Genomic DNA, 72,089 nt, shown 5'->3' with positions numbered 1-72,089 from the left:
GGACATGGAAGCAACCTAACTGTCCATCAACAAAAGGAATGGATAAAAAAGATGTGGCACATATAGACAATGGAATATTACTCAGTCATAAAAAGGAACAAAACTGTGCCATTTGCAGAGATGTGGATAGACCTAGAGACTGTATACAGAGTGAAAAACATCAGAAAGAGAAAAACAGATAATGAATATTAACGCATATATGTGGAATATATAAAAATAGTACAGACTTCAGAACTGCCTCTTCATCCTTATAAGAATGTGTCCTGGTTCTAGTCATGGTTTCAGGGACTAAGTGGAATTTTGCAATATGGAAATTCATGTTCTTTCCACTATGGAAAATATTTTTGTATCATTTTTCAAAAATTTCCCTCTCTTCCATTTCTGTTTCTGGAAATCTTATTACTTTGGGTCATTCTCTAATTGTTGTATCAATTCTCTAAATTACTTAAGTATTCCCTTCTATAGGCATCTCTTCAACTTTTCTCTATTTCCTGGGAGTAATCCATGCTTTCATCTTCTTTAAAACTGATTACCATCTAATATACTCTATATATAGCTTACTTGGTTAAGCTTGTCATCTGTTTTACTTGCGGGCAAACATTTTGTCTGCTTTTTTTCCTACGATGTCCACAGATACTAAGACAATGACTCAGACTAATACATAATCAATATATATTTACTGAATGAGTGAACAAACAAATGAACAGTTCCAGAGTCAGGTCTCAAGTGGCAGCAAAAAGACCTTATTTTGAGAAACATGAGCTAAATTAGTGTTCCTAAAATTGCTCCAGTCAAAGACTGAGTTGCTCTTTGAGCCTAGGATAAAGTTGAGACTTCAGGTTGGGATTGAGTGGTTAATCAGGTAAAATTCAGTGTTAGTCACTCAGTCACATCCCACTCTTTGTGACGCCATGGACTATAACCCAGCAGACTCCTCTGTCCATGAAATTCTCCAGACAAGAATACTGGAATGGGTTGCCATTTCCTTCTCCAGGGGATCCTTCCAACCCAGGGATCAAACCTGGTCGCCCACATTGGAGGCAGATTCTTTATTGTCTGAGACACCATGGAAGCCCAAAATGCAGTAGGAGGATCATCAAAAGAGGCCACAGAGCACAAAGAGCTACAAAGAAGAAAAGCAAACAGCTTTATGGAGTCCTAAGAGGAGGGTAAGGGGTTTGCACAAAGATGACAATACCATTTCCATCCCTCTCCTACCTCCCCGAAAGGACTACAAAAACACAGGGCTACAAAGACTGCCCCTATTTGAGAAAACATTAAGAAGGTTTAGAGGCTGATTACAAGTCCCCCAAAAATAAAGAAATAAAAGGCAACAGATTCCAAGGAGAATACACAAAGATGGCTCCCAGAGAAAGAGAGAGAGAAATGGAGATAAAGACAGAGGCAGACAGAGAATACAAACCACACATTTCACTTGGCGAGCAAAGAAACCACATGTTCTGAGATATCAGAGGGGAACTTGAGCTCAGCAAGAGCCTCACCCTCCTCATGCTCTTTCCTGACCACTTTCTTCCTCGAATCCAATAAACCTTTTCATCTCTTTTCAAGCTGTCTGGAGGGAGTCATAAAAAGGCAGACCTGACAGATGCTTGTGTCAACTCGACACGCCAACAGCACACATTTGGGCCTACCACTCCTTGACATGTTACTGGAACTTGGGTGTCCTTCCAGGACAAGCAAGTTAGCATTTTGAACCTACTGGAGCCACATAGAGAAAGAGTTCCCAGGAGCTTCTTCATTCAGAGAATGCAGTCCTATGTCATCAAATCTGCTAGATGCTCAAGAGCATGCAATGAAAGGTTCAAGGTGAATAAAACCAAGCAGAACATGGGAAAGTGTCAAAGACTGCAAAATTATATGCTTTCGGGGAAAAACTTCTATTTTGACATTTAGGAGGCACCAGCTGTTCTTTTTCTGTTTTTTTTTAAGGAACTCTTAGAGATTCAGATAATAATATGATGGTAGGTATTTAAAAAAGCAAATCAATTTGTTTCCTAGTTTCTTCCTAACTGATGTCTAGTCAAAATGCCAGAGATGAGGGTTGCAGAAGAAGAGAAAAGGGAACTTTGGAAAATTATCTTCGTTTAATGAAAGAGTTGGGAGAATTGCTAGGGGGGTGGCAGAAGCAGCAGCAGGGATAGCCCAGTCCCCTCTCCTCTGAGACTGTGTTTCTGGAGATGGGATGATGGTGCCTTTGCTCACACAGTCTTTTCCATCTGAATGCTGCTCCTCCTTCCTCTACAACCACATCTTATTAAACTTCCTAGGCCTGGATCAAAACTCTCAGCTATAAATTCAAACTCCTCCTGTCCTTTCTTGCTAAATACTTAAAACACTGTTGTTGTTGTTTTTTAATGGTGTGATACTTTCAGCCCTACTAAACAGTCTATTTCTTAAATTCAGGGCTAAGACTTCCTTGGGTGTCCAATGGTTAAGAATCTGCCCTCCAGTGCAGAGCACACAGGTTCAATCCTGGTCTGGGAAGATTCCACATGCTGCAGGGCAACTGGCCCTGAGCATCACAACTACTGAGCCCACATGCTACAACTACTGAAGCCTGCACACCTAGAGCCCATGCTCCACAAGAAGAGAGGCCACCACAATGAGAGACCCACACATAGCTAGAGAAAGCCCATGCACAGCAAAAAGACCCAGTGCATCCAGAAAACAGATTAATTAATAAAAGCAGTTCAGGGCTCACACTCATTTAATATCTCACCCCTATAGTGCCCATTATGATCCTTTGTCTAAAATAGGTCTTCAACAAAGCCTTCATCAATAAACAAATAAATGTAACCAAATGAAGATCTCAGGGCCAGTCCCATGGGTGCACTGGTGAAGAGTGATTGTACTGGTGTGTGTATATGGGATGGGGTGGTATCCAAGCGTCTCCTTACAGAAGTGGAGATGATGACTTTCTGGAGGAAAACTAGTATATTCTCACGTTGTAAAACCATTGAGAGAGGCTTTCAGCACCACTACAACCATGGCTTCACTTCTCCTGAGAATAAGAAAAATGTTTCCAAATGTGAATTTCAACAAAGGCCACTGGACAAATGCCAGTTGATCACCAGGGTAGTGGCCCAGAAATCTGGGACTGGAGGGTTCTTAACACATTCACATGGCTGACGCTCCACAGAGCAGTACATGTTTGAGAAAAGAGTCCTGCATAGAGGGCAGGAATGTGGGTCTCTAGGTTGCCTCAAACACAAATTCTGCAACCCTGGGCAGGACCAATAATCCACTGGACATGCCAGGTCATTAGGGACCGGCCCTGTCAATGAAGAGCTACACTCGATGACTTTCAAACCCCTTCCAGCTATAGAATCCAATGATTTTTCATCTGTTCCACATCAGAAAGGCATTTTAGCTCTATCCAAAATGCAATCATCCTCAAAACAATTTTTTAAATCCATGTCTTCAAAATGCTATGGACTCCCTGAAGATTTAGCAGTGCCAAGCAACATATGACTGTTTAGGTGGCCCAACTTCAAGTCTGAACGCTTCCTCCCAGACCCCTTAATTCCATCCTCTTGGTCCCCATTCGTAGGTCCCTCACCATCACTGTCACGCCATGGCCCTCCCAGCCCCGTGTTAACATATGTTCTCCCTAACTCACAGAATTGTCTGCCCTACTTTTGGTAAAGCTACTAGTAAAAAGCTCTGAAATAGAAACCAGATGCACACTCGCACCTTGGGATGCATGTATTATGAAGATGAAACTGCCACATTTCTTCCCAGTTGGCTTCACCTCCTTTCCCCCACCTGGTCATGTGGTGTGCACCTGTGACAGATTGACAAGGCTTTAGATTACAACATGAATGGTTATATCAGGTTCTAGGATGGCCTTGGCTTTTAATCCCAGATGAGTTGTGCATGCATCAAGGGTTTTTATTCCCACCTCATCTTTATGGTTCTCAAGGCTTCCTCTTACACTCAAACCAATATTTCATGTAGACAAACAAACCCCTTATTCCCTTTCCATATTCCAAACTTTTTTTTTTGAAAATTGGTTTCCCCCTCATCTTAATTGTCAGTAGAAATACAAACATGTGCTATGGTTGCAGTTATTACTCCCACTGTAGGATTGCTTGCCTCTTTTGACAGATTGCCTCAGAGTAGAAGAATGCCTTCAAGCCTATAGTCTATAGGAAACCTCAACCTTGGAGTCCCCCTCACCTGCATCTGCCCAAAAATGTGTATTAAGCAAAGAAAAGTGAAAAGAAAGCAACAGGGCTCTAAATAACCCTATGAAACTCAACTGCCAGAGAGCCGGCCAACTCAAGACCACAGATGAATGATCTATAATAAGAACAGGGACCAGATTTTCTGAACCAAAAATAGGATTCAACTTGATGAATGATGTGAGACTAGAACAGAGCATTTGAAAATATAAATATTTTGGAAAATATAATATTACAGATGTTAAAAGTCATAGACTAAAAACCCTGGCTCATATATTTTATGCTAACAAACTATTTTTAAGCACCTACTATGTGTTGGTCATTATCCTCCTATCTTTATTTATTTCTGTTTTCATAATCCAGATGTCAAGTGACTACGCAGTAAGAATGCAAAACTTTGAACATCCTTATGCCCTATGGTGACCATAAATTCTTTGCCACTCATGCCATCAAAAAGTGGAATCTGTTTCTCCTCTTCTTGAAGCTACGTTGTATGGTGGCTTGCTTTGATTCATATGTTTTGGAAATGATTCTGTTTAACTTTCTAAGGCTGGGTCCTAAAATATCTACAATTTACATTTTTGTTCTAACACTCCCTCCAAGACTATCTTAAATACCATGGTATAAGAAGCTCACACAAAGTTGACAGGCCACGTGGAAGAAGACCAACGCCCTATGGCCAACAGCCTCAAGTCACCTCCCAGCTTGTAGAACCAACTGCCAACCATGTGAGTGACACTGGATGTACCAGAATAGTTGAGCCTCCAGATGTTGCAGCCTCAGTTGACATGACAAGGAGCAGAAGAACATCCCAAATGAGCTCAGCCAACCCACAGGATCATGAGAAAGAATAAACTGATTTTATTTTAAGCTGTTATGTGTGTGATGGTTTATGATACCATGATAGATAACAGAAATGTTTCCTTCCCTCAAACTCAATTATCTTTTTATATCTTTTTTATATTTCTATTTTTTATTATTTTTATATTTTTTATATTCAATCCCTTCTGTACATATGTACTTAGCCTAAATATATTTCCTCACTTCCAAATTTATCTTTGAGTGACACGGAAGTGAAAAATGCTTTGAAGTTTATATTTTTCCAGACACTCTACCCCTAGGTATTTCTGTGAGAAACAACAGGACAGAAATTTATTTCTCCACAGATATTAATTAGAGTTCTACCCTTGAAAGGCAGCATGTCTATGCCAGTTCAAGTTTTAAGCACAGGCAATTTTAACCAGAAGCAAACAAAGCTTAATCCTGCACAGGCCCCTTCCATGGTCTTGCCTTCATGTTCACATGTTACCAGACCTTGTAAATTTGTGAAAACAGAATATGCTAACTGTAATCTGTTAGTGCTACTGTCTGTTTCCACTCTAGCTGCTTCTCTGTTACACTTCCCCTAATGAAAGTGTGGCTTCCAAGTGGCCATAGAAGTTTTGGGGATCTGTTGAAAGCTATGGATGGGCATACACACTGATTGAATTCAGGAAGATATGCTTATATGGTTTACAATCATTTCTGTATCTAGTTAAGTCATTACTAGCCATCCTGGCATAGGAATAACTGCCAGAATTCTCCCATAGCCCAAAATGCCAGCTCATCCAGCACCCTAATACAGAGACACAGAGACAAACATCAGGTCACAATATGAATGAGTCCTATGGGGCCCAGCCCCATAGGCAGAGAAGTGTAAAAAGAGAGAGACGTGGGTTAAAATGTCCACGCCAGATCTTGGGCTGTGGGATATCCTGTCAGTCATTCAATGTGTAAAATTGTAAGCAGAGGATTAGAGGACTCGGATCTTATTGATGCCATTAAAATGGAGGTTCTCTCCTTTCAGGAACACATTTCATAAATGCACTGATGCCATCATAAACAATCATAGGGCTTTTTGTTCTTTTTTGATGGTAATTATGTGAAATTAAATCTAACAGAAATGAATTCTTGGTCTGACACAATCTTAATCAGTGATACGAGGAAGAAGGGCATCCCTAAAAAATCATAGAGGTCTATATTTATGCTTACTATTCACTAATAATAATAAGCAAATTATGATAAACCATTCCATAAGTAAGACTGAAAACTTTTTATGCCCCAATCAAAATAACATTACAAAATCAGGCCCACAAGAAAAGGCAAGACAAAAAATACAGCCAAACAATAGGAAAATAGTATCAGAGGTATACGACAGACAATAAATTGATGAAAAAAAAACCAGTATAACATTATTGTTCACATGTTTCAGACAGAATGAAGAGATAAGATGAGAGGCAAAGAGTGTATGTCAGGTGAATCTCTCCCTTCTTAAAAGCCTTTTCTAGAAGCTTCATCCAGCAATTTCTTCTGACTTCTTTTTGGCCAGAAGCAAGTCACACGGCTACTCTAGGGCAAGAGACAGAAGTGGAGTGTTTCTTTCATTGAGTTTTTGTTCTTTTTCTGGACATGCTGTTATTTTTGCCACCCAAAACTTTGATCAATTCTGATGCAAAGGAAGAATAGGAAAATGGATATTGGTTAAGCGACCAGCAGGATCTGCTCAGAGTAAAAGTCCAATCCAGCCTCAAACAGAGGGACTTCTGTTTACTAATGATTAGCAGTTTGAGAAAAACAACCTTTTGCTTCACTAGTAGCCTCAGAATAAACAAATGTGTTTTGTTTGATTTTTAGTTCACTAGATGGAATCACCATCTATTAACCTGATCATGTACTGAAATACTTACAGAAGACAGCTAATAAGACATAATGCGTCAAAGAACAACTTTCAAGAAAAAAACAACAGTCAGGGGTATTCCCTGGATTATTCTCTCTCCCTTCCTTCCCAGTTATAATTATCCACATTAGAGAGTTTGAGAAGTTCAGAGACAGCTCTGCTAACACACCAAACATCCTTCCTGGGTATCACCGTAGTTCTCAGGGTCCAAGAACGTTGCTTGGAGAAAACTCCTGCTTGCTCTCCATTAGGAAACAGTCACTCCTCTACTCTGGTGAAGACTTTTGCCTACTAAACTGAGAATTGAGTTGGTATAAAATACAGTACACAAGAAATCACAAAGTGATGGTCAGAGAAGCCCACTAACACATCTGTTTAGTCCTCACAGCATCTTAAAAATAGTTATCAACATTTAAGAACCAGGAACTTTGACTCAACATTCTTCATTTCTGCCTTTTCTGGAGGACTCATTGTTTTTATTCAGTCACTCTGACTCTTTGTGACCCCATGGACTGCAGCATGCCAGGCTTCCCTGTCCTTTACCATTTCCTAGAGCTTGCTCAAACTCATGTCCATAGAGTCAGTGATGCCATCCAACAATCTCGTCATCTGTTGTTCCCTTCTCCTCCTGCCTTTAATCTTTCCCAGCATCAGGGTCTTTTCTAATGAGTCAGCTCTTTGTATCAGGTGGCCAGAGTACTGGAGCTTCAGCTTCAGCATCAGTCCTTCCAAGGAATATTGAAATCAGGGTTGATTTCCTTTTAATTTCATGGCTGCAGTCACCATCTGCAGTGATTTCGGAGCCCCCCAAAATAAAGTGTGTCACTGTTTCCACTGTTTCCCCATCTACTTGGCATGAAGTGATGGGACCAGATGCCATGATCTTGGTTTTTTGAGTGTTGAGTTTTAAGTCAGCTTTTTCACTCCCCTCTTTCACCTTCATCAAGAGGTTCTTTAGTTCCTCTTCACTTCCTGCCATGAGGGTGGTCATAAGGTATGGCAACTCTGGCTTGTAGGCAACAACTCTCCTCTATAGCTAGCTGCAATACCCCACGGGCACATCTCTTCCCCTCGGTGCAGCTCCAGCCTGACTCACCAGCTCATTTAGAGTATCTGCCTGGCCTCTGCCTTGGAGTGTCTGGAGCGCCTTGGAGTGTTGGTAACTTCCACCTACTCCCAGACTTGTAACTATAATAGAAAAATAGCTTTAACTGTTAAAATGATTTTAGGAATTTATAGGAACCCATTAAAAAATGGCTTCCCCATCAAAGATAAAAAAGAATGACTGGAAATAGTTCATGACCTGAAAAGATCATAAAATCAAAGTTTTAGAACCACCAAAACTTCAAAGTAGTTGTAGTAGAAATTTAGTGGGACAGACAGTAAATGACAAGTGATAATCTCATGGTAGTTAGAGATGAACATATATATTTTCTGTAATTTTAAAAAAATGTAACCAAAAATATTTGTGCAGAAGAGAGATCGTGTTTCTGCATTCAACCTTAGAGAGCATCTGTCTTTACTGTGGGCCAGATTCTGAAGCGTTTTATTATCTAAGCAGACTGGACCCTCTTCAGTCAGGCAGGAGAGCTGGTCTTCAGATGCTGACCTAAAGGAAACGACCTGGGCACATAGAGCCATCGGAGCGGTAGAAAGAAAACTATCCCCTTCTGTGAAGGGTGCTGCCAGAAACCAACAGCTCATCTCTTGTCAATGTGTCAACGTTTCTTTAGAGAAATGCATGCAGCAGAGAGATAATATGTTTCTCTGATATTCTGTCATTATCTGCCAAACTGAGAAATAATTTATGTTTTTGTCATGTATGCATCGTAAGTCGCTTCAGTCATGTCCGAATCTGCAACTTCATGGACGGTAGCCCACCAGATTCTCTGTCCATGGGATTCTCCAGGCAAGAATACTGGAGTGGATTGCCATGCCCTTCTCCAGAGGACCTTCCCGACCTAGGACTTGAACTCGCGTCTGTCTGTATCTCCTGTATTGTAGGCAGATTCTTTACCCACAGAACCACCTGGGAAGCATTTCTAATGTGCCAGGTACTAAACTAAGAAAACTACCGACACTATCTCATTTACTTAAATTTTCATCATGAGGATCATAAAATGAAAAAAGAAAACCTGAGGCAAAGAAGGGATGTAACTTGCTCCACAGCTTTTAGCCCCTGCAGCATGGCAACCAGGAAATGGTGGGGACACAGTGAACTGTATCCGTGAGACAAGAGCATTTGGGTTTTACCACTGAAGAATAATTATAGCAGCACATACTGCTTGAAAATAGTGTACAGCTTATAAAAATGTCTTAATACACATAGGCTCATTTGATCCTAACAATCTTGAGGCAGTTAATATATAAATATATTAATTTGTTAATAAATGTGTATATATGTGTACATATAGTTAGTTAATAAATATGCAATTTTTTTTCTTTTTGTTGCAAAGAAGATTAATGAGCACTGGTTGAACAGCTGGAGTAGGTCAGTAAGGGAACAAAGTGTGAAAACACTAGGGAAGTAGGACGGGGCTGAGTGGTAGAGGCACGGGACATACATTGAGAAACTGGAGAGACTGACGAATGGTTTTCTGGTGGGCCTGAGCACAATTTCACTTGTTTCTAAGGGTGATATCCAAGTCAGCAGTGAGCACCTTGGACCTGGGGGCTGCACACAGTGACCCCAGCTTGGTAATAAAGTCTGTGATCTAATGTAAGGATGAAAGAGTAGGAAGCCAGTTTCATGTTACTATTCTCAAACATATCTAGCTATTCACTTGCCAGTAGCTTTTAAAAAAGCAGTTTTCTCATTGAAATTCTTCAATTTCATACATCAATTCCTCTAACTTAGAAGAATCCATGTATTTTCCTTTGAAACTTACTAAAGCTATTTTTTTTTCTTTTTGAATAAGAAAAACAAAAAAAACTCTGTACTAAAGCTATTTTTTTCTTTTTGAATAAAAAAAACAAAAAAATTCTGACCAATAGATTCTAAGTTTCCCTCAATTCATCTCCATAAAAAAATTACATACATCAGGCCCTAGATTATCCTAAGGGAAGAGGCAGCGAGGCCAGTCAAGAAATCATTGCAATAGTTTTGGTTTGAATATACTGGTGTCTGAGGAGATAAAACAGTGCCCACTGTTCATGTGCTAAGCAGGAGGGCACAGAAGGGTTTACTCCAGACAACATGGTGGAGTTCTAGAACTTGAGTTTTATGGACAGAAGAACATAGAGAGGTTACAGAGCTTTCCCAAAGTCATAGAGCTAGTAAACAGAGGAACCAGAATGCACCCCTAGCTCTGTCTACTTCAGAGCCCTTGCTCTTCACCACGACATGAGAGCTGGTTGATGGCAAATGGATGGAGATATGTAACATAGGCAGTATCGACTCATCCTGATACTGAATTGAGTGTGGGGTAAGGGGTGGGGGGTGGTCAATGTCATCTGCCATGTTAAGGCACATACTATAAAGGACATGAAGCCATTAAAAGATTTTAAGCAAAAATGTGATTTAATCAGATTATTGAAAACTGGAAACTACTGAAAAAGTCTACTTTAGACATGATGTAGCCTTGGCCAAAGGCAGTGGCAATTTGGAAACTTTTTCTTTGAAACAAAAATGTCCAACAGCATCACTCTAAGTCTGGATTTTCTAACTTCCTCACTTTCAATATTTGGGATTGAATAATTCTTTGTTGGGTGGGGCTGGCGGGGGGGAGTGGGAAATCGTCCATGCATTGTAGAATGTACAGCCACATCCCTAGCCTGTTCCCACCAGATGTTAGTAGCACCCCCAATCAACTGTGACAACCAAGAGTACCTCCAAACAATCACCTCAGGCTGAGAATCACCATCTGGAAAATGACCACAGTATTCATCGCAAAATGCTGATCAAAGCCTAAACATAGAAATATTTATAAGTGAACAACAGTAAGAGACAAACTACAGCGATACCAGAAGTCAGCATCCCATTCCATGGACACTCATTTGCCTGATGCAGTGAAAAGTGCAAGCTGAAGTCAGCCCCAAGAGCAGAAGTTGAGGGTCAGGGATACATGAGCATCTTGAATGAGTGAACTTAATTCATCACAGGGCACTCAGTCTATTTTTGTGTTTGAGGCTGCATGAAGTTCTAATCTGCTTAGATCTGATTGGATGGCCCTTTGATTGCTCTATTCATCTGTTCATTTAAAGTCTCTTTCATGCCCGAGTTTTCTGACTACACTCATAGCCCAGCCATATCAAGCAGGATAATGTGGCTTTGCTTTAAGCTGAGTTACTCCACAAAGCATAAGCAGGAGATTTAGATTCAGCTGAGGTTTCTGAAAGTTAACAACACAACAGGAGTTGCCATTTAGGCAACAAATACCACAAGGTCCTGGTTTAGCTTTTTCTCCAGTTGCAAACATGTTTCCTTAGATCCTTTTCATTAAGTCAAACCCTTTATTTATGCTAAGCTTCCCCTGGATGCCTGCCTATCTTCTGTACAGGCTGGCATTCGGTAGCTAATAGATGAAATCATTTGATGCACATCATCTGTAGTCACAGCACCCCCAGGAATTAGGCCCGCGGGTCCTCCAGAAGCACCATCCTATGCACGGCCAGGAATCAACTGTTACCAGAAGGAAGGCATATTCTTGTGCCATCAGCAATGAAGGAGGGGCCACACTACTCAGTGCTTTTGCTGCTACCAGACAAAAGCCACTCATGCAATGCGCCACTTAACCCAAGGCCAGTGAAGAATTCCACCTAATCTTTTATTCTGATCAGTATCCTAGTCACTCTCACATCCTCACAGCGACCCAAGGCACCTTGGCTGGCCCCACCCCCACCCAGGCCCAGAGTGATGGCAGAAGCATATGAGGAAGTCAGTTGACTTCTTGACCCGACCCAATCATTTGGTGACTGTCACAGGGATACCAAATGTGAAGCAGAAGTTTGTGGGAGATGCGCTGGGCTCGGAGGGAAGTTCTGAGAGCAGCAGAGTGCCTAAAGGGCCTCAAGGGATCCATCCATCTTCCCGAGGAGCCTTGTGATCTGCGCTTGAGCATCAGGTGTGCCATCTTGAGAAACCATCCCACATTCCAAGAAAAATTAGTTTAATGTTCCCACATAAAAAGGTCCCGAGCCAGGTGGAAGATCATTACAGGAGCACACACCGTGGAACTAAAAAGGTTTGCATGCTGCTGGAAGGAATTTACGGCGAAATTTATTACAGATTTACTTCTTATGCAAATTGTGTCTCCCTATGATGAGCTCAGTGAAAGCTGCATGGGCAGGAAAGGTTATTTGGGCCAAATATCATTAGGGATTTGCCTTTGAGAAATAAGATATTCTTCATCCAGGTAGTCTTATGAGTCCCAAGAAGGAGAAGCGGGGGGCGGGGGGTGGGGGAGGGAGGAGAAAAAATCTGAACCTTCTGTAAGAGTAACTCCTTTGCCTTTGTGGGAAGTTGATGTATTTCTAACTTCTTTCAGACTAGGCTAAACTGGAGACCAGGAGAAATTAAAGGGGGCTGAGAAATGGCACTGGACGGCAAACACTGCAGAGAGGCTGGTGGGAATTCTTCACCTCCCCCATTTGATTTAAAGACATAGGTCATTTTGGAATTTGTCTTATTAACACCGTCTATTAGCAGCAACATTTATAACAAGTAAAATCAACATTTACTGAATAATTTATATTTGTCAGAACCCTTCTAAATTGCTTTCTGTATACTAATTCATTTAATCCTTAAGGTAATTCTCTAAAATATAAGTCCCAAAATTATCTCCATTTTTCAATGAGAAAATTAGAGGTCAGACAGTTGAGATATCTACCTAAAATCACTCAGTTTATAAAGGTGAAGCTGGTATTTGAATCTCAACAGACTGATCCAGAGCTGGTATGTTATGATAAACTATGTCCATAAAGATACCGGCCTTTAAAGCATGGATTTGTTTTAATCTGAGATGATAAATTATGAATTTGATAATGAGCCTGCACACAGATACCACCACACCATGGAACGCAGACTCCGCTACTATTCCCATTCCCAGGATTGCACCCCCAGTGCCTGTGAGGATGCCTGGCCCGTCCACCTCAGAAACACTCCTGAACTCTTATTACTAGCTTGACCACAGTGTTGAATTCCAGACCCCCTTATCTACCTGAAAGTTCAGTGTAATTCAAGAATTCAAGGATCTTCATCTTTTTTGTTTAATGATATATCTTAATCAGGCTTCCCAGGTGATGCTAGTGGTAAAGAACCTGCCTGCCAATGCAGGAGACCCAAGAAATTTGGGTTTGATCCCTGGATTGGGAAGATCCCATGGAATAGGAAATGGCAACCTACTCCAGTATTCTTGCCTGGAAAAATCCTATGGACAGGGGAGCCTGGCAGGCTACAGTATTTGGGGTCACAAAGAGTTGGACATGACTTAGCACGCACATACACACACAGGCATTCAACAGATATTTATTGAATGAATGAATGGATGGATATCTAAAAGACATTTTACATATAACTTCGCCAAAATAAAGCTTTTCTCAGTTCTCCCCTACAAATGTGTTCTTCCTTTATACCTGGTTCTATCACCAGACCCAACCCTTCAGAACCATTTTTCCTTGCTTTGGTGTCAACCGCTTGGCCAATCCATCAGCAACTAGTTTTTTTCCTATTGTATTTCCAAACTGTATCCCCAATCTTCCCACCTCTCTCCATCTCTCCAGCTTGCCCCCAATTCCAAACCATAATGACCTCTCATCTCCTAATGAGCCCACCTGCTTTCATTCTTCTCCAGGCCTACTTCCAAAACCCATTCTTTGCTCAGCACATCTCTTCCTGCTGAAGCGGCTGGGCATTGCGCTTTGAACCACACCCAAACTACTGGCTCTCCTTATAAAGGCCCTGTGTGGTTTGGTTCCTCACAGCTCACTCATAATATTCCCTATGCAGTGGCCACACTCCCCTCATTCTACTGTATACATGTAAAATGTCTACATGTAAAATGTAACATGTTTATACATGCATTTATGCATGAATGTATGAGACAGAAATTGTGAATATGAATGTGTGTGTGTGTGTTCTTGCAAGTTAACACACTTGTTCTTGCAAGTGTGTGTGTTCTTGCAAGTTAATTTACACCCTTGAGGCAGTCAGCATTTCAATTTCCTATATCAAATCTTAATAGTCCAGGGCTGCTTAACTACAATATGAGAGATCCTAATCAAGATTCAATAAGTGATGATTACTTAGCACTTAAAATATTATTATCCAAAAGCTGAGTTAATTACCAAAAGAGATAGCTGATTATTATTGGTAAGATGAGAGAATTTCAATATAGGTAATTAGTTAGAAATATTGTTAAGGTTCCACTTCCCTGAAGTAAATAAAGTCCAGAGATCTGGTCAGCATCATCAGGTCAACACTCTAGGTTGACCTGATCCCACACGTGGTTGTCCCTGGATCCCCCCACTTCATAGATGCCCCGTGACCTGGTCCAGTTCTCTGAGTACTTTTGCATCTGCCACAGAGCAAGTCTTCCATGTAAGGTGTTAGGAGAAATGCCAAGAACTAGAGAACTGGTTGTGAACCTGACTTCTGATTGTTTGCTAAATGTTTGTCCACTTGTTAGAATTGGAGTTTACTTTTATTATAACAGTCTTAGTTTGAGTTCACCCAGAAGCAGATCCTGAGACAAATAATTGAGCACGAGTAACTTATTTGGGGGGTGCAGAGAATATGGATAGAAGTGTGGGATGTGGGGAAAGGAAGGCAATGGATAAGCCCGCTAGCACTGTGGGCTCCTGCAGCCTAATCCTACAGAACTCCAAGAAATTATGCAGAAGGGGTGCCTCACCACCAGCCCAGCCCAGTATGCAAAGGAACTGGGGTATTTATACACTGATTCCCAAGAGTCTGGGTTGAGGACTGCTCCTGTGGCCTGCCATGCGTGTGGATGGATACCTTGCTGGGCTGAAGAAAAGCCCTCAGGCCCGGGATGCAGAGGCTGACAGTAGGAACTTGATGGAGCACACCGAAATGTCTAAGGGCTACTGTGTCTGTGCATAACATCCCACCCGCCTGAGTCTTCACAGGTGAAGATGAGTGCATACCAAGTGCACACCCTACATGTGTACGTCTCTCTAACTAAGGTGAGCAGCACATACTAATGAATCTCCTGAACGTTGTCACTAGTTGATATGGGGTGTGGGCCAGTTTTAAACAGCCTCCTTAAGGTTTTTGTGATTACCATTCCCTCTGCCTGGAATGTTTGCAGGCCATTCTTTAAAGAATGCTATCTTCAAAACCTGATAACAGAAAGCTCTATGCAATTTATTGCTGCTCTTTCTCCAGAGACCTCTCACTGGCAAATTTAGCTCTCTGCAAGTTCCTCCCATGCAAAACAAAAGCACATCCAAAACAGGGCCCAGGCCCCACCACTCAAAGTAACCTCATGGAAGGAGAACTTTTAAGACTTTCTAAGGGAGGAAAAACTTTGCTTCTCCACCCAAAGGTTCTACCTCCAGTGGGAGAGGGGGCAGGGTGGGCTATATTACTCTTTGATGCATATCAGATGCCCATCCTGAAGAGGGTGGAGTCAAAAGGGGAAAAGAGGTGTAGAAAGCTCTGTCCAACAAGAGTTACTGCTATCCAGTGCTGTATCCATTATTTCTTATTGCAGTAACGCTGTGTAACAAATGACCACGCAGCTTCAGTGACACGTAACAGTTTGCTCCTTACTTGTGGGTCTGAGGTCAGTCGGGAGTCACGTGGCTATCAGCTGGGACCACGGGGGCTCCCTGCCTCATATGTCTCTTATCTTTCAAGAGGCTTAGCCAGGCAATCCTCCTGGCAATGGTAAAGGAGCAAGAGTGAGCAAGACCAAACTCACAAGCTCTTTTTAAACTTCAACACCAGAGCTCTTTCTCCACCACTTGAGGACACAGCAAGGAGGCAGCTGCCTACAAGCCAAGAAGAGAGCTCTACCCAGAATCTCACCATACTGGACCTTGGTCTTGGACTTATAACCTCTAGAACCCTGAGAGATAAATTCCTATTGTTTAAGCACTCCATCTATTGTATTTTGTTATGGCAGCTGAGCAGACCCAGACAGTGTAATTCCCCCAAAGTTATCAGCTTGACTTACAAATATAGGGAGAACAAGTGTCAAAGATGTATTTAGCCCTTCAATGAGGGCCTAGCATGATGGGCCTAGATTCATCCCCAAGGCCCTGGGTCATCCTGCTGTGCTGCTTTCTTTTTATTTTTTAATTAATTTATTTATTTTAATTGGAGGCTAATTACATTATTGTAGTGGTTTTTTCAAAATAAATAAATAAATAAATAAACTTCGACATGCATGTTTCCTAACATCCTATAGGCACAGAGCAACAGTCGGCTAGAGTTGGCTCTCACAGCTTGCGAGAACCAACTGTAAAATATTCAGAAAGCCTGTGAGTCAGTTATTAAATTGCTGGTAGACTGGTATTTAAAAATCAGCCAACACTACAAATCACAATTTTTTTTTTCCAAGAGAGCTGCTACACTCCTTTCACAAAGCAAACCGATCAGTAAAGGTCAGAGGAACAGGGTAAGCCAGAAATACCAGAGTGGAAGGACTCTGTAAAGTTACATGGAAAAGTGAGTGGATTTGGGAGTGGTGAAGAATTGGGGCCATTTTTAGAATTTATCACAGGTACTCAACCTGGCCGGAGGAACTCAGCTCTTTTTCAGGCTCCACTAGGTGTGGGACCAGTCAAGCCACTTTTGTTGTTACTTATTTTTTATGTTATTTTTTTTACTAGTCACTTGAAGCCTCATATTGAATCTTCATTTTGGCGACCTTTACTCTTCTCATAAAGATTAATGTGGTCTTGGATGTTACAAGGACACTTTAAGTCTTTCCAAGGACAACAGCTAATAAAAAGCAGGGACCTGTTTCTCAGTGCCTCTGAGATCCAAGAGCTCCGGGTTGGGATCTCAACCACTGAAGAGATGGAAAAATATCTGGGAGAACTGCGAGGTGGAACCCTTCCAAAATCACAGAAGTAAGAGCCGAGAGGAGGTCTCACAGGACCAAGCCCTTGGCTGCATCCTCAGACAGTCAGGCTTTTGAGGAGGCCCAAGGGGACCAGTGCAGGGAATAAGGATAAGTCAGGTGAACGCCCCTATCATTATGTGTAAAGCCGACCTCCCTCATTTGTCAGATGAAGTAGTCAACTGTTTTCTAATGACTTGATAGAGGCTGTTACCTGGTGAATAGGGAGTTGCTATAAAAGTCTCCTACTCCATGGGTTACTAGGTGAGGGATGTGCTATGTTAATGACAGACATGCGAAGGGTCACAACCCAATACAACACAGTACGAGTTTCACCTTAGATGCACCTCATCCTTTGAAAGTGGAGCTTTTAAACAGGGTGTTAGTCTCTCAGTTGTGTCTGACTCTTTACAACCCCATGAACTATAGCCCACCAGGCTCCTCTGTCCATGGAATTCTTCAGGCAAGAATACTAGAGTGGATTGTGATTTCCTTCTCCAGGGGATCTTCCCAACTCAGGAATCGAACCTGGGTCTCCTGCATCACAGGCAGTATCTTTACCATCTCAGCCACCAGGGCTTCTTAAACACGGTATACCTGTTTTAGTCAGTTGAGTTGCTATAACAAAAAGTATCATATCCTGGATGGCCTAAAATAAAGAAATTCATTTCTCACAGTGCTAGAGGCTGGAAGCCTCTATCAGAGTCCGAGCATGGTTGGGCTCTGGTGAGAATCCTCCTCCTGGTTTATAGATAGATTTCTTCTCATTATGTCCTTACATAGCAGAGAGAAAGAAAGAGAGGAGGCAAGCTTCTCTTCTCATAAGGGTACTAATCTCAGCTTAAGAATTTCACCCTAATGACCTCATTACCTTCAAGTCCCCACCTCCAAATACCATGACACAGTGGATTAGGGTTTCAACATCTGAACTGGGGGGAGAGAGGGAGACACAAACATCTATCCATAGCAATACCAGCCCTCGTTCTAGAGGCATACATGGCACATGGAAGTCACTGAAGAGTCTTGCAGCAAGGAAAATTGTTTCCCATTGCATGGCCCAGCATTCCTCCTCTCATTCAACCACAGAAACTTGGAATATGCATCAGCTTCACACAGGACACTAGTGACCTGGAGGACGGATTTGAGACTATCCTGGCTATGGTGGGATGCTAGGAGAAGGGGTTCAGAGGACCACTGAAAAGCAAAAAGCACAAAAAAGAAAGTATTACCAGAAACATGTCATAGTGTCCAAACAGTCTCCTTGCCACCAGTCAGGAGAGGCTAGTAGAACAATGTCCAAGGCTCAGGAGCTTTCAACAGCAAATGTTATTAATAATTTTTCAATCACTCCTATGTCCTTCATGAGTTAACTAGGAGGCTGTGCTTAACGTGGTCACTCTGAGTCCCAGTCTAACAAGGCAGCCACCATCTCCAAACCTGTCCATCACCAAAATGAAACAAGAGCATTGTAAAGCACACCATGGCTCCTAAAGACACATCTCCTCCACTCATGGGTCATCAGCTGGAGTGGCCACATGGTCACATTTAAGTTCAAGTGGGTATGGAGGTAAAATCCTATTGAACTGGTTTCCTGGGCTGCTGTAACAAATTGCTACAAACACAGTGGCTTAAAGCAACACAGATTTATTCTCTTACAGTTCTAGGGCTTCCCTGGTGGCTCAGATGGTAAAGATTCTGCCTGCAATGCTGTAGACCTGGGTTTGATTCCTGAGTCGAGAAGATTCCCTGGAGAAGGGAATGGCTACCCAATTCTAGTATTCTTGCCTGGAGAATTCCATGGACAGAGGAGTATGGGAGGCTACAGTCCTTGGGGTCCCAAAGAGTCGGACATGACTGAGCGACTGACACTCTTACTTAAACTTTTCCTGGTTCTAGAGGCCAGAAGCTCACAGTTCACATTACCAGGCTGAAACCAAGCTGTCAGCAGGGCCATGCTCCCTTTGGGGGCACTAAAGGAGGATTCCTTCCCTGTATCCTCCTACTTCTGGAAGCAGTGAGCATTTCTTAGCTTGTGCCCACCACACTTCAGTCTTCACAGTCAGCACCTTCAAATCTCTTTCTACTCTGTTTTCATATGACTTTCTTCTCTGTATGTGTTCAACGCCCTCTGCCCTGATTATAAGCAGACATGTGATAGCATTTAGGCCCATCAGGATAATCTGCCCATCTCAAGGTCATTCTTTTATCCACATCTGCAAAGAACCTTTCTCCAAATAAGATAACATCTACAGGTTCCAGAGATTAGGACCTGGTGCCTTTAGGGGCCACTATTCAGCCTAAAGAAAGAGAGCAAGAGTCTGTCCTGATGAACACCCAAACGACTATCATGTTCTACTTTAGTCTCCCCTCCCACCAGACTTCTTAACTATAGACACAGGGTTCCCAGCTCTGTGCTCATCTCAGCAAAGCATTCATTCCACTTCAGACAGAGTCAGCAATTACATCTAGAGAGGATCTCAAAGACCCAGTTGTTCAGCCCTTTCCTTTTCCAAATGAATAAACTGGGGCTCAGAAAATATCATGGAGCCAAGAGTCACTCACTGAGTTTGAGATGAAAATAGAATAAAGGTTACCAGAGTTGTAATGAGCCGCCAAACTCTACAGGGTACTCTGTCAGCTGTCCCATTAGCCACTTGGTAGTAATCTGATTTTTGACCTTTGATATATACCTTTCATAGTCACTGGTGGCTCAGGCCATAAAGAATTCACCTGCAATGGAGGAGACCTGGGTTTGATCCCTGGGTCAGGAAGATCCCCTGAGAAGGAAATGGCTACACACTCCAGTATTCTTGCCTGGAGAATTCCCATGGACAGAGAAGCCTGGCAGGCTACAGTCAATGGGGTCGCAAAGAGTCAGACATGACTGAATGGCTAACCCTTTCACTTTCATAGCCACATCCTCCTCAACCCAGCTCCGTCAGTCATTTTCTTAGAAAGTATTGCCATCTGACATATCATGTGTATTTGTAGTTACTGATTTGTTTACTGTCTACTTCTTTTCACCAGAATGTAAACCCCACCTCAGGAATATCTGTTTTGCTCACAGTTCTATCTCCAGTGTCTGTAACAGTGCATGGACATGACAAACATTCAGTATTTGTGTTTTTTTAAAAAACGTTTTATCTTGCATTGGGCTGTAACTGATTAACAACATTGTGGTAGTCTCAGGTGAACAGCGAAGGAACTCAGTCATACATATACATGTATCCATTCTCCCCCAAATGAATGAATAGGTGAAAGGTGAATCTAGAGAACTAACTTCCCAAAGGCTTACATAAAAATTCTGCCACCAAGTTAATTTTGTGAAATCTGATAATATCTTCTGGAATATAACAATGGTTTATGCTTTCAGCTTGCAATATGATTGCAAATTTGTGAACTGTATATATTTGTCCTTGCTGCTATTTTATATTTTGTCCTAAACAATTGTCAACTTATAACAATAAAACCTATGTAAACTTAATTATCAATGCATCTAATACAGCAAAAACACCTTTGCTCTAAGTTAACAAGAATCTTGAAAGACTTTGTTTACATAAATGGCATGTTTTTTAACTGACTTAGGTTTCGTGAAGATTTTTTTTCCAACTTATCCCTATTTTAGACATTTAAAACCATCCCCTTTAGCTTTCTTGCTTGACCTTAGAGTAATGTAATAATCCTAGTAAATAGCTTATTGTGTAAACTTCTGTGACACCAGGCTGTACTTTAAGATCTGGCAGCAGAATCAACCAGAAGAATGACTGCAAATGACATACTTTCATTTGTAAAACAAAGGTCTCTGACAATCAGCAAAAACATGGTTAGAAGCCTAATGGGGAGCGTGAACACATTGTTTTAAATCAAGAAATCCTGCTTTTAGAGGTATCCAGAAAAACGCCAGCACTTTAGGTGAAAAAACTGATGAAGGTCTAACATTGAGGAATAACTATAACAATAGACAAGAATTTCATGTGCTTCTGAATCTAAAGACTGATGAAATAGTAACCAAAGTATATGTATAGGTATCTCCAAGCCAATGGACCTAAAGTGTTCACAACTGCAAGACCCCCGTCTACAGCCCGAGTGACTTTCACGTGCATTCTCCACTCCTACTATTTGAACACGTTCCTGTACCTCCAATATACCACATCCTCCCTTCCCTCTAAACCTTCAAGCAGGTCATTCTTTCCTTGGATGCTTTTCTCCGAAACAAGCCCCAGTCTGCCTCCAACACTCAAGCTGTCAGTCCCTCAACCATAACATGGGTAATCTGTAGGAGCAGTCCCCGCTCCTACAAAGTTACAAGAGAAATGAAATGAGCTAATGCACTTTAGTGCAGGCAGAGTCCAGTATTTGGTGTGTGGTGAACACAGAACAAACATCGGTCATTATTACTATTGGTTTTCTCAGCAAGATTGTTTCTCTTGGGCAAATATGCTTGAATGACTATTTGGGGCACTTTGCAGGTCAGTGGGGAGATGTTCGGGAACATGCAGTTAGTTCATTTAGCGGATCAAAACACTCCAAATAAACACTTCAAGTAAGGTTGATTCTGTACCTGAGGTTTATTTTAGTTACTTCAAAATGGAACTCAACCAAACAAAAAGCATTTAACTGGGCAATTCCAGATCTACCACAGCTTCAGGGCCTCCTCTTTTTGTCTAGGCAAGAAAATTTATGTATTATCAGCATTTCAATCAACAGATATTGATCAATACCTATCATGTGCCATGCCCTATCTAGAATCTAGACCTTGGGGAAACAACCTTGAACCAAACAGATAAAAATTCTTACCTCCATGCTATAAAGCAAATTCTTTAGTTCAGTTCAGTCACTCAGGTGTGTCTAACTCTTTGCAACTCCATGGACTGCACAATGCCAGGCTTCCCTGTCCATCACCAACTCCTGGAGCTTACTCAAACTCATGTCCATCACAACCTAAGGCCATAGTTTTACCTCAGGTCAAGGAACAGGAAGGGCACACAGCCCCGCCCATCAACAGAAAATTGGATTAAAGATTTACTAAACATGGCCCTACCCATCAAAACAAGACCCAGTTTCCCCCTCAGTCAGTCTCTCCCATCAGGAAGCTTCCATAAGCCTCTTATCCTTATCCATCAGAGAGCAGACAGAATGAAAACCACAATCACAGAAAACTAACCAAACTGCTCACATGGACCACAGCCTTGTCTAACTCAATGAAACTATGAGCCATGTCCTGTAGGGCCGCCCAAGACGGATGGATGATGGCCGAGAGTTCTGACAAAATGTGGTCCACTGGAGAAGGAAATGGCAAACCACTTAAGTATTCTTGCCTTAAGAACCCCATGAACAGTATGAAAAGCAAATTCTTGCTTATATGCTAAAGGGAATAGTCTGGCAATAAAGAAAATGACCAAGTAAACTCTGTGTTTACTACAACCTGATAAGTGTTTATGGGGGAGTATGAAGTAGTGATGAGAGGGGTAGGCAGTAATTTTAATAGGGTTATCAGGTTAGATCTATATGTAAAGGTAACATTTGAGCAAACACTTAAAGGAGGAAAAGACATATGGGTATCTGGAGGAAAAGTGTTCCAGGCAAAAAGAGGAATCAGTGCAAAGGCCCTGAGGCTGTGTGTTCAGTGAAGCAGAAAGGAAGCCAGGTTGGCTGTAGCGCAGTGAGTCAGGGGAAGAGTTGTAAAGGGAGATGAGGCAGTGCCTGGCAAACTAGGTAAGAAAGTTGGCTTTTACTCTGTGAGAGACAGAAACCCAGTTGGGGGCTCTCAGTAGAAGAAATGCAAAATCTAAATTACAGTTTTTGAAGATGCAAGCGTGGTGCAGAAAGAGCCTAGTAAAGTCCAGCTCTCCCAGCAAACCAGATGTTTATGAATGGGCAGCCAACATACTATGGGTTAAATTGTATCCATAATATAACTAATTTGAGCTTTAGGGATTCAGATCTTTATTCTCTGAGTCCATTTTGGTGCATGACAAATCCTTGTAGGTTGAGAGGGGTGTTTCTGGAATGTGGGGATTTTTGCAACAATAGCAAAGGCTTCTTAGAGGTATTAGCAATTTAGTAGGCATCCAAATGCTATGAGAACAACCAGGAGTAAAATTAGATGTAAAGTGTTGTGATGGTTAATTTTGTGTGTCAGCTTGACTGGACATAGGATGCCTTGGTTAAACATTATTTGTGACTGTAAAGGTATTTTCAGATGAGATTGGTATTTCAATTGATGCACTCTGTAAAGTAGATTGCCCTCCCCAGAGTGGTGGGGGCGGGAGGGTGGGGGGAGGAATCATCTAAACCACTGAGGGCTGAATAGAACAAAAAGAAGAGGAAGGAGGAATTTGCACCTTTTTTTCTGCCTCACTATTAAGCTGGGACATCTCATCTTCTCCTACCCTCAAACTGAATTACACTGCTGGATTTACTGTAGAAAATCTTGTAGACAGCAGATTATGGAGACTTCTAAGCCAATTCATCATAACAAATACATATATGTATACACATATAAAATTATATATAAATTTAACATCATTTGTATGCAGATAATTAAATATATATATATAATGTGTGTGTGTGTGTGTGTGTGTGTGTGTGTGTGTGTGTGTGTGTATCATCTTCATTCTATTGGTTTTGTTTCTCTGGAGAGCCATGACCAATACAAATGTCTATAGGCAGTGGCCTTACTTTAAGCTCATAACTAAGCAACCGTCATACCACATAAGTGGACCATGGTCAAGAATGATCTAGAAAGAAAAGCTGAAGAAGCCAAGGTTGGTATCTAGAAGACATGAAGAATAGATGGTTAGCCGGCTCACAGCCCAGTAACACGTCTTATGGACCCACAGCACACTCATCAGTGTACAGGTTTTAACCTAGGCAGTTCCTCATCTTGGAATAAGGTCATTTTTCTCATTTTAAAAACAGAGCAAACCCTAAAGAGGAGTGAAATAAAGTGGCGATTCTCATCTATGGTGTTTATTCGAGTCATCTAGGAGTTTACAAAGAAACTAGAAGCCCCCAGCTCACTGAAGAAGAAGGGGTGGACCCCTGTGTTTTTACTGAGTTCTCCAGGTTATTCTAATACACTGACACCACTCATGGCACAAAGTGAAGAGGAACTGAAGAGCCTCATGATGAAAGTCAAAGAGGAGAGCAAAAACACTGGCTTAGAACTTCAAAAAACTAACATCATGGCATGCAGTCCCATCACTTCATGGTGAATAGATGGGGAAACAATGGAAACAGTAAGAGACTTGATTTTCTTGGGCTCCAAAATTACTGTAGATGGTGACTGTAGCCATGAAATTAAAAGATGCTTGCTCCTTGGAAGAAAAGCTATGACAAACCTAGAGAGCATATTAAAAAGCAGAGACCTTACTTTGCCAAAAAAGGTCATCTAGTCAAAGCTATGGTTTTTCTAGTATTCATGTATGGATGTGAGAGTTGGACCATAAAGAAAGCTGAGTGCTAAAGAACTGATGTTTTTGAACTGTGGTGTTGGAGAAGACTCTTGAGAGTCCCTTGGACTACAAGGAGATCAAAACAGTTAATCCTAAAGGAAATCAGTCCTGAATATTCATTGGAAGGACTGATGCTGAAGCTGAAACTCTAATAATTTGGCCACCTGATGCAAAGAACTGATTCATTTGAAAAGACCCTGATGCTGAGAAAGATGGAAGGCAGGAGGAGAAGGGGACAACAGAGGATGGTTGGATGGCATCACCGACTCGATGGACATGAGTCTGAGCAAGCTCCGGGAGTTGATGATGGATAGGGAGGCCTGGCATGCTGCAGTCCATGGCATCACAAAGAGTCAGACACAACTGAGAGACTGAATTGAATTATACTGAACACAGGCGTTTAAAGGTCACTAATACATAGCAATGGCTCTCAATCTTGACTACTTGTTAGAATCACCAAGGGAGCTGTAAGAATCTCTAATGCAGGTCCCTCCCCAAAATGGATATATTGGCCTAGGTATAGCCCAGAAATCAGAACTTTTCAAAGGTGCCCAGGGGCAGCCAAGATTGAGAACCACTAATAGCGAAGAAGGCTTACTGTCCTCAAAGGAGAATAACTGATTCCTGTATATCCCAAACCCCATTAAATCATCATCTGAAATTCCTACTCTTATCTGTCATATTTAAAGACAGAATCCAGAAACCTATGGGCCATATTCATCACTGTCATTCAATAGAATATAATGAAGTCAGTAACAGCATTATTTACAATAGTCAAGATATAGAAGCAACTGAAGGGTCTACCAACAAATGAATGGATAAAAAAGATACAGTACATATATGCAAAGGAATACTACTCAGCCATAAACAAAGAATGAAATTTTGCCATATACAGCAATATGGATGGACTTGGAGGGCATTATGCTAAGTAAAATAAATCAGAGAAAGATAAATACTATATGGTATCATTTATAAATGGAAACTAAAAAATACAAGAAAGAGGAAGCAGACTCACAGAGGACAAACTAGTGGTTACCAATAAGGAGAGGGAAAGGGCGGTGGGGGGGGGGGGGACAGGATAGGAGTAGGGATTAAAAGGTACAAATTATTAGGTATAAAATATTAAGCAACAAGATACATGGCACAAAGTGGGGAATATAGCCAATATTTTATAATAATTATGTGAAAGTGAAAGTCACTCAGCCATGTCCAACTCGATGTGACCCCAAGAACTATATAATCAATGGAAATCCAGGCCAGAATACTGGAGTGGGTAGCCTTTCCCTTCTCCAGGAGATCTTCCCAACTCAGGGATCGAACTGTGATCTCCTGCATTGCAGGTTGATTCTTTACCAATTGAGCTATCAGGGAAACCCAATAATTATAAATGGAATATAATCTTTAAAAATTGTGACTCACTATAAGGTACACCTGTAACTTACTAATATTGGACAGCAACTATACTTCAATTTAAAAAAGAACAAGTAAATAAAGAGTATAACAAAGTCATGGAATAATTAAAAGAATAAAATAATTGGCAAAACCTTGAAAAACCAACAGTTCTTTAGTGTAAACGCTGTTTTCTCAACCATTATCAATAATGTTATCACTAACAGTACCTGGATCTCTGTGCTAACCGTATCCATAGCAGCTGTTTTGTTTATTACTTGAAAGAAAGCAGAGGCAACCATTTATCTGAGCTGTCTTGCACTACGCTCTGATAGCTTCGGCTAATGGCAACATTTACTGCAAGAATCTCTTTTTCTGTGTACACATATGCCTGCAAAGAGTGAGACTTTATAAGACAGTAGGGTTTCATCTGTTTTCTTGGTACTCATTTCACTGTTCCTTAATCCTCCATTGCAATTTCATTTAAAGACCACCTTGAGTATGACTATAGAGATATGGAAAGCACTCATGTCTTATATTTTTAAGCAATTTGATGACTTATTAGCTGTGTGATTTTAGGCAAGTTACTTAGGCTCTCTGAACCTCATTTTTCACATTTGTAAAATTGAAGTAGTAATACCCACAGTCTAGGCATACTGTGATGATGAAATGAGACCTGTATTAGAGCACAAGGGCAGGGCCTGGCACACAGTAGGTGTTCAAGTGCCTGGCACCAGGTAAGCACTCAACACTGATATTATTCCATGTGGTATGAAACAGAACATGGCCACAGGTAAATCATGTCTGCCTAGTAGAGGAATAAAGTTGAGAATTCTTTGTCTCCTGCCTCTTAGCAAACTGCAAGTTCATCTGGAGAGAAAAGATTCAGGTCAGTGACTTGCATAAGGGCCAAAAAAATGCTGAAATTAGCAACTATTAATTTTGTCATCTCTGGGCCCACGTACAATATAATCCTTCTGCCATGTAGGTTCTCAGAGCCAGAAAGATCTTGGGTATCATGAAGCCCAGTACATTTTAATGGTAAAGAAATGGAACCCTTGAATTTAAATGCTGTTGAGGGCATGCTGGATACTAACGAGAGTCGGGAGTAACACCCATGTCTAGAAGCAGCTCTGGAAATACTTTATATGTGTTCTAAACATTTTACCAAAAGAAGCACTTAACCCTAACATTTCTTCCCATCACAACCTCTAACGCAGGGGTTCCCAAGCTCGGCACCACTGACATTCGCTGCTGGACAGTCTTTGGCTGTGGGGACTGTCTGTGCCTTGCAGTATGTTTAGAACCATCCTTGGCCTCTCCCACTAAAGGGCAGGGGCGCCCTCCTCAACCAGTTACGACAACTGAAAACACTCCCAGTCACCGTCGGAAACGACCCCCAGCTGGCAACACCGCTCCTTTTCTGCCATACATATACATGTCATATATTTTTTCTCTATATAAATATACGTCTCTGTCACTTTACATCTTTTATGTTATATATACATCAGAATATGTATTTTTTAATTTTATTGAAGTACCTTAATTTACAAAGTAAGATAGTACAACGGGCACAAAACTAAGTTCAGAGATGTTTAGCGACTCACCCGAGGACACGTGAGCTAGCAACTGGCAGAGTGAGAGTGGGGGAAGGAGGGAGGGAAAAGACAGAAACAAGTAAGTCAACAGAAAATAGATGGGCTTCCCTGGTGGCTCACGTGGTAAAGAATCTGCCTGCCAATTCAGGAGATGCAGGTTCAACTCCAGATCTGGGAAGATTCCACATGCCCCAGAGCAGCTAAACCCACGCGCCACATCTGAGCCAGTGCACTGCAACTGCTGAAGCCTGGGTGCCTAGAGCCTGTGCTCCCCAAGAGAGCAGCCCCCACTCACCGCAGTGAGAAGCCGGCACACCGCAGCCAGAGGGCAGCCCCCAATCACCGCAGTGAGAAGCCGGCACACCGCAGCCGGAGGGCAGCCCCCACTCACCGCACCTAGAGAAAAGTCCACGCAGCAACGAACACCCGGCACAGCCAAAAAGAAATAAAAACTTAAAAAAAAGAGCTATATGGCCTGACTCTTATTCTGGTGATTTTTTCATGTTCTTCTCTACTGAAGGAAGGTGAGTTTTAATCGAAAAAATAAACAAGAACTTGAAAAGCCTGTTGAGGCCAACTGCTTCAAACATGCTCTGCCTGAAATATCAACAGTTTTCATCACAAGATACAGAAAGTGTGAGTTTACTGTAATTATGTTTGGATGAGACCATTTAAAGGTAAATAGCCCTCGGGGTACTTTGTGAACACACTTGAGTTATTCCTGCCCCTGGTATATATTGAAGTCAAACTCTTCCAGCTCATAATTGTCACCCAGCTAAGTAAGAGGTGACTCCCTTTTAGCATTGGAGATAGAAAAAACAACTTTTTTTCTATTACAAATGGCCCATAATTACCCTGAGGAGTGGTTACAAATGTCTGGTTCAACTGCTCAAATTAAAGCAGCAAGAAAGTACTTTAACAACCACTAGATGAAGGAGCTAGTAATGATATTATGAGCGTGGGCAAGAATGTGAGGCCTGAGAGAAAATGGAAATAAGAGATTTGACTTTTTGTCAAGGTCAACGATGTTATCTCTAATAAAATGCTAACATGGTCGGCCCACTGGAGGTGGGAAAGGTGTTGAGTTACTGGCAAAGTGGCTTTGGCCATGACCCGTAGGGCCACATTTCTTCTCTGGGTTCCGGCCACGAGGAAGCATTTCCATGTGACCTTGCATTGCTGGGAAACCTTTCGTATTGTTTCTCTCATTTCTTGTCTAGGTCTTAGTACAGCAATTCCTAAAAAAGCACAAAGACAGCCAATAAGCAGGGACGTAAAACCCACAGACACTTGAGTGATCTTCCAGTTGGAAAAAGACCAGAAATAGAATTTAAAATAGAAAAGAGGAAGCAAATTGAACCAAAGCAGGCCCAAAGACAAGTGTAAATGGAATACCCATCTATCTTAAATTTTGTGGGGAAGTATAAGGACCCGCTTTGCATGTGAAGTCTGGGAAGACTAGAAATTATTTCATGATTCAATCAAACTGAAAAAGGTAAGTCTAATCCTTTGGCATAGCCACAACTGAGATATTTTTGAAAGATGTGTCTTTTTGCAATGTACCAGATTCCTCTGAGCCTCAGTTTCACCATCTGTGCCTTGCAAATAATGTGGCTACTATAAGGATTAGATGAGAATATACACACGTTAGTTTCTTAGCACACTGCCTGACACAGAGAAAGCACTTTCTGAAATTCCCCTTCCTCCCTCCCTCCCCTCCCTCTCTCCCTCCTTCTTCCCTTCCTTTCCCAAATCCACACTGGCACAAGGAAAGCCAAGAGAAATGCAGTTTTGACTTCTAATCTACAATCCTTTCCTTTATTCTTTATTTAATGACACCAAGAACTTGCCCTGAAGTCACTTCCTGAAAGAGGTCAGTTCTCCCAGCAAGACCTGTATCAGTGTCTTAGTAAAGGATCCTGGCCCTTCCTTCTCTAGTGGGGGAAGTCAGGGCACAGCCCAGTGTCAGACTAGGCTTATCAACTAGTGGGAAACAAGAGCAGCAAAGAAATCAGATCAGAGTCAGGGGTGCTCAAAGCCGAAGTAGAAACATGAGAGGTCACAATCAGGGGGAGACGAGGAAATGCATGGGGCAGCTTTCACCTGTGCTCAGAGAAGAATTGCAGGCTCCCCAGCCAATTCTCAGGGTTCCAAGAAGCAGCCCTTCTCCAGCTATTTACCTCTTTTAGAGCTAAAGGTAGTTACAGACATCATAAAGTCAGTTGCTTCATAATTTTTAACAATAAAATTGAGATTAAGAGAGTTATGATTTGCCCAGAGTCACATGATGAGAATTTTTTTTTTAGTAACAAAAGAAGAAGAAAGCTTGTCATCCACAGCAAAACTCCTTATTAACCAGGACCTTCTCAATTCAACTGCACTCCCATCGGACCCTGATAAAGACTCATCCTTGTTTCTAACAGTGAGGAAACAACCAAGTATTTGCAAACACAGTTTTATTCTTGTAAATTTCATCTTTTCATCAGATAGAATATGAATTATGCTTATAAAGGTGAGGATGATAAGATTCCTCCCAGTAGCCTTTTGTTGCTAGTCATATCTGTCTGTAGGGTCTCAAACTGGCATGGAATTTACCCCATGTCATTGAAATACAGAGATATTCATGCAGAACTACCCATAAGGAGGGGGCAGGGTTGAGGGAACACATTAGGGTGGGGAGATGTCCAGAGAGCAGCAGGCACTGGCATCTCAGGGGTTGAAGGAGAGAAGATGATGTCACTTGGAGCCCCTTTAGATGGAGAAGCTGTCACAGAGGGAGGGAGGCAGCTAGCACTCCCCTTCCACCTGCTCCTGGAGCCTCCCACTAACGGACCATCTGGAAGCCAAAAGGCACAAGACCACAGGGAATGCAGTCAGTTGCCAGTGGAAATTAGCCATGAAGGGCCATCTCCAGGACAGGGACAGAGAGACTCTGGGCATTAGGGACCCTTCATTAAGGAAGTCTCAGACACTGCAGGGGCTGCTGGGTACTGCCACAGCAGTGGCCGATACAAGGTCGACTTTAGGTAGGCCACTAGAAGTGGGAAAGAGGCACCAGAAGAAGGTCAGGAACGGGAAGGTCCCTGAAAGAGAAATCAGCAAGAAACCACACAGAGGGAGCTGCCCTTCCCAGAAGTCATCTACCCTGCAGTGTGCTATCGAGAAGCACCAAGACACTGAGGTACCTTACAGATGTGGCCAGGAAGCAGCTTACTGGAAAGGATGCTGTGTAAAATAAGCCTCATACTCAGAAACTGGAAGAAGTCACGGATGAGCGTAGAGATGAGGCAAGTGATGTTGCTGCTGAAGTGCAAACACAAGGGCAGCAGGAAGCCCAAGGAAAGGAGAGCTGGGCACACGCGAGGGGAGAGACTCCGGCTTCGTCCAGAATAGGGAGTGGTCCTGCCTGTCATGAGACAACAGGAGAGGAGCTGGTGGTGGAGCACCCCGCTTCGTGACCTGGGCAAAGACAGGTGCTTTGTCTGTTGGCATCTCATTGAAAATTTCATCTGCACAACACTGAAGAAGCTATTGTAACCCTCATTTTACAGATGAAGAAACAAAATTAGGCAGCAATTAGGCAATTGTTAAGAGCAAAGGTGCTAAAGGCACATTCCCTTGGTTCCAAACTGTTTAGGCAAGTGACTTAACCCCTCTGTGCCTAGTATTTTTCATCTGTGAAATGAAGTTAATAATAACATCTACCTCATAGCAGGGGCTTCCTTGGTGGCTCAGCGGTAAAGAATCCACTTGCCATGCAGGAGCCACAGATTCGATCGCTGGGTCAGGAAGATCCCCTGGAGGAGGGCATGGCAACCCACTCCAGTATTCTTGCCTGGAGAATCCCATGGACTGAGAAGCCTGGTGGGCTTCAGTCCATGGGGTCGCAAAGAGTCGGACTCAATTGAAGTGACTGAGCACACACACACACACCTCATAACATACTTTTAAATATTTTAAAATATCTGAAGTTAATACTTGCAGGTGTGAATACTTGATCAATATCTGACACAGAGTCGACATTTAATAAATGCTAGTTGTGGGCATTGTGTACTGTCTAAATGCACAATGCTACAGCTAATAAGGAGAGGAGCTTGGACTTCATTCCACATGTGTCAGATCCCAAAACTCAAATGTTTTTACCTCTTGCCATGCTGGCATCCTGTTCCAAGCGGCACGGAGGTCCCAGGGAACAGAGAGGCGTCTGTGCATGCAGTCTCAGCATCTCCTTCAGACCTTTCAGCTCTTCCAGCTCCAATTCTAACTTCCTCAAGGAACACTGGGATTATTCCCATTGCCAGGACCTACGCAGTAGAGGGGCTTAAGGACTGGTACAACCTGGGGAAGCTCACGGTGATAGAAAAGAGGGTCAAAAGCAGTACATGGCTTGGATCTGTGCTCCACCCAGCTCTGCTGAGTCTGTGTCTGCCTATCCACACAGCTGCCTTTGTGGGACTTGGTCTCAGAAGCCCCATCCTCTGGCAGGAGTGGGGCCATTTCCCCCCCATTCTCTAAGAGCTTGTCTGTCTCATGGCATCTCTGCCCAAGGACACGTGTTGCCTTCTTGCTGCCCTCACTGTGGCTTCTCACTGCACCCCCCACCCCAAACTGAATGAGTCCCAAACTTGAGGCACGTTCTGCCCTTTCACTCCAATCTGGACCATGAGCCTTGAGAGCCTGCCTTTTTACCACAAGTCCAACTCCAAGACTAGAAGTACCCTAGCTTTGCAAACTGTACAATGAAAGTCTCCAATAAATGCTCACAGTAGCTACAGCACGTGCCATGGACCAAAAGTCTGAGTCTCTCCAGAATTTATATGCTGAAGTCTAAATCCTCAAGGTGATGATGGTATTTGGAGGAGAGACATTTGGGAAGCAATTAGATCATAAAGATAGAGCCTCATAAGAGAGGAGTGCCTTTGCAAGAAGAGATAAGAGAGAATGGTTCGCCCCCAGTTCCCTTTGCCAGGTGAGAACAAAATGAGAAAACAGTCATTTGCAAACCAGACACTAGGTTTTCTGCTGGTGCCTTGATCTACAACTTCCTAGCTTCTGAAACTGTGAGAAATAAGTATCTATTCTTTTTAAGTAAACCCAGACTGGTACTTGGTTTTGTCCTAAAATATTTTCTGGAAAAGAAGACACATTAATGAATGCCTCAAGAACATTTTTAGCCTTCAGAATCAGTGGTTCTTTACCATTCAGTTCAGTTCAGTCACTCAGTCGTGTCCGTCTCTTTGCGACCCCCATGAATCGCAGCACACCAGGCCTCCCTGTCCATCACAAACTCTGGGAGTTTACTCAAACTCATCAAGTCAGTGATGCCATCCAACAATCCCATCCTCTGTCGTCCCCTTCTCCTCCTGCCCCCAGTCCCTCCCAGCATCGGGGTCTTTTCTAATGAGTCAATTCTTCACATGAGGTTGCCAAAGTATTGGAGTTTCAGCTTCAACATCAGTCCTTCCAATGAACACCCAGGACTGATCTCCTTTAGGATGGACTGGTTGGATCTCCTTGCAGTCCAAGGGACTCTCAAGAGTCTTCTCCAACACTACAGTTCAAAAGCATCAATTTTTCGGTGCTCAGCTTTCTTCACAATCCAACTCTCACATCCATACATGACTACTGGAAAAACCATAGCCTTGACCAGACAGATCTTTGTTGGCAAAGTAATGTCTCTGCTTTTTAATATGCTGTCTAGGTTGATCATAAGTTTCCTTCCAAGGAGTAAGGAAGGCTTAATTTGATGGCTGCAGTCACCATCTGCAGTGATTTTGGAGCCCAAAAAAATAAAGTCTGACACTGTTTCCACTGTCTCCCCATCTATTTGCCATGAGGTGATGGGACCAGATGCCATGATCTTAGCTTTCTGAATGTTAAGCTTTAAGCCAACTTTTTCACTCTCCTCTTTCACTTTCATCAAGAGGCTTTTTAGTTCCTCTTCACTGTCTGCCATAAGGATGGTGTCATCTGCATATCTGAGGTCATTGATATTTCTCCCGGCAATCTTTACCACTAACAACTCCTAAACACCAAAAAATATAAAGAGTAAAGAAAATAATCCATGAGAAGAAGAGATCACATGTATTTACTGGTGTTATCCATAAAATGTAACCCTGTTTGCAATGAGGAATCCCTTTGCTGCTCAAACTGCCAAAAGAAAGGGATTTGTCCCACCAATCTCAGAAAATAGGGATCCCATCACCATCCCAGAGACGCTGTGATCAGCAGAGAAAGCTAAGCACAGTAGAGAGAGGCTGCAGACTGGGACAGGAGAGTGACCAGAGAGAGACAGCTGCATGGCCTTGCTCTCAAAGGCCACCAGGGTTAACATGTAAGGAAAACTGACAGCGCTTTGCAGGACATGCTGGAGAGCATCAAAGCCTGCTTTGTAAATTATCTGCTGAAGACTCCGCTTAGAACAGGTTCAAAAGCAGAAACTCAGGAGTAATGGCCTTAAAGTCAACAAAAGAGGGCTATACCCCTGCCTCTGAAGAACACAAACCAAAGAGAGCAGCCGAAAGAACATCAGCAAAATCTGGGACAAAAAAGATGCAGGCAAAGCTAGGGAGGTGACTATCACTTTAACCCCTTTAGTAAAGAGGTATTGTAATTTAATATCTGAATCCACTATGTAGTTTGTATTCACTCCAATAAACCAACATTCTATGGTCCTAATTAGGGTAGAGAGTCTACCATCCTTTATCAAACTTTTATCAAACCAAAAAGAATAGCATTTCAAATTTATGAGGGCTTCGTATGTACCAGACACTGAGGTAAGAGCTTCAAAACCTATTTCACTCGATTCTCAAGAGGACCCAAAAAGCAGGTTCCCTATTTCATGGAGAAGAAGGAAAGGAACTCAGAGAGCTAAAGAGCTCTTCTGGGTCACATAGTTACAGGGAGACAGAACCAGGATTTGAGCCCAGAGATGGTAAAAGTAATTACAAGAGCAGAGACTTTCAGAATTCAGCAGGGATTATTTGGGAATCTTGCTGAAACTGTAGGCTCCCAGACCACACCCTCGAGTCTCAGATTCAGTGGGACTGTGGTGGGACGTGGACCTCTAGATCTCCTAGATGACTCTGACGGGTGTGGTCTGGGAGTATGCGTGGCTCAAGGTCTCACCATACCAAAAAATCTCTTCTGCTGATTTTCACAAAGTTCCACATTAGAGATACCACTTCAGGGGTTATATACGGGTAGCTGGACTGGGCCAATCCCTGCTGACACAGTGAATGTTCAGAATCCCAGAATGGGCCGATGCAAGTCAGCAGCTGCTATTCCTTGGAGAGTCCTTCTCTCATGGCTTCTTTCTGCCTGCATTGTTCAACAGGAATGGTATAGTATTTTCCCCCTTTACATAGTTTTATTGAACTTTCTTTATTGCGCTTCAAGGATATTGTGTGTTTTACAAACTGAAGGCTTGTAGCAATTCTGAGTTGAGCAAGCATATGTACACCACTTTTCCAAAAACATTTGCTCAGTTTATGACTCTATGCTACATTTTGGTAATTCTTGCAACATTTCAAATATTTTGAATATTGTATTTGTCATGGAGAGCTATGATCGGTCATGTTTGATGTCACTGTTATAACTGATTCAGGGTGCCACAAACCACATCCAAACAAGATGGCAAACTTAACTGATAAATGTGTGTATTCTCACTGCTCTAACAGCCATTCCACCATCTTCCTTCCTCTCCTCAAGCCTCCCCATTCCCTAAGATACAACAGTGTTGAGGTAACAACCCCATAATAACCTCTGAGTATTCAAGTGAAAGGAAAAATTGCACATCTCTTTAAATCAAAAGCTAGGAATGATTAAGCTTCATGAGGAAGGCATATCGAAAACTGAAACAGACTGAAGGCTATTCTTCTTGGTGCCAAACAGCCAAACTGCAGGTGCAAAGAAAAGTTCTTGAAGGATATTAAAAGTACTACTCCAAAAATTAAAAAAGTTATACTCCAGGGGAAACATAAATCACAAGACAGCAAAATAGCCTTATTGCTAATATGGAGAGAGTTTTAATGGTCTGGATAGAAGATCAAATCAATCACAATATTCCCTTAAACCAAAGCCTAATCCAGAGAAAAGCCTTAATTCTCTTCAATTTCATGAAGGCTGAAAGATGTGAGGAAGCGGGAAACAAAAGTCTGAAGCTAGCAGAGGTTGGTCCATGAGGTTGAAGGAAAGCAGCTATCTTCAAAATATAAAAGTGCCAGATGAAGCAGCAAGTGCTAATATAGAAGATCTAGTGAAGATAAGTCATGAAGGTGAGTACATTAAACAAGAGATTTACAATGCAGAGGGAATAGCTTTGCATTGGAAGATGATGCCATTTAGGATTTTCATAGCTAGAGAGGAGAAGTCAATGCCTGGCTTCACAGCCTCAGAGGACAGACAAGACTCTTTTGTTAGGGGGCGAATGCAGCTGATGACTTTCAGTTGAGCCAGTACACATTGACCATTGTGAAAAATCCTAGCCCCTAAAAAAAGCTGAAAAATCTACCCCTCCTGTGCTCTGTTAATAGAACAAGAATGTCTAGATGAAGCACATCTGTTTACAATACAGGTTATTGAATAATGTAAGTTCTCCACATCACCATCGCCTTTTATTTTACATTTAGTAAGATTTTAAATAAAAAATTATATACGTAATAGGACATGAGGTTATTTTTAATTGTATGATACTTGATCAAAATTGCAAATTCAGTAAATAATTTAATGTCACAAGAAACTATTTTATCCTATTAGGAACAGGGTTTTGAGGTTTGATTGAGTTGCTTTGTTTTGGCTGGGAACTCTGTCTAAAGATTATCTACTTTTTCCTAACAGAGTTTTATTCTTGGTAGGTTTCTCATATCAATGTTATTGCTGGTTTTGCATTACTTTTTAAAAATTTTTTTATGAAGTATAGTTGATTTACAATGTTTTGTTAGTTTCAGGTGTATAGCAAAGTGAATAGGTTATACATATATATATATCCACTCTTTTATTTTTAATTCTTTTAAGAATGAATTTTCTAAGTAAAATTTATCCAGAATTTGCTACAGTCTCTTGCCAATGCTTTTTATTAATTGTAAGATTTAAAATTGATAAAACTAATGTGACTTTATTGAAACGATATGTTTTTCCAACTGCCCTACAGTGAACATGATGCTCTTTATCTAATGCTAATAAAATGCTTATCTAATATCTTATATTGCTAGCTTAACATTGCCACCTATTATTACTCACACTGAGTTTTAGAATGAGTTAATCAAATACGGTTCTTTGGCTACAATTCTGATTTGTCATAAAAAGTTAAGTTTCTTCATGCTGCATAATGAAGATGACGTAAGCAGCCACAGAATTATGTTTCTTTCTATAGACATCTTCCAATCAGCGCAGCACAGCATAATCACTCCTACATTTCTAAAACAGAATAATGCCTTTTAGAGTCTCTTCTTTGCTGTCCCTCAAAGTGCTGCCTAATGACAGAAGACAGGACTAAAAGGCCAATTTTCCTCTTTCACTCTGTAGTATTAAAGCCAGTATTTTTACCATCTTAAGCTACAATTTCCACTTTATCCACTTTAATAAGCTCTGTCATCTCTCTGCATTCAGCCCCACTCAATATAAAAGCCCACACATGATCACAGAATCTGTACATATAAACAAGAGCCTCTGGAATGAGGACTCCATCCCCGCCTGTCAATGCTGGTGCTAAATTTACAGACTTATCACACTGAAGTGGAACTTGATGGGTAAGTTGGGGATGCTCTGTTTAGATGGTAAGGGTTTACCTGGACCCTCCTGAAGACTGTTTCCTAAAGTGCATTTCTCTATAACTGATATGCTACCGCTTAAGAGAAAGAAGTTACCGAAGTCCTGTGGAGAAGGCCTGTGGGACAGAAGCGACAAGCCAGAACTCAACAGGAGGTGCCCACACTCCCACTGGCCCCTTCAGCAGCCCCAGAGACCGCAGAGCTGGATCAGTGACCTGGAAGTACTCACAGAAATGGGAAGTGAAACCACACAGGAGTCAAGGAGGCCCCCAGCATCTCAGTACCTTATAATTTGGTGTTTTTAAAAATGCAAAAGAAACATAATATAAAAATAATTGACCTCATTCTTTCCCTAATTTTAAGTAGCAAGAAAAAAAAAATGTTCTTAAAATACCACTATAAAAGTACCATGTATTTCTGATTTTATTCCAAAGTTTTATAGACATTTTTTGAGAATTTATATATAGTTATGATTATCCCTACCTTTAAAGCTGTCCAGCAAAAATAAAAAGGGGTGCTATCAAAAAAGGTAAATAAATAAACAAGGATCCAGAGACCAAACCTCACAGTCCCCTAGAATCAGAATGCACAAAGTCTATGCAGTTCTCCTGGCAAAGTAAGCAGAGAACACTCAGTTTTCTCTTCTCTCAGAAGTGAAGTTACTTGGTCATGCGCGACTCTCTGCAATCCCATTGTGGAGACTGTAGCCTACCAGGCTTCTCCATCCATGGCATTTTCCAGGCAAGAGTACTGGAGTGGGTTGCCATTTCCTTCTCCAGGGGATCTTCCTGACCCAGGGATTGAACGCAGGTCTCCCACATTGTAGGCAGACACTTTACCCTCTGAGCCACCAAGGAAGCCCTTCTCTTCTGCAGTGGCTGGGAAGTTTACACTTTGGGCGAAAAAATGTTTTTCAGATCTTTAAATGTTTAAAATAATATGGATTAGGGAAACTTCCCCAACTCTTTATAAAACAGCAGTGTTTGTCAAACAACAAGTTACATAAGTTTGGTGGGCCAAGCAGCAACTAAGAAGTCTTACGCTTCTATGAAAATCTGTAGATAATTGATGGGAGAAGAAACTTGAAATGCTTCAAAAGCTGCTAATTGGGACAAAAAGGAAATCAGTTGTATTCAGTCTAAGAACATCATCATGCTTTTTAAACTAACTTAGAATTTTAAAGCAAACAAGGGCCTAAAAGAGCATCTAATAAAAGCTCTTTATTTCACAGAAGAGGAAACTAGTTTATGGTTAGCCCAAAATACTACGGTTTCTTTTTCTGCTTTCAGTTCAGTTGCCCAGTCGTGTCTAACCCTTTGCGACCCCATGAACTGCAGCACACCAGGCCTCCCTGTCTATCACCAACTCCCGGAGTTTACTCAAACTCATGTCCATTGAGCTGGCAATGCTATCCAACCATCTCATCCTCTGTCGTCCCCTTCTCCTCCCCCCTTCAATTTTTCTCAGCATCAGGGTCTTTTTCAATGAGTCAGTTCTTCGCATCAGGCAGCCGAAGTATTGGAGTTTCAGCTTCAACATCAGTCCTTCCAGTGAATATTCAGGACTGATTTCCTTTAGGATTAACTGGTTGCAGTCCAAGGGACTCTCAAGAGTCTTCTCCAACACCATAGTTCAAAAGCATCAATTCTTTGGCGCTCAGCTTTCTTTATAGTCCAACTCTCACATCCATACATGACTACTGGAAAAAACATAGCCTTGACTAGACGGACCTTTGTCAGCAGAGTAATGTCTCTGCTTTTTAATATGCTGTCTAGGTTGATTATAACTTTTCTTCCAAGAGTAAATGTCTTTTAATTTCAAGGCTGAAGTCACCATCTGCAGTGATTATGGAGCCTCAAAAAATAAAGTCAGCCACTGTTTCCATTGTTTCCCCATCTATTTGCCATGAAGTGATGGGACCAGATGCCATGATCTTAGTTTCCTGAATGTTGAGTTTTAAGCCAGCTTTTTCACTCTCCTCTTTCATTTTCATCAAGAGGCTCTTTAGTTCTTCTTCACTTTTTGCCATAAGGGTGGTGTCATCTGCATATCTGAGGTTATTGATATTTCTCCTGGCAATCTTGATTCCAGCTTGTGCTACTTCCAGCCCAGTGTGTCTCATGATGTACTCTACATATAAGTTAAATAAGCAGGGTTTCAATATACAGCCTTGATGTACTCCTTTTCCTATTTGGAACCAGTCTGTTGTTCCATGTCCAGTTCTAACTGTTGCTTCCTGACCTGCATACAGATTTCTCAGGAGGCAGGTCAGGGGTCTGATATTCCCATCTCTTTAAGAATTTTCTACAGTTTGTGGTGATCCACACAGTCAAAGGCTTTGGTATAGTCAATAAAGCAGAAATAGATGTTCTTCTGGAACTCTCTTGCTTTTTTGATAATCCAATGGATGTTGGCAATTTGATCTCTGGTTCCTCTGCCTTTTCTAACACCAGCTTGAACATCTGGAAGTTCATGGTTCACATACTTTCGAAGCATGGCTTGGAGAATTTTGAGCATTACTTTACTAGTGTGTGAGATGAGTGCAATTGTGCAGTAGTTTGAGCCATTTTTGGCATTGCCTTTCAAGAAGAACAAATACCTGGTCAGAGATTGTCCTGTGATAAGTTGAGATCTCGAAACCAAGCATTTAATAATCTGATTTCCAGATGACAACTGAAGGCCAAAAGAGTTCAAAAATGGAAACTACAGTGCCAAACTATAAGTGGAGAAGCAAGATCGGAGCTGTTTTAAAGTGATCATAAAGTGGAAATCGGTAGCTTGGTGACAAATAAAATTCTTGGAATGCACAAAATGTTGGAAAAGAGAGTTCATCTCATCTCATTTAACCATCTCTACACAGATAAGGAAACTGAGGGTCAGAGGGAGAAAGTTACTTTCCTGTGCACATTCACACACCTGGTAGAGTCAGGTTGAGCATTCACAGGGTCCATGACCATTCTCAACTCAAGCTTCCTTGCAAAACCCACATTAAGGTGCTGATTCTAAGACTTGAGAAAAAAAAGGCCAGTAGTTAAGAATCATTCACTACATAGCCTTTTCAGATTGACTTATTTCACTAAGAAACAAGCATTTAAGTTTCATCCACATCTTTTCATGGCTTAATAGCTCATTTCTTTTTAGTGATGAACAGAATTCCATTTCCTGAATGTGCCACAATTTATCTATTCACCTACTGAAGACATATTTGTTGCCTCCAAGTTTTGGTCATTATATATAGAGCTTTTATAAAATTTGTGTACAGGTTTGGGGTAAAAATAAGTTTTCAGCTCCTTTGAGTAAATACCAAGGAGCATGATTCCTGGATCAAATGGTAAGAGTATTTTAATTTTGTAAGAAACTTTCAAGCTGTCTTCCAAAGTGGCTGCACCATTTAGCATCCCCACCAGCAGCAAATGAGAGTTCTTACTGCTCCACATCCTCATTAGCATTTGGTATCATCAGATTTTGATCATTCTCACAGGTGTTTCTGGGAAGACCCAGAGGGATCAGGTGGAGAGGGAGGTGGGAGGGGGGACCAGGATGGGGAATAAAAAAAGAAAGTCTTGCACAAATTCAAAAAAAAAAAAATTATTTAATGAGGAAAAACAATAGTGATCACTGATTTGATCAATTTGACCACTGATTTGATCATTTGATGGTGATCCTCAAAAGGTGGTTTTGTTGAATAAACAGTTTCTTTTAAAAAATTAATAGTTAAATCTCTGCTACATAATTTGTTTCCAAATACAGAGAAGGGTAAATTATAATAAACTTCACAGGTCCATATTGAGACATAGCAAGAGTGTGAACGACAGGCACTGAGCACCTAAAATTGTCAGCAGTTATCCAGGCCTTCAGTCTGTGCATCTCCCTGCCAATAATACAACAGGACTGCTCAATCTCAGTGGAAATACCCTTGGATTTGGAGCCAGAGAACCAGATTCTAATTCCATCTCACTTTGCCTCTCTCCCTCTCCTCCTGAATGAAATTAAAGACTTGGACTGATCAGGCCTAAGGGGGTCGAGGAGGAAAGTTGAATGAGTGAGGCAAGCAAGATGAGGATTGGGAGAGACGAGGAAGCTCTTGCCACAAGAAAACAGGGAGCTGTGTAATTGACAGATGCTGTGTGGAGTGTGCACCTCATTTTGCCAAATTTGATGATTTTTCATGAGAAGCCAGAAATCTAGTTTGAATATGATATTTCCTAATTTGCATTTATTGGAAATACATTTTAAAATTTAAAAAATACTCTAAGTATGGGACTTCTACTTCCCACCAAGGTGGAGCAGCAGGGATCAGACTTAACTTCCCATTTGAAATAAATAAAAATAGACAAGATATAGGAAACAATGGTTTTCAAGAACTGGACATCAGCCAATGAGGGACAGTGACCTCTGAGAAATGGAAAATAAATTAAGCCCTAAATTGACCCAGCAGTAAATAAAAGATAGTCTTCCTAATAAACAGTACTGGGACAATTCTATAGTGATATAAAAACAATGAACTTTCATTTATGAAACCATAGATACAGAACATAGATTATATTCAAAAATAACTTAATATGGATATAGATCCTAATGTAAAACCTAAATTATAAAACTCTACAAGCAAACATAGGAGAAAACCTTTGTAAATATTATGATTTAGGGATGAATCTCAAAATAATTACTTTGAGTGAAAGACATAAAAGTATGCTTCCATTCAGAAAACACATACTAATCTACAGTGACAGAAAGCAGATCAGTGATCACCTGGAGGGGCTGAGGACAGGAAAGAGGGACTCTAAAGGGCTATAAGAAAACTTTCCACGATGATGGATATGTTAATGATCTTGGTTATAAAGATGGTTTCACAGGTATGTACTTGTGAAATATCAGATCATACACTTTAAACATGTGCAGTTTGTTGTGCACAATTATACCTCAATAAAATGTTTACACACACACAAACACATACTGATATGAAGTGGCCAAACCAAACCCAATTGTTGGCAAAATCTGGCATGCTAGCTGCCAGTTTTCAATTACTATATTCAATGGCATCTGGAGTCACTTCCAGTAAAATGTGGTTCTTTGAAATTTACCCAAGGCTAAAATGCAATTTCACAGACAGTAGATGTAACTACATCAAGGTATTCTAGAAAATATTTGCAGGTGAAAAATTGAATATATTGAATGTGTTAGCATGTATAATAATTGAATATTTATATTATTTATATCATCATTTATAGAAACAGATTGTTCATTTTCAACAGATTTTGTTTCATTGTAATTTGACTGAGCCTATAATTTTCTTAGTGCTGGGGGGGGATAAAAGGTGCAAACCTTTTAGGCTACATTTCAGGACAATTAAATCACAATGTCACAATGAATGTTATAGAAGATACTCTAAGACCACCTCTGTTTTCCCATAATTCTGACATTTAGCATTGCTGTAGGATTTACATATTACATGAGGAACATTCACATAATCAACAGGTTTGGGGCTTTGTTCACTCCAAAGTCACAGAAGCACTATTTGCAGATTGTCACAGGAAAAGATCTCATTCCACATGTACCTATATCCACATAAACACACACCTACACAGAGTCACTTTACAGTACATTAACAAGTGGACAGGCAAATCCACATGCACCTATCATCATGATACAATGACCAACCTCAGAATAAATGTATAATATCAATATGTACCATATGAAGAGAACACAGGTGCATATTTTCCTATTTTTCTTATATAAATATATTCATGGATGTCTGGGTATATTTCATTGCTCATAAACATTTTTTAAGGGTTAAACTGAAACTGCTTAAAGAATGTAGAACCAGAGGTGAATGGCTGTCCAGTAACCAAGTAGTCATAACCCTCCCCACCAGTATCAGTTTTCATTTGCCATCAGATAAGCCTGAAAGTGCTAGAGTTGATAGGACCCAGTCCCACAGGTAAAAAGAGTAGCAACATATTTGTGGTGGAGCGTTACATGGAAAGGGGCCTGAGGAATGTCACTTGCTCTGCATCAAAACAATGCAACAAAAGAATCTATTGTCATTGGGTCACCCCCATTCTGGTCAATTTAATGTGGGTGGAGCCCCATAAAACACCAACTGGAATGTTGGCCATTTGTACAGAGGCATCATTTGCAAACTGCTTGCTTTCTTCTTGTTCTTTAAACTGCGGTTTAGAAAAAATGCTGGAGGCATTTAGAATGTTTAGACACAGGACAATTATCATAGCTCAAATTGCAGGTGGAATAAATGTCTTCTGTCCCTGGTTCATAGAAATCCAGACAAGTTCTTAATGGGAAAAGTAAAGAACACTTCTTCACAGTGGTCAGTAGCCTCCTCTTTCTGCTTCCGTTAATTAATACTGACTAACATGTGCTCTAATTTCACTTCTGAACAATTATTTGATATCTGACCATCAAAAATTTATAAAATAGATAATTAGGAAAAACTACCATTTTCTTGCTTAAGGTACATCGAAGAAAATTGGTCTAAGGAACTGCTAAAGGCAAGGTTAAAGATCTTTCTAATCGAGCACTCTTGTACTATGCATTCCAAGTGGATTTTCTCCTCTCACTTCTTCAGGGAACAAGTTCCAATGGCTCAAGAAGTAAAGAAACCGCCTACAATGCAGGAGACATGAGTCTGATCCCCAGGTTAGGAAGATCCCCTGGAGGAGGGCACGGGAGCAACCCACTCCAGTTTTCTTGCCTGGTAAATCCCATGGACAGAGGAGCCTGGTGGGCTATACTCTATAGGGTCGCAAAGAGTTGGACACGACTGAGTGACTGAACTGAACTGAACTGAATGCTCTAAACATTTTATGTACATTGACTTATTCAGTTCTCAAAACAATGCTGTGACATAGGCAATATTATTTGTCCCACTTTCTAGATGAGGAATCTGAGGTAGACAGAAGTTGAGAAACTTGCCCATTTGAAGCTACAGAAGTTGACCTTACCCACGAAGACCAATGTCTCCCACATGTAAGGTCAAGCTGTTTGCCTGTGATCAGTTCACTTCCAACCAGCTCTATGCTCTGCTGTGTGGCTAAGAAATCTCACCATTTCAGCTCTGTCCATTTGGCTTTTTATAAATAATCTTTAAAAATGAAAACTTTCTTATTGTCCATTTACATTTAAGAGTAAACACGGCTGTACAGGCACATTTTGATGGGAAGATATTGTTTGGAAAAAAAAAAAAAAAAGAACTCCTGGGAATGAGAGGTGTAGCCCCAGATACCATTGGAAAGAGAACAATGAGTAAAAGTTAAAGGTCTATTTTACAAAGCAAATGTATAATAAAATGCTCTGAATACTCTTTTCTGGGAACTTGGTTCCACTTTTTATTAACTTTGGACTTGACCTCCTCCAGTGCCACATTCCTCTTCTCTACCTCCTAATTCTCCTTTTCAAGGCATCACTCCTGTCGTATGACCACTTTCCTTGCAAACACCTCTCTCATCAGATTTTTGGGGTGTTCTGGGGTTCTTTGGGACCATTCACCCTCTCCTCTGTATGACTCCTAAACCATGTCTTTTGTGCCTGGATGGAAATGTTGGAGAAACTTGGAGAACAGCAAGTTAAGCCAGCATCCATAAACAACAGAATCTAGCTTGACTTTTACGACTCCGAGCTTGGAAGAGGCCCAGGATACCACAGATATAGATGTGATATACTCTTAATTAAAACAGCAGTTGTTGGAGCATTGATTGGCCAACCTCAGAAGCACTTGCCATCCAAAGTGGTAGCCAAAGCACTCTCCAGAAAGAGGTTACCTCCTCTCTACCCTTTGGTATCTGGACCACCACATGTCCAAGCTGCCCTGGGAAGTGCCAGCAGCTCCTGACAGCAGTGGGAAGAAGACAGGGGCTGATGGGACTTCCAGCTTATGCCGTGAGGCAGGGAAGCTGGATCGGGGTTGGGGGGGTGTCAGCTGACCCTTTCCAAGCCATAGAGTGACCCCACTCCACTACCTCCAGGGAGAAATCACAAAAGTTATTTTGGTTCCTGAGTGAATAAAAATTCTTCTGGAAAAGTATGTTTAGAAATGGAAAGGCCTAAATCAGAAATCCTCTTAGGAAGGAGAGTGGGATAAATGGAGAAAGTAGCACAGACATATATACACTATCATGTGTAAAACGGATAACTGGTGAGAAGTCGCTGAATAACACAGGGATCCCAGCCTGGCGCTCTCTGATGATTGGGGGGGGGGGGGGTGGTGGCAGGAGAGAGGCTCCAGAAGGAGAGGATATAGGCAGACTTATGGCTGACTCATGCTGTCATACAGCATAAACCAGCACAACACTGTAAGGCAATTTTCCTCCGGTTAAAAATAAATTTAAAAAAAGAGAAAGAAGCCCTTCTACAGGGCTATGGATGTTTCTTTATATCCAGGCAACTGCTCATTAATTGCATAATACTCAGCTCTTAGTTGGTGCTGCCTTTCAGGCCTTAGCCTGCCTGACCCAACAGCTGCTTAACTTGGCTCCAAGCATTTATGACTTTATTTTGAACAAATCTCGAACATTTTCATTTGACTTTTCCCAACTCGACTGTGCAACTCAAAATTTGTTTTAAATTTTACGGTCCTTCCCCTCACCCCGCCTTCTTCTCTCTCAATCCCTTTCTCTCCTTCCACTTCTTACAGCTGTAGCTTTGCAATTTGAGTTGGTTTTCTTTAGGCAGCAGCAGATTTTGTGATGCAAAAGAAAGGAAGTTTGCAGAAGGGAAGAGGGTAACATGGGGAGACAGGGAAGGTCAGTTTACTAACTCTTTGGATTCCTTCAGAACAAGCTAAAACCTAATACTATATAAATACTGAAGTGCACAGTAGAGTCAAAGTATTCAATAAACATTTACTGTGAATGGAGGCATTAGGGGAGGCTTAGGCCCCGCCTGAATTCCCATGAAATTTGTAAATATTTCTTTCATTTGTTCTCCATTTACAATTAGTTGCGGTCAAGCTGATCAAAGACATTTGAGGCCTGTTGCATGTGAACCCGCATCCCTCACAATGACATCCACGAAGCAGAATGAAATATGGAATATCGGGTTTCCACGGATGTATGAACTTGTAAAAAATCTGAAAGAATAGGAGGTTTTTCACACTGAGTAATGTGAAACATTTGGTGCAGATTGTAGGCCTCTGAAGAGGGAAAGGGAGAGCCCAAATCCATCAGGCTATAAAACAGAAGCAGGCCCAAGCCAACTCCAGGGTCTTCCCCAGCAGGCAGGCAGCAGGCAGGCATCCAGCGATTTAGCTATCATAGGCTCTACACCCTCTGGGGGTCCTGGCACAGAGCCCCTTGAGGAGAGGACAGAGGCGGCACCCAGGGCTCGGCCTGGGATGAAGGTTTTTCAAGTGGCTCTCACCTTCTGCGGCTGGATTGTTGAATCACCACTCCCCCACCAAAGCCAAATATATACACCCCTTTTAATTGATGCATTCACCCACTTCCAATCAGATAGGGGTTACATTACAATACTTGATAAGGTCTTAGGATCTCCTATACACAGTCTGAGTCAATGAACAACCCCAAGTGATCCCGGAGGTGTACACTCTCACGAAGCCTCGAAAAGCAACACACAACTGTTCTCCTGGCTCATTTGAGCACCATTTCTTTTTTTCTTTCTCTCTCTCTTTCCTTACTCAGACCTTCTTCTTCCACAAAGCCCATGTCACTGTTGGCTGGGGCCGGACTCTTCTTTTGTGAAGATTCAGGGTATTTTAGCTGCTTTTCAGTTCCTATGTTTTCAGCTGTAATGGAGTCTGAGGTGAGGACCTGGTGGGGGCAGGGGTGGCTTTAGCAGTTTATATTTTTTCACCACCAGCAGTGCCTAAGGCCATGAGGCGATATCTCCTCCCTTATTAGAACACTGAGCAATCACTACTGTCAGCTTAAAAGACCTCACGATAATCCATGGATACTCAGAAGGAAACAAGCAAGGGTTATTGCCAAGGACTTCAAACCAGCAAAGGCTGGAAGCCTGGAATCACAGGAAGCTCTCTTTGGAAAACACAAACAAAGCTCCCTCCTTCCACTTCTCACCCTCCCCTCATCCTAGGATCCTATAATCCCGCCTTCTCTCCTTGCCAGATTGGTGAGGGGGGCATATGGTGTTCAAGATACATCCTAGTCCCAAACACCAGGAACGAAAGAAAGACTGAAATCCACTAAGGTGGAGAAAGGTTTGTAAGAATTAAAGATTGGGAGTAGATAAGCATAAACAAATGCTAAGTAAAACGGAGTCTGTGAAAATTCAGCCTCCCCACTCAAATCACACACACCCCCTCCTGCTCTTCTCTCCACCCACATCTACTCAGAATGCTTGGAGGAAGAACCAGTAGCCTAAACAAACAAAGGAGGAGGAGCAGGAATAAAGGATCACCTTTGAACTGAAAGCCACTGCGTGATACCAAGCTGTGCTTTCAAAGAGAGTTCTCCAAAACTCTGGGCTGGAGGTGACCTGGACTTCTACTGCCCAACAGAAAGCTCCTTCCTTACACCAGGGAGAAATGTACAACAATACTCAGTGTAGGAGAGCCAAACCTTAACGTTCATGGAATCAAACTAGAGAGAAAACCTTAATCTGACCTTAGTGGAGGCCTTCAGCTTAGAAAAACTAATCATCCCTAACTTTTCAGAATTTGTCAGGCAGGACAGAAGGAGAACAATTTCAACGTGTCACAAATAGTCTCCAAAGATCTTGTGAAAGTAAGTAGCTATATCAGCACCTGTATCTTGGCAATTTGGTCACAAATGATTTGAAACAAACAGGTTTGTTTACAAATATGAGTTGATAGTTTTGAAAAGGACAGTTCTCAAGGAAATCTGCAATTGGAGATCCAAGAATATATACTATATACTATATATATATATATACTATATACTAAGACTATATACTTGGTTCACACACAATGCACATCCTTCGCCAGGACAGGGTGACTACAGACTCACGGGGCATCATCACTCAGCCTTGCACAGGGGAGACAGGCCAATGCTGTAGTTTTTCATTAATTAACACCTACTGTCAATTTCAAGAAACTGAACACTACTATACCCAGAAGCCACTTGTATACATCATGGATTACAGCTCATTCCTTCCTCCTTAGAGGAAACAGTGTCAGTAATTTATAGGGTTTACTACCTATGTAGTTATTCTGAAACAATATACAGTTTAATATCTATGTTTGAACTTTATGATCATGGAAGTAAGCCTATATGTTCTTCTTTAATGACTTGTTCTTTTTAATTCAATACTGTATTTGTGCAATTGATCACTGACAGGGCATGTAAATTTTTCCTATTCACTGCTGCATAGTATTCCACTGTATAAATATACATCTTTTTCTTGATAGATCTATGGTTCTGTTTCTCTGGAAAACCCCAAAACTATATCCCATTAGCTCTGGCCAAAGACCCAGGGGAGCTGATGGTGTAATTCTAGCCCAAGTCTGAAGGCTTGAGAACCAGGGGAGCTGATAATATAAGTTCCAATCCAAAAGTAGAAGACAGATGCCCCACTTTAAACAGGCAAGCAGGGGCTAAAGTGGTGAATTCCTCCTTTCTCTACCTTTTGTTCTCTTTAAGCCTTCAATAGATTGGATAATGCCCATCCACACTTAAAAGTGTAATCTACTGAGTCACCAGTTCAAATGATAATCTCATCCAGAAACACCTTCATAGAAAACCTAAAAATAATGTTTAATCTGGACACATAAGAGTAACCATTACACAAAACCTTTAGGCTATTTTTATATTATTTTATATTTTACTTATGCATTTAACCTATATAAACACACATTATATACCTCTACTCATAAAAAATACCATTAAGAATAGTTTTGTACACCTCTTGGTACACATATGCACAATTTTATCTAAGGTATATACCTGGCCTTATAATTCATAGGTCATGCTCAAGGTTAGACACTGCCAAACACAGTTCCAAAATGGATATACCCATTTCTATTCCTAACAGCTGCAGGTAAAAATTTCTGTATCTCCATATTCCAGTTAACACTTGATAATGGTTCAACAACTGAGTATGAAATGGTAGTGCATTGTGATTTCAACGTGCATTTCCCTGACTGTAATCAAATTGACCATTGATCCATCTGTCAGGTGAAACCAATTCTGTAAAATTACCACTTATTTCATTTGTCCATTTTCCCATTAGGTTATTTCTCTTTCTAATTCATTAGTTGGACTTTGTATATTCTGAATAACATATTCATACAATTTGTAATATCTCTCAATAAACAAAAAAATTAATTTTATTATAGACTATTATAATCAACATTTCCCTGTAGGGGTAATTTTTTGTGCCTAATTTAAGTAATCCACTCTATCCTAATGTGACAATGACATTCCCCTACATTAATTTCAAAACAAGTTATCAGTCAGTTCAGTTGCTCAGTTGTGTATGATTCTGCAACCCCACGGACTGCAACATGCCAGGCTTCCCTGTTCATCACCAACTCCTAGAGCTTACTCAAAGTCATGTCCATTGAGTCATTGATGCCATCCAACCATCTCATCCTCTGTCGTCCCCTTCTCCTCCTGCTTTCAATCTTTCCCAGCATCAGGGTCTTTCCAAATGAGTCAGTTCTTTGCATCAGGTGGCCAAAGTATTGGAGTTTCAGCTTCAGCATCAGTCCTTCCAATGAATATGCAGGACTGATTTCCTTTAGGACTGACTGGTTGGATCTCCTTGCAGTCCAAAGAACTTTCAAGAATCTTCTCCAATACCACAGTTCAAAAGCATAAATTCTTTGGTGCTCAGCTTTCTTTACAGTCCAACTCTCACATCCATACATGACCACTGGAAAAACCATAGCTTTGACTCTATGGACCTTTGTCGGCAAAGTAATATTTCTGCTTTTTAATATGTTGTCTATTTGTTGCAATGGTGAATGGTATTGTTTCCTTAATTTCTCTTTCTGTTTTCTCATTGTTAGTGTATAGGAATGCAAGAGATTTCTGTGTGTTAATTTTATATCCTGCAACTTGACTGTATTCGTTGATTAGCTCTAGTAATTTTCTGGTAGAGTCTTTAGGGTTTTCTATGTAGAGGATCATGTCATCTGCAAACAGCGAGAGTTTCACTTCTTCTTTTCCTATCTGGATTCCTTTTACTTCTTTTTCTGCCCTGATTGCTGTGGCCAAAACTTCCAAAACTATGTTGAACAGTAGTGGTGAGAGTGGGCACCCTTGTCTTGTTCCTGATTTCAGGGGAAATGCTTTCAATTTTTCACCATTGAGGGTGATGCTTGCTGTGGGTTTGTCATATATAGCTTTTATTATGTTGAGGTATGTTCCTTCTATTCCTGCTTTCTGGAGAGTTTTAATCATAAATGGATGTTGAATTTTGTCAAAGGCTTTTTCTGCATCTATTGAGATAATCATATGGTTTTTATCTTTCAATTTGTTAATGTGGTGTATTACATTGATTGATTTGCGGATATTAAAGAATCCTTGCATTCCTGGGATAAAGCCCACTTGGTCATGATGAATGATTTTTTTAATATGTTGTTGGATTCTGTTTGCTAGAATTTTGTTAAGGATTTTTGCATCTATGTTCATCAGCGATAAAATACTTAGGAGTATATCTACCTAAAGAAACAAAAGACCTATACATAGAAAACTATAAAACACTGATGAAAGAAATCAAAGAGGACACAAATAGATGGAGAAATATACCATGTTCATGGATTGGAAGAATCAATATTGTCAAAATGGCTATACTACCCAAAGTAATCTATAGATTCAATGCAATCCCTATCAAACTACCAACAGTATTTTTCACAGAACTAGAACAAATAATTTCACAATTTGTATGGAAATACAAAAAACCTCGAATAGCCAAAGTAATCCTGAGAAAGAAGAATGGAACTGGAGGAATCAATCTGCCTGACTTCAGACTCTACTACAAAGCCACAGTCATCAAGACAGTATGGTACTGGCACAAAGACAGAAATATAGATCAATGGAACAGAATAGAAAGCCCAGAGATAAGTCCACGAACCTATGGTCACCTTATCTTTGACAAAGGAGGCAAGGATATACAATGGAAAAAAGATAACCTCTTTAACAAGTGGTGCTGGGAAAACTGGTCAACCACCTGTAAAAGAATGAAACTAGAACACTTTCTAACACCATACACAAAAATAAACTCAAAATGGATTAAAGATCTAAATGTAAGACCAGAAACTATCAAACTCCTAGAGGAGAACATAGGCAAAACACTCTCCGACATAAATCACAGCAGGATCCTCTATGACCCACATCCCAGAATTTCAGAAATAAAAGCAAAAATAAACAAATGGGACCTAATGAAACTTAAAAGCTTTTGCACAACAAAGGAAACTATAAGCAAGGTGAAAAGACAGCCCTCAGATTGGGAGAAAATAATAGCAAATGAAGCAACAGACAAAGGATTAATCTCAAAAATATACAAGCAACTCCTCCAGCTCAACTCCAGAAAAATAAATGACCCAATCAAAAAATGGGCCAAAGAACTCAACAGACATTTCTCCAAGGAAGACATACAGATGGCTAACAAACACATGAAAAGATGCTCAACATCACTCATTATCAGAGAAATGCAAATCAAAACCACAATGAGGTACCATTATACGCCAGTCAGGATGGCTGCTATCCAAAAGTCTACAAGCAATAAATGCTGGAGAGGGTGTGGAGAAAAGGGAACCCTCTTACACTGTTGGTGGGAATGCAAATTAGTACAGCCACTATGGAAAACAGTGTGGAGATTTCTTAAAAAGCTGGAAATAGAACTGCCATATGACCCAGCAATCCCACTTCTGGGCATACACACCAAGGAAACCAGATCTGAAAGAGCCACATGCACCCCAATGTTCATCGCAGCACTGTTTATAATAGCCAGGACATGGAAGCAACCCAGATGCCCATCAGCAGACGAATGGATGAGGAAGCTGTGGTACATATACACCATGGAATATTACTCAGCCATTAAAAAGAATTCATTTGAATCACTTCTAATGAGATGGATGAAACTGGAGCCCATTATACAGAGCGAAGTAAGCCAGAAAGATAAAGACCATTACAGTATACTAACACATATATATGGACTTTAGAAAGATGGTAACGATAACCCTATATGCAAAACAGAAAAAGAGACTCAGATGTATGGAACAGACTTGTGGACTCTGGGAGAAGGCGAGGGTGGGATGTTTCAGGAGAACAGCATTGAAACATGTGTATTATCTAGGGTGAAACGGATAACCAGCTCATGTTGGGTACATGAGACTAGTGCTCGGGCCTGGTGCACTGGGAAGACCCAGAGGGATCGGGTGGAGAGGGAGGTGGGAGGGGGGACTGGGATGGGGAATACATGTAAATCCATGGCTAATTCATATCAATGTATAACAAAAACTACTGTAATGATGTAAAGTAATTAGCCTCCAACTAATAAAAATTTAAAAAAAAAAAAAAAAAAAAAAAAATATGTTGTCTAGGTTTGTCAATCTTTTGTGTCTTATTTAAGTAATCCTCTCTATCTTAATGTGACAATGACATTCTCCTACATTAATTTCAAAATATGTTATAGTCTTGCCTTTTTACATGAGGGTCATTAATATACCTGAAATTAATTTTTGAGTATCATGTTAGGTAGGAATCATTTCATTTATTTTTCAAATGTATTATATTATCAATTGTCTCACCACGGTTTATTAAAAATACTTCCTTTTTCTTCCACTCTCCCCAATAATTATAACAGATATTCTTAACATTCATGGGTCCATTACTGGTCTTTATTCAAGTGGCCTATTCTCTACCCCTCTGCCAATAACCATCTATTGGGCAGAGCAAGCCAGAGGAAAAGAAATAATAGGACCTTCACTGGAGCAACAGGAAGACTGACAGCTGTTTCTAAAAGAAACACCAGAAGCAAGAGACAGGAGGAAATAAAGTGCCCAGATATTCTTTATTTGTCCCATTAAGAAAAGCTATAACATTTCTTGAGCCTGTAGTTGGAAGTCTTTCATCTGGTTTGGAAAATTCTCAGCCACGACTTAACCAGCGACTGCTTCTGTCACATCCTCTCTCATCGGCTCTTCTCAGACATTTTCACTCTGTCACACATATGCCTCATGTTCCTCTAAAACTGTCTGTCCATTTCCATGTCATTCTTCAATACATATATATTTTATTCTGATCTAACAATGTATTCTTTTTCTCATCTATGTCTAACATGAAGTTAAACTTACCCACTGAGTTCGTATTTTTAGTATCACATTTTTTCCATTTATAATACCCATTCGATTCTTCTTTTAAGTTTCTTGCTCTTGTCCACATTCTCTATATTTTCTGCTAGATATTTTAATGTACTAATCATGATTATTTTTAAAGTCTGTATTTCCTTTAGTGTCATTTTTATTGTCATTTTTTATCTTGTTTTTCAGTCAAATCTTGTCTTTTTGTATATCCAATTACTTTTGAGGGCTTTTTTTTTTTTTCTCAATAAAAAACTGTACCAGTAATACACTGCTCTGGATGATATTATTATTTTCCAGAGAGGATTTAATTGATTTATTTTGAGGTTAAAGTACAATCAGAATTAAGCTGATTTAAGCTTTATCCTATTTGGACTTGTCTACTTCAGGTTCACTTTTACTCCTAGTGTGTAGGTCTGTAGGATCCTAACTAAAAGCTTGGGATGTTTATCAGGGCATCCTCTTCTAGTTTCTACTCTTTAGTCCTCTGTGCTAAGCTGCTTCAGTCATGTACAATTCTTTGCAACCCCATGGACTGTAGCCTGCCAGGCTGCTCTGTCAATGGAATTTTCCAGGCAAGAATACTGGAGTGGGTTGCCATTTCCTTCTCCAGGGGATTTTTCTGACCCAGGGATTGAACCCAGGTCTCCTGCATTGGTAGGCCAGTTCTTTTACCACTAGCGCCACCTGGGAATCCCCTTCATTCCTCTAGCTCTGTGAAAGTACTAACAGCTCTGATCAGCTTCTGGACCTCTCATCCGTTACGTCTGTTATCAGAATCTGAGGTTACCTCAAAATGAAAAGCAATCCCAAAATGCTGAATTCATTTTTCCAGAGGCTTCTCTCTGACTCCAGATCCTGAATCTGAAAATTATCACTGCCTACATAGTACCTTCAAATGTTTACTTTTATATTTTGTCCACCTTTTCTCTGAGGACTGGTTTGAAATATCCTGGTGAGCCATTACTGAATGTGAAACTCTAGTATCTTAGGTTTTTTATCTGTTCACAACTAATTTTCAACTGTAGTTGGTGAGTAGGAATGTAATTGGTTTTACTAAATTGATTTTTATATCCAGCCACATCACCAAATTCTGAGTAATTCCAATCACTTACTTATATACTCATTGGGGTTTTCTAATAAACCCTAGTTATTCACATTTTCTGTGAACCATAGCTTCGTTTCTTCCCTTCTAATATTTCAGTTCAGTTCAGTTCAGTTGCTCAGTCATGTCCGACTCTTTGCGACCCCATGAATCGCAGCACGCCAGGCCTCCCTGTCCATCACAAACTCCCAGAGTTTACTCAAACTCATGCCCATCAAGTCGGTGATGCCATCCAGCCATCTCATCCTCTGCCATCCCCTTCTCCTCCTGACCCCAATCCCTCCCAGCATCAGGGTCTTTTCCAATGAGTCAACTCTTGGCATGAGGTGGTCAAAGTACTAGAGTTTCAGCTTCAACATCAGTCCTTCCAATGAACACTCAGGACTGATCTCCTTTAGGATGGATGCGCTCAGCTTTCTTCACAGTCCAACTCTCACATCCATACATGACCACTGGAAAAACCATAGCCTTGACTAGATGGGCCTTTGTTGGCAAAGTAATGTCTCTGCTTTTTAATATGCTATCTAGATTGATCAAACCTTTCCTTCTAAGGAGTAAGCGTCTTTTAATTTCATGGCTGCAATCAACATCTGCAGTGATTTTGGAGCCCAAAAAAATAAAGTCTGACACTGTTTCCACTGTCTCCCCATCTATTTCCCATGAGGCAATGGGACCAGATGCCATGATCTTAGTTTTCTGAATGTTAAGCCTTAAGTCAACTTTTTCACTCTCCTCTTTCACTTTCATCAAGAGGCTTTTTAGTTCCTCTTCACTCTCTAATGTTTACATATATTTAATTTCTCTGATCTTATATTCTGGTTGGGAACTCCAAAATAAAGCTAAATAAAAATGGTGACAGAGGGCACCCTTGTCTTGCTTACAGTCTCAAAGATAATGCTTGCATGTTTTCCATCAAGTCTGATAATTCACTTGAGGTAATTTGTAGATGCTCTTTATCAGAATAAATAAGGTTTCCTATAGTACTAGATGGCTAAGACTGCTGCTGCTGCTGCTGCTGCTAAGTTGCTTCAGTCGTGTCCTACTCTGTGCGACCCCATAGACGGCAGCCCACCAAGCTCCCCCGTCCCTGGGATTCTCCAGGCAAGAACACTGGAGTGGGTTGCCATTTCCTTCTCCAATGCATAAAAGTGAAAAGTGAAGTGAAGCCACTCAGTCATGTCCAACTCTTAGTGACCCCATGGATTGCAGCCTACCCAGCTCCTCACACCCATGGGATTTTCCAGGCAAGAGTACTGGAGTGGGTTGCCATTGCCTTCTCCTGGCCAAGACCGGGTATGTACAAATCAAAGTTGGCTCAGGTGCTTAAGCAAACTCAAAAAATACCAACTTTGTCAAATGTCAATTTGCAGAAACCCAGGACAATATCTCACCCCCTGAGAGCAAGAGTCTATCATTTACCCTTTGGTAGGAGCCTCACTTTCCAGGTATATTATTAAGATCTATTGTAGCCTCTAAGCAAAGGGCCCCAAAGCAACAGAAGCGCATAAAAGTTTTTCATCATACCCCTTTTCACACTCTCCTCCCATTTTACATCATAAATTTCTTCCTAAATGTCTATTCTCTATTCTAATCTCCTTCTGGTGAAAGAGATCAGCTAACAACCATCTTTCATACAAAAGCATTTTTTTATATTTTAAAAATGTTACATTTTCCCCTTAGTTTTTTTAAAACATACTAAATAAAATCCACCTTTTGTCCTCTACTTCATGCTTGATATATATGAGTCTCCTCTGAAAATATCCCAAGTTCACCCTAGTGGCTCTTCAGCCCCAGCACCCTACCGTGGACAACACTATACAAAGGCCTAACCATATCAAATAGCAAGAGAAGGTGACATCAGGGTTTCTCGCTCCTTACATTTCACATGCTCCGATCTTTCTCTGCTGTTTAACTATGCCCTGGTACCACTGCCGAATCATTATTCACTTGCAGCTCACTCTGACACTTGGATACTTTTCTGATGTGGTAGGATAGGGCCCCCAGGGATGTACAAGACCTCTTCTCGTCCACACTTTCTCCCCTCCTGCCACAGTCACTTCACATTTTAGTCCTGATGGGTTTCAGGATGTTAGCTTGCAATGTTGTGCAATTCTTGATCATCTGCTGATGGAATCAGTATATCTTACAATTACTCTTCTGAATCTCTAACAAATACATTAAGTAGCACCACACCAGAGGCCAGTTCTTTCAGAACTCCAATTAATACGGCAACGCTCCCATTTTCATATAGGTCACCTACCACAAAGTACATCATGGACTTTTTTTTTTAATGTCAACACTTAGGCCCTACTCCAAAAGAACCTGATTTAATTGGTCTGGGGTGGGGCTGCCCAAGTGATCTGAATGTGCAGCCAAGATTGAGACCACTGCCCAATACCTGATACACTGTGCCATATCTATTATGTTTTAGCACAATACTTCTGAAACTTCACTGTGCATACAAGCCACCTAGGGATCTTTTGAAAATGCAGATCCTGCAAATGCACATATTTGCAGACAAATGTTTCAGTAAATCCAAGACAGGAACTAAAATTCTCCCTTTCGAACAAGCTAGTTGATACCAATGATATGAAGTCACATTTTGAAAAGCAAAAAAGCAGAGACCCTCATTCAAACTGAGGACCTAGTTTACTATTGAAGAGCCTTAGTCTTTCAAGTCTAACTATAACACTTTATTCAAAACAATTTCTCACATACCCTCAACCTTTTCCCAAGTCTTGTGGTTATTTCCAGAGTTCACTCCATGTCTCTATTTTCTGATCCATATTACACATGACATCATTTCCTGGGTTTACAAAACAAATGAACATATGATACTAGCTTTCCTAAGCAGTATCTTGGCATCATCTACTAATGGCTATTCATGTCTCTTTCTCCTTGAAGAAAGATTTTGGCCAAGAAGCCTCCTTCTCTGAGGTTTTCTGGGTGTTCTGGAGGGGAAAATATTGGAACCAGCATTAGTGCCCTTGCCTATACAACACACACCTGAGTCTCAGCATTTCACACACAAACCACTGTGTTGTCAGAGCCCTGCCCTCCCTGGGACCTTGAGATTTCAGGAAAATGAAAAGTAGCTGCTTCCCTCTTCAAAAGAATGGGACCCAGGGATGAAGGGACAGTATGCAAGACCCTTGTTCAAGTCCTGCCTATGTTTAATTCTCTCATAAACACTCCTCAGATCTATATACCTTGCTTCCTCCAGCCCAGTGCTGGAGCCATTCTACTCACCTATGCCAAACATCATCTGGCTTTAGGGATGCATAGCTGGATGTGTGTAGCTGGTCTACTCAAGGTTATCTTGGCATTTCTTTAAACAGGGTTATGAGATCCTCACTGGGGATATCCAAGAGGCTTTAAAAAATGCAAGAATCCCAATGCAGTCACTTACCAAATGTATGATCTTGAAAGTTATTTGATTGCTCAGCACTTCATTTTCTTCATCTTAAAATGATTCAAAACTTACCCCATAGGACTGTTGTAAAGATTATATGAGATACACATGAAGTACTCATACAGTGTCTGGCACTTACACTGGTTCAGGGAAGGCTAGTAACTGACACAGAAGTCCAAGGGGGTCCCATCTGGGATATTCCAAGAGGCCTAGGGGAGATGTATAACTTCTATTTCCAGACTGTGTCTCATATTTATTAAACTCTGAACCACACTGTACACACTCCTGCTAGATATGTTGTTAGATACCCCATTCTGCCATCCTCTCCCTCTAAGAAAGTAAGAAAGAAATTTTCATCAGAAAATTAAACGCCTTTATCTTTTGATTTATGCAAAATCGCTGCAGATGGTGACTGCAGCCATGAAATTAAAAGATTCTTGCTCCTTGGAAGAAAAGCTATGACCATCTAGACAGCATATTAAAAAGCAGAGACATAAATAAATAAATAAATAAAAAGCAGAGACATTACTTTGCCAACAAAGGTCCATCTAGTCAGAGCTAAGGTTTCTCCAGTAGTCATGTATGGATGTGAGAGTTGGACTATAAAGAAAGCTGAGCACCGAAGAATCGATGCTTTTCAACTGTGGTGATGGAGAAGACTCTTGAGAGTTCCTTGGACTGCAAGGAGATCCAACCAGTCCATCTTAAAGGAAATCAGTCCTGCATATTCATTGGAAGGACTGATGCTGAAGCTGAAACTCCAATACTTTGGCCACCTGATGCGAAGAACTGACTCACTGAAAAAGACCCTGATGCTGGGAAAGATTGAAGGGAGGAGGAGAAGGGGGTGACAGAGGATAAGATGGTTGGATGGCATCACCAACGTGATGGACAGGAGTCTGAGCAAGCTCCAAGGGTTGTGATGGACAGGGAAGCCTTGTGTGTTGCAGTGCATGGGGCTGCAAAGAGTTGGACATGACTGAGCAACTGAACTGAACCCAAGTTAGGCATTAAGTGTGGGCATAAACACTCCAGCAGATGCCACTCTCCTTTATAGTTTCACTTTCCTTTCTAAGCGGGGAAAGTTGGCTGCTGAAAAGAACTGAAGAGAGAATAAGAACTAAGCCTTTCCTGAGGGGCAGGAAAAGAAATGGGCTTTCCTTCTTTCTCAAGGGAAATGCTGAGAGAAGACAGAGAGTTTGCAATAGAAAGGCAGACTGGACACACAAAAGACAGCAATCCCATGCTTCCAGTTAATATAGGAGGACTCCAGATGAGTCTTCAGGGGGTAGTGAAATCCATGGCTATGCCTTGGCCTGACTTTTTTGGATGCTGTTGGTTGATCAAACACACCAAACCAGGACGAAAACTCCAACCCCCTCCCTCACAATCTCTGACAGAGCTCTAAATGCATAAGACCTGTCGGTAATATCAAGACCTACAGATGATCACCAGCTCCCATTTTGCTTACCTGAGCTCACCACATTTGGTTTTGCTCAGGTTCATACAGAGTAGGGGAGTGAAGGAGGAGCTACTTTTCAAGTTCTTCTATGGCAAAACAGTGACTCAATTCTTTTGTAAATATGATCCTTAATGAGATCCATAAATTAATCCATAAATGAGATCCTTAATGAAATCCATAACAGAAATCAAACCCATAGCTGGAACTTCCCCTACCTTCCTTTTTGGTGCACTTGGCTATGCAAACTATTTAAGTTGGAAAACTGCTGTCAGAGTGTAATTGCTGATCAAGGTAAATGCCAACTGTGCTCAGACGGTACTGAAAACTATCAACGTACACTTTGTCTCAGCTTACTTTTCTCAACCAAAATTTAGACTTCCTAGTTTGACAAGGATGCGCTTTTATTTGTGAAAAGACTTAAAGGATTTTAAAATAAAATTTTATTTAGTTACCCATTTAATGGGCTGATCTCCCCCCTCAAGGAATTATATGAAATTGTCATTGAACCATCCTAGAAAATATGTGATATCCTAAGTATGTTTCCGCAGGAAACTGGTCCTCTCGTGTGGTTTCAAATAGCAGGTACTCTGCAAATACACTGTCACACTTGAGATGGACAAGGATCTTATGTTTTCTGGTCCTTCAAAATCACCATCAGGCTGAGCAACTCTAGAGGAAATGGGAAGGAAGCCGTAACTGTGTGAACTCAGCTGCCGTGGGAAGCAGCCCCTCCTCTTCATAAGTTGAGACATAAGACATCTACATGCCTGAAGATGAATGACAAAACTGTACAGGTTCTACTTGGACTGGACTGAGATTTTCCATCCTATATTCTCAATTTCTAGAACATTCTTGGGCACACAGAATATACTCAGTAATTTCTTAACTGCCAAGTGAATGAATAAATGAATGAATGATTTGTTTACTGTTTCCTGACAAAAAATTAAAATGCTTTGACTCCAAGCACAATAACCTCCACTTTTTCCAGAGTTATGAGAGATTTGCAGTGCGCTTAGCCCCAAAGAGTAGAATCCAAGTATTCATGCCTACCGCATGAGGAGGAATGGGAAAAGGAGCAAGAATTCCAGAGTTACATAGGACAATAGGAGACTTCACTGAAGAGAGCTAGAGCTTAGTGAATTCCCAAAGGGCACCAGAGACAACCTTGGTGGTATTCCACAGGGTCCTATACAGAAAGCAGAACAGAACAGATATCCTAAGTTAGTCAGCTCATGACTTACTAGAAGGCCCAACCATGACTTCACCAAGTATCTTTGAATCCTCTGGCCCTCTATCATTGAAGAGGTCAAAGACACATTACAGGGAGAAGGGGGACACCAAGGTCATCTCAAAAACTCAGTTTATGTTGTTTGGCTGGGTTTTTCTTTTTTTTTTCCTTCTTCTTCTATTTAAAAAAGAGAGAAAGAAAGCAGAAATTTTCCAACTTTTGAGTTTTCAAGTTATGTAGACTTCAGATCAATTGTGTCTATAATTTCTATGCTGAGTTCATATTAGCTTACATTTGAACATACACCTGTCTCGATGGGGATAAGTAATGGCATCCTGAATGAGAAGAAGCAGCCAGAAAAGGTTTCAAAATCTCACTACTGATACTTGCCAAAGGCAACAATCCGTAGTCAGATAGACAAATGCTAATGGGGCCTTCGATGGGTGCAGGGACCATGAGGCCTACCATCACCATATCTGTGCCTCTCCATGTAGGCTGCAAATGCAGCGCTCTAGGGCGAATATCCTTCTTAAGTGGAGAGGCAAATCATATGTTTTGCTTCAGCTTGTCCAGAGAATTCTGCTGGAACAGACTGGGCGCCAAGCCAGGTCCATCAACTACTGAGCATTTGACAGAGTTGGAGATGAAGTTAATAGAGTTCTGGGGGTAGTTCAAAGATGTGTTTTGTACTAGCTCCTGGCTGATAAGAGGAAAAGAAAACATCCCAAAGTCCTAGAGCCATAGGGAAAAGAGAGATCCGTGCATATTATCAGCATAAATAAACAAAATTGCAGTAAATCCCTCCTTAGGAAAAAATGTACCATCCATTGGTAGATGAGTGGATTTTCAATTCCTAGAGGACAAGGAATCTGAGCACCTTCTTTGCACACAACAGATGATGCGAACAAAAATGGCTGTGGGAGGAAGTTAGGTTGTTGAAAAGAACTGCAGGATCCCTATAGAAATCTGATTGTAGTAAGACTATAAATGCAAAATGATCCCTGAAAAACTGGTGCCCCCTGCCCCCCCTTCCATAAATACCAGTTAACAATGGAACTATCTGATGCCACATTAGTACACTACAACCCTCTCTTAAAATTCTCCATTTCTGAGACTGGAAAGAAACAGCTAGCAGATCATGCAGGCATACACACCCACCAGTAGCAAATTTGGTAGAACCAACAGAGAAAGTATGATCTATTTGTGACTCCAAAGTCAATCCCACTGTGGTCTTTAAACTTATGAAGTAATTCAACCAAACAAATTCTCATTCTTTATTGCCATGGAGGGTCACACAACAGAGATTAGGAATTGGTAAGAATAGATTTATATGATCTAAAGAATAAAATGACTTAAAAAAAATATATATATATATATGTATGTATCTACACACACACATACAGGGACTTCCCTGGTGGTCCAGTGGTTAAGAATCCACCTTGCAATGCAAGGGACATTGGTTTGATCATCCCTGGTCAGGGAACTAAGATCCCACATGCCATGGAGCAACTAAGCCTGTGAGCCACAATGAGAGAGTACATTTACCACAGGGAAAGATCCCACGTGATGCAACAAAGATCCCACACGCTACAACTAAGGCCCAACACAGCTAAGTAACTATTTTTCTAATATGTCTAATATGCTTTTCTGCAGACAAAATGTGTGATCTCTGAAATTAAAAATAGCTGACTCCATCACTTTCTAGCTATATGATCTATCAGTTCTTTGCACCTCTGAAAAACAGGAATAAAAATATCAATAGTAAGGAAAACATAAACAAGATTTATACTCTGTTACACGGATTCTAAAGGTAGTCCCCCTTGGACGCACACTGATGTTGATTAGCTGATAAGATGTTCCTCATACTCCACAAATACATCTGCTTTTACTTCAAGGCGGCCTGCACCTTCGCAGTTTCCTTTAATTCATACTCCTTTGTCCTCTGCCCTTATTCATCTTGGACTGGTCCCCATCATATGTCCACTTATACACCAGCTCCTGTTCTAAACTTCCAGGCCCACAAGGATCATATTTAATCACATATTGCTAGAAATTCAACTGGCTCCTGAATGTTAAAATCTCTGGGATCATGAATAGCTTCTGACAAAACTAACTCAAGAAATAAGACTTAACCAGCATAAGGCATACAACAAACACATTCATCCTATTGGCTTTATCTCACAGTTGATTCCAAACTAATACACTCAAAATTTCTAAGAGCATAAAACAATAAGTAATTGGTTACAGAATATTCAAAGAGATATCCCATGTGGCTCAACGCTTTTCTCCTTTCTGGTCAATTGGTTCCCTTAGTTTCACGACACTTCCCTCCAGCTAGTAAGGTTTCATGGTGTACCAGTTGGTCAGTCCATCACGGAAACATGGATTTATTACAAGGGTTCTCCTAGGGAATGCACTTAATGATAGAAAAGCCTGACAAGGCTTTGTTTTCAGCTACTTAGTTGTTGGGTATAAAATCTAAGGACTCTGACTGACACTAGGATAGACACGAGAGAAGAAATAACTTAAGTCTATTAAAAGACCACAAATCACTAAACTCTGCTTCTCTAGGGATTCCTACAAGAAGCCACCTCAGATGTCATTACTGCAGCTGAGAAAGCTAGGTTCATTTTCAGGCCCTGGTCCTTATCATCTTGCATGCTTCTGGTCAAAGAACAAAAGCACATCTCAGGATCTTCAGCTGTAAAACACCTCTGATCATACACATGATGTGGAGGCCAATCAGTGCTTTGGTGGAGAATGCCAGCCCATCTCCAACAGAAGCATTACCAGCAACACCAGAAGCTGGTAAGGCAGAGACTGAATACTGTGAGTAAACCCGGCCTAGAAAAGCCAAAGAAATGGCAAAGTCAGGAAAGTAAATATGTGTTTAGTAGCATGTAGTTTCATGCTTGTAAATTAGGCCACAAAATTAAACTTTACTTAGGAGCAATAAAAGCTATCCTACCACCAAAAAAAAAAAAAGAACCCAAATGGAAGATACATTATCCCCAGACCTAATCCTATCACAAGATACCCATTTTTTCTACCCTTGCGGTGGTCTCCATGGAGAAGACCCAGCAAATGTCCTTGATGCCAAACTGCTGGGCAGTTTTCAAAGCCAAGAGGCCGAGGCCTCTCCCCTCTCCTGACAAAGACAACTGTGTCCCAGGGATGTTAAAAACCATCAGTCATTCCAGTGGGAAAGATTTTCCTCTAAAACAAAACAGATGTTTGACAAATATAACCATCTTTAAAAATACTAATAGTCACTCAATCAAAACCAAATCCTTTATATTAATGCGGTCTTAAAATACCAAAGTCTGGATGAACAATCCCACAGGCCAGCGGGCAAAGCCTCAGTGCTCTTTCAGAACATTCAACAACAATTCAGGGCAAGTTAGAATGAAAAATACAAATCCTGCCACCCTCACCCAGACAGAACAGTCTAGCACCTGTCCCGACACCTGCCTGGACACTGCTGCCTCTCTCAACTGGGTTAGCCTTTTCAGATCATTACACTGCACCAAGCTTCATGTTTCCATGTCCCCTTGCTCCATAACCATCTGCTCTTGTCTCCTACAGGTCAACTCAGCCTGTCCAAACCAAACTCATTCTCTTCCCCTCAAAATCTGATTTTGTTCTCCATTCCCTATTCAGTCAAAGGCTCAGCCTATGTATCTCCACGTCCATATTCATGTTTCCCAGATTTTCTCCTCTCTCCTCCCATTCACCTTCTTTTAGGGAGTCAATGTCCCTGATCTGGATTATTTTAGAAGACTCCTAAACTGTCTCCTTCTTCCGGTCCCTGCACACCCATCATACACAGTATGACCTCGTTTGTCTTTCTGAGGCATTGCTATGTCACATTTCTGCTCAAGAATTTTTGATGGCTTTCCATCCATTCCCAGGGAATAAAGTCCACATTCCTCAGCTTGAGTCAAGACCGCCCCCCCACGCACATTCTAACTTGATCCAATTTATCTTCCCACAATTATTTTCTACGGCTCCCTTTCATATGCTCTACTTTCCAGCCAACAGTTTTTTCCCTGTCTACTCCTCATTATTCATGTAACATATACCTCAATTCATGTTTATTTTCCCAGAGTTCTTTATTGAGTACCAATCTACATGCACCATATTCCCCTTGAAGAGTCAATCCAAACGTAACCTCCCTCCACAAGACTTCTCTGCTGATCAGGTTTTATCTCCCTCCTCTGAATCTCCTAACCTCCTCAGAGAACACATGTCAATTGCTTTCTTGAATTGTAATTATTTATGCACATAAGCTTCTTTATTCTACTAGACTACAAACTTTATGGATAAAAAAAGAATACTTAAATTATCTTTCATCCTCCAACTTCCACATATAATGCCTTTTACACAACAGATACTCTATGAATAGTTTTGGTTGAATAAATAAATTAGCAATTGAGATTCAAAGATCACTTATCAGATCACAGCTTAAAAAGGCTTAGAATGAGTAAGGCTCAAGATGTCTTTTGATATAAGCATCCACATTACAATGAAGGAAGAAAGGAAGTTGGAGCCACTAATGGCAATCACTCACCAGCTATGGTAACCTTGGAGAAATGATTTAATCTTGCTAAGCCTAGGTTTTTTATCTGTACTACTAACCTTACAAAGTTGCAGTTTAGGTAAATGAGAAAAACACCAGGGCCAGATTTGAATACATAGTAAGTATTCGATATGTTGTAGTGTTGACTTACTTACTGTTTCCCTTCTGCTGCTCAAGTAGCTACAATCTACTCAGTGCTCACATGGGTTTGAAGTAGAAGGGACTGGTTTCAGGCTTTCAGAGAGGGAAGTTCTCTCACCAGAAGTGAGCCACACCGTTTTTCATCTGTGTCAGACCTGTTCATTCAGCCCATCTGTTCACTCAGCCAGCACTAGACTAGTTCCAGCATGAACTAGGCTGTTCCTTTCACCATCTCCTAATCGCAGCAAAATAGCAAATCAATATATTGATGTTGCCCACTAAAAATTAGGAGTATGTTAATGCTGTTTATTGTCACCCTACTTATTTAACTTATATGCAGAGAACATTATGAGAAACACTGGGCTGGAAGAAGCACAAGCTGGAATCAAGATTGCCAGGAGAAATATCAATAACCTCAGATATGCAGATGACACCACCTGTATGGCAGAAAGTGAAAAGGAACTAAAGAGCCTCTTGATAAGAGTGAAAGAGGAGAGTGAAAAAGTTAGCTTAAATCTCAACATTCAGAAAACTAAGATCATGGCATCTGGGCCCATCACCTCATGGCAAATAGATGGGGAAACAGTGGAAACAGTGGCAGACTTTATTTTGGGGGGCTCCAAAATCACTGCAGATAGTGATTGCAACCATAAAATTAAAAGACGCCTACTCCTTGGAAGGAAACTTATGACAAACCTAGACAGCATATTAAAAAGCAGAGACATTACTTTGTCAACAAAGGTCCATCTAGTCAAAGCTATGGTTTTTCCAGTAGTCATGTATGGATGTGAGAGTTGGCCTATAAAGAAAGCTGAGTGCTGAAGAATTGATGCTTTTGAGCTGTGGTGTTGGAGAAGACTCTTGAGAGTCCCTTGGACTGCAAGGAGATCCAACCAGTCCATCTTAAAGGAAATCAGTCCTGGGTGTTCATTGGAAGGACTGATGCTGAAGCTGAAACTCCAGTACTTTGGCCACCTCATGTGAAGAGCTGACTCATTGGAAAAGTCCCTGATGCTGGGAGGGATTAGGGGCAGGAGGGGAAGGGGACGACAGAAGATGAGATGGTTGGATGGCATCACTGACTCGATGGACATGAGTTTGAGTAAACTCCAGGAGTTGGTGATAGACAGGGAGGACTGGCGTGTTGCGATTCATGGGGTCGCAAACAGTCGGATGCGACTGAGTGACTGAACTGAACTGAACTGAACTGAAAGTTGATTTCAACCCTCATTTTCTATAATACACTAGAAAACTCAGCATTCTTCCCATTAATCCTAGGTCACCTCAGGCCCCAAGTTTCTGCTTCTGAGACCCAATATCAGTAACTGAGAAGCTTGGAGGAGAACCCATCCAAATGCTGACATTCAATGTCATTGTCCTCTCAAGCAGCACACTGGAGGATTCACCTGCCAATTCTCTGAAATTCTTTCATGATTCTCATTTGCTTTGGGAAACCTGGATGGAGCCGCACACCCTGCCATGTGTACATCAGAAACAAAAATGGTTTGTTTTGCCTTTAGTTACAGAACCTATATCTCACAGCCTGTAAAAAGGAATGTCAATAAAAATTTTTTGTTTTAAACCTTGTTTCTTTGTCCTGATAATAAAGCTCCTTGGAGATGTCCTTGTCATCACCCCTCTCACTAGATGAACCATCCATCTGAAGCTACCTGAGCAAGACTCTCTGATTAACCCATCTGCTACTTGAAATGTAACCTAGGGAAACACTAAAATAACTCCCTGGGCTACTGACCTCTAAGAACAGGGTCGAACCATGCATTCCTGTCCCACTGGACTCCATGATCATTGGTCAAAAATTAGAAACATGATCAAACTGGGGAAGGTCATGCTCTGTGGTCAACCTGGAACTTCAGCTCTCTCACACTGATCAGTATACCAGGGAAAGCTCTCCCAGACTACCATCTCTTGACGCTATAGACCCCACACCCATCACAGTGTCTGACACATTCTACACTGTCAATAAATGTTTGTTGGATTGACTTGACTTATGGAGGTCAACATAATGCGAACAAGAGCAAGTTGGGGCAGTTCAATTCGGTGCCTTAACTTCCCATACTGAAATTTTTTATTAAAATTTTAAATCAAAAGCAGGAATATCTAGGACCCTGAATTCTCTGATAACACCGCATCCTCTAAACCACCTACCTCTCCCTGACTTTTACAAGCATAAATCAGAATCTGTGGTATTTGAATGGGGTTTTTGAAGGGTCTAATCTTATCTCATGACCATATTAAATCTACATTTATTAAAAGTGTGTCACTTTACAGGCCATTCCGGCCCCAGTCCAGCTTGTAGGAGGATGTAAGAATGAGCTTATGATTAAAACCCTTTTGGAAAACAGGAACAAATGATAACCAGTTGTGATACTTTTCCACATTTTTACAATATTTAAAAATATGTTCAGATATCCAAAACTGATCCCACAATTTGATTTATTTACAAGTCCCCTGAAGTGCTTAATAAGTACAATATGGTACAATGAAAATCATGCTTATTACTGCTATTGGGTTGGTAATTCTCCAAGATGAAATCATACTTTTCAGGTTATAAATATACATTTTATTGTTGATTTTATGCTGCATTTTGAAATACTGCTTCTCTGCTTTCATATTTTCAGGGCCTTACAAGGGCATCATAAATCAACCCCAAACTGCAGGAATGCTAATTGATATCAGGTGATTTCAAAATGAAGGCTAGGTTAAACTTGCTGGGTTTCATAAATTCCAATTCTTGTGGAACTCTTTCAAAAGCAAGACTTGCAAGGAATTCATATTTGAAGATTAATTAAATAAATGTAAGCCCATTATACATTTTAAATTTCTGTAAGAAGGCTTAGCAGAGGTGTGCAGCAACTCAGTTCAAATGCCAACATACAGAAATATGGAAGAGATAGGACATACAAGATGCCTTATCATAGGATCCAACACCTTCTTAGCTAAAAAAAAAAAAAGGAAAATTCTATTATCCATAAGTTGATCTGAATGATTTTTGTAACCTTTGTTTTGCCCCTTTCTTTTACAGTATACTAACACATATATATGGACTTTAGAAAGATGGTAACGATAACCCTATATGCAAAACAGAAAAAGAGACTCAGATGTATAGAACAGACTTGTGGACTCTGGGAGAAGGCGAGGGTGGGATGTTTCAAGAGAACAGCATTGTTCTTCTGATATTACCATCCATATTAATTGTGTTGCACTGAATTCTAGGTATAGGTCAACAGGTGTTACCAGGAAGAGTAAAGTTGCCATTTCTCAATTTGTTAGACCAAAAACAATGATACACTTCAGACTGGGGCAGGGGGAGGCAATGGACCAGCATAAATACTGGTACATCAACTTATAATTTCTATGAGATAACCTATTTGAGATAGAAAAATTAAACTTTGAGTAGTTTCACATTAATCCCTCTCCAAAAATTACTATAACAGCATTTCCCAAAATGTGCTATTTCATGGAAGAATACATACAAAAAAATGTTCATATTTGAGGATTGTGTGTGTGATCAAATCTTTAAGTTAATGAAAATTATTGCTGAGAAAGAGAATAAGTTTTAACAGTTACTTAAATAAAAATGATGATCAAATAATTGTCTAGTCTTGGTAATTCATAGACAAAGGCAAAAGTATAGAGTGAGGTAACATGAAAATTAGCGAATTTTGAGACTCACATATTAGAACATATGTCCAAAAAATCTTACGCTCAAATCATATAATACTAGAACTAAAGCTCTCAGCTATCAGTGTTGTTCAACTCCTTCATTTTAAAAATACAGAAACTTGAGGCCTGAAAAATGAAACTACTAACTGAAAGTTACAAGCTAGTTATCAACAAAACCAGAACAAGAAATGAGCACATGGGCTAGTTCTCTATTCATTTGATGATAGTAAGGACAGCAACCCGGCCATCTGCAATCTGTCCCTTTCCATAAAGTAAACAGGCCAAGAACTGACACAGGAAACTATTTCTCACCTTGGTCAGCTCACAAGTCAATTGAGACACTCTTAATCACACTAAAAAAAGTTCTGCTAAAGGAGACAGTGATGTTTTTGCTTTTTTGATCTTTTATAAGTTACAGAGAAAAACCAATATTCTAAAAAGAGATTATAAGCTGTGGACTATAACAATTCTTGATCATTTTGTTTTAATTACTTCCTTAAGGATTTACATTGACAGCATTAGTTCACCATGCAGCAAATACAGGACCCCCACTCCTCTTCCCACCTCTTCTCTTGTCCTCTTGTAGCCTTTGGATATTATCCAAGAGTGAAGAAGGCACAGATGAGGGCTGACTGAATCCCAGAGACACTGAGTTCAAAGTGTGTGTGTCTGTGTCTGTGTGTGCTTGCATACAATTGGTTGCTCACTTGGAAGGGATGCTCACAGTGAGTATAATGTGTGGCAAGTGCTGTCTCATTCCAAAAAACATCTACTTCTGCTTTATGATTACACCAAAGCCTTTGACTATGTTCAGTTCAGTTCAGTTCAGTTCAGTCGCGGAGTCATGTCTGACTCTTTGCGACCCCATGAATCGCAGCACGCCAGGCCTCCCTGTCCATCACCAACTGCTGGAGTCTACTCAAACCCATGTCCATCGAGTCGGTGATGCCAGCCAGCCATCTCATCCTCTGTCGTCCCCTTCTCCTCCTGACCCCAATCCCTCCTAGCATCAGGGTCTTTTCCAATGAGTCAACTCTTGGCATGAGGTGGCCAAAGTATTGGAGTTTCAGCTTCAACATCAGTCCTTCCAATAAACACCCAGGACCGATCTCCTTTAGGATGGACTGGTTGGATCTCCTTGCAGTCCAAGGGACTCTCAAGAGTCTTCTCCAACACCATAGTTCAAAAGCATCGATTTTTCAGGCACTCAGCTTTCTTCACAGTCCAACTCTCACATCCATTTGACTGTGTAGATCACAACAAACTGTGGGAAATTCTTCAAAAGATGGTAATACCAGACCACCTTACCTGCCTCCTGAGAAATCTGTATGCAGGTCAAGAAGCAACAGTTAGAACCAGACATGGAACAATAGACTGCTTCCAAATCAGGAAAGGAGTACGTCAAGGCTGTATATTGTCACCCTGCTTATTTAACTTATATGCAGAGTACATCATGTGAAATGTTGGGCTGGATGAAGCACAAGCTGGAATCAAGATTTACAGGAGAAATATCAATAACCTCAGATAGGCAGATGATACCACCCTTATGGCAGAAAGCAAAGAACTAAAGAGCCTCTTGATGAAAGTGAAAGAGGAGAGTGAAAAAATTGGCTTGAAACTCAACATTCAGAACACTAAGATCATGGCATCTGGTCCCATCACTTCATGGCAAATAGATGGGGAAACAATGGAAACAGTGACAGATTTGATTTTCTTGACCCTGATGCTGGGGAAGATTAAAGGCAGGAGGAGAAGGGGATGACAGAGGATGAGATGGTTGTATAGCATCACTGACTCAATGGACATGAGTTTGAGCAAGCTCCGGGAGTTGGTGATGGGCAAGGAAACCTGGCGTGCTGCAGTCCATGGGATCACAAAAGTCAGACATGACTGAGAAACTGAACTGAAGTGAGGTGCTGTCTCCAACACTCTCCTTTTCTAGGCATTTTCTTGATCACCAAGAGAATCAGACAGAAGTCTAGTTCTGCCTAATAGAAGCTACAACAGGTTGACCTCCAACAAGGTACCAACAAGATTGAATTCCCATATTTGTTGCTCTTTTGAGGAGAACATGGAACTTTCCAATAACCAGAGGACAAAGAAAGGGAAGCAAGTAATTCAATGCTCACTGTGAACCAGCCCTTGAAATATGTCCCATTAATACTCACTTTGACCTCAAAGGGGAGAAAGTATCATCTCCATGTAATAGATAAAGGAAGATCTGAAGAGGTTGAAGGATTTGCCCAAAGGCATCTAGATCCATCTGACTCTGAAGTCTATTTTCACCTTGTAGTTAAATAAATTAAAATAAAATTTTAAAATGAGGTAACACCTAGGGTCACAGACAGGTAGTAGCAGAGGTGAGACCAGAAAGAATCACTGAGTTTGGTCCAGTGCTTTTTCTACAACTTTTAGATAATTCTACAACTTGCAAACTCAGAACTGACAGAACAAAACAAACAGGTTAGTATAAGATTAACATGTGAGGTGTGTTAGCACAGGAGTGTGTGTGTATGTGTGTGTGTGTGTGTGTGTAGTTGCATATATCATCTATGTTATGTACCTATGTTATGTACCTATGTCAGCAATATGTGTGGCAAGGAGAGAAATTTAAACATTAATGAATTGTGCTTCTATTTACATTTCCATCACCAAAAGCTAATTGTTTGTAAGAGAAAAGAATTTCTTCCCTTAAGAAAATTTCTCCTTGTACTACATTAGTAAATAAAAGGGTATACCATAGCTGGCATTCTGGATGAACTTAAGACTGATGAAATTCAAACATTCTTGTGAAAAGCAAACAACTTCTGTAGTCAAACAATAAATCACTAAATGAATTTATTCCATCTCTGAAGATTAAACATCTAGGCACATTACTGTATAATTTACTTTTAAAAGGATTTCTTTATTGTCAAATTTATATATCTTCTTTCCAGTTACTTTTCACTCTACTGTAACCTCATCATTCTATTTTGTGGATTTATTTGTTTTATATTAAACTACAACACTATCTTTTCTGAACATTAAATGAGAAGACAGAAACTCCAGAAA

General features: G+C 40.9%; 1 pseudogene; it reads right to left on the bottom strand.

Moving 5' to 3' along the window:
* Positions 1–36,910: 36,910 nt before the first annotated feature.
* On the bottom strand, positions 36,911–47,800 carry LOC139039407 (transcription initiation factor IIA subunit 2 pseudogene; annotated as a pseudogene).
* Positions 47,801–72,089: the final 24,289 nt, after the last annotated feature.

The sequence above is a fragment of the Odocoileus virginianus genome, chromosome 18 (genome assembly GCF_023699985.2).
Source record: "Odocoileus virginianus isolate 20LAN1187 ecotype Illinois chromosome 18, Ovbor_1.2, whole genome shotgun sequence".
Classification (NCBI taxonomy): domain Eukaryota; kingdom Metazoa; phylum Chordata; class Mammalia; order Artiodactyla; family Cervidae; genus Odocoileus; species Odocoileus virginianus.
Note: the sequence above shows the minus strand (reverse complement) of the source record. Positions and strands in the feature narration are given on the sequence as shown.